The sequence below is a fragment of the Salvelinus alpinus genome, chromosome 26 (assembly GCF_045679555.1).
Source record: "Salvelinus alpinus chromosome 26, SLU_Salpinus.1, whole genome shotgun sequence".
In the NCBI taxonomy this organism is placed as follows: Eukaryota; Metazoa; Chordata; class Actinopteri; order Salmoniformes; family Salmonidae; genus Salvelinus; species Salvelinus alpinus.
The window spans coordinates 16,142,812-16,214,900 of record NC_092111.1 but is presented as its reverse complement, the minus strand read 5'-3'; the positions used below and the strand labels follow the sequence as shown (position 1 = coordinate 16,214,900).

The 72,089-nt window shown below is 43.6% G+C and overlaps 2 protein-coding genes and 1 long non-coding RNA gene across 3 annotated transcripts; 1 reads left to right on the top strand and 2 right to left on the bottom strand.

Annotated features, from left to right (window-relative positions):
- Positions 1 to 4,782: 4,782 nt before the first annotated feature.
- On the bottom strand, positions 4,783 to 9,105 carry LOC139554844 (thioredoxin-interacting protein-like). The gene is made up of 6 exons (XM_071368020.1): positions 8,408 to 9,105; positions 7,776 to 7,851; positions 7,532 to 7,679; positions 6,771 to 7,130; positions 6,079 to 6,381; positions 4,783 to 5,969 (listed from the first exon to the last, which is right to left on the bottom strand). Exons 1-6 carry the CDS (start codon positions 8,661 to 8,663, stop codon positions 5,922 to 5,924), a joined length of 1,191 nt encoding a protein of 396 aa, XP_071224121.1. The 5' UTR covers positions 8,664 to 9,105; the 3' UTR covers positions 4,783 to 5,921.
- Positions 9,106 to 24,750: 15,645 nt separating this feature from the next.
- thbs3b (thrombospondin 3b) lies at positions 24,751 to 63,374 on the bottom strand. Its single transcript, XM_071367995.1, has 23 exons — positions 62,983 to 63,374; positions 45,268 to 45,474; positions 44,105 to 44,358; positions 35,941 to 36,043; positions 34,260 to 34,286; positions 34,031 to 34,113; positions 33,529 to 33,580; positions 32,740 to 32,888; positions 32,334 to 32,474; positions 32,010 to 32,084; positions 31,643 to 31,795; positions 31,063 to 31,173; positions 30,725 to 30,832; positions 30,457 to 30,616; positions 29,975 to 30,093; positions 29,829 to 29,881; positions 28,307 to 28,500; positions 27,790 to 27,968; positions 27,651 to 27,699; positions 27,280 to 27,476; positions 26,881 to 27,053; positions 25,464 to 25,603; positions 24,751 to 25,375 (listed from the first exon to the last, which is right to left on the bottom strand). The coding sequence occupies exons 1-23, from the start codon at positions 63,065 to 63,067 to the stop codon at positions 25,320 to 25,322; spliced, it is 2,868 nt and encodes a 955-aa protein (XP_071224096.1). The 5' UTR covers positions 63,068 to 63,374; the 3' UTR covers positions 24,751 to 25,319.
- On the top strand, positions 56,175 to 57,922 carry LOC139554831 (uncharacterized). The gene is made up of 3 exons (XR_011670904.1): positions 56,175 to 56,289; positions 56,419 to 56,569; positions 57,278 to 57,922. It is a non-coding gene; the product is annotated as an uncharacterized lncRNA (long non-coding RNA).
- Positions 63,375 to 72,089: the final 8,715 nt, after the last annotated feature.

Genomic DNA, 72,089 nt, shown 5'->3' with positions numbered 1-72,089 from the left:
ATATTAACCAACTATCCACGTTGAAATGATGTAGTGTGCCCAGTGGGAAGTGACTCACACCCCACTGGGCACAGACGTCAATTCAACGTCTATTCCACGTCGGTTCAACATAATTTCATTGAAATATCGTGGAAACAACATTGATTCAACCAGCGTGTGCCCAGTGGGACATTACTTTACCCTGGTGAGTAGGCTGTCAGAAACGTGTCCCCTTCCTTGACCTCATGGTAGCAGAGCTGTTATAGGAGGCAGGGTCAACAACAAGAGTCTGAGATGAATGACCTGAGGTCAAAGACTGTAGGTCATAGGTCAGTGACCCAATTGAAAAATCCTGTGCCAGAAACATATTCTTGTTTTGTGCCTTTTTGCACGTGTCTACCTTCATTGCCATACCCCTGACCAGACTTTATCCACTATGAAGGTTGCTATAAATTATTGTTCAGATGTATAAGATGTTGAAGTTGGTATGAGTGGGGAATATGGCTGAAAGGCCCTGCTTTTCCCAGGACATGCAGGGCAGGTAGCCTACTGTGTTCGTTCAGTGTCCCTGTGTCTGGCATCCTAGGTTTAAAACAATACCCCTGTCGGTATTAAGAACAGCCAAATATAGCTGTTGCACAACCCAGGTCTGATTGTAGCTTCTGGGGAAGGGTGCATACTGCGACTGGTTTGTAACTATGCAGGAGTTCCATCCTAATGTGTTGGCACCAGTGGTGTAGTGCTATTTTTTTTAGGTGCAGAGCGCATTAAAAAATATATAATTAAGACATCATTTCTCTATCAAAGTTTGTACCAACTATTGAACATTATTATAGACTATGCATGAAATGCATCCTCCAGTTAAAATGTCTGTGTATACCCAAACATATTGTCTCAAGAAAATGTCATATTTTTAATACCCTCAAACTCCAAGTTAGGCATACCTAATTTCCAAATAGGCCATCATCACTGTCAATTGTAAATTATAATTCTTTACCTTTTACTGGTGAAATGTCCAAACTGTGTCTGCATGCCAATCATTTGATCTTAATCAGTTTCATGGGAATATGCGCTGTTGAGAAAATAAATGTGACTATTCAGCTTCAGTTAACCATCCTAAAATCTCACTAGACATGACGTGTTTTTGGTGTAACAGGAACGTTATAGGCCCACTATGCTATGCTATTATATTCGGTTCTGTTATGTAAAATATCATTATGTGATCTTGCAGGACACTTCAGAAAATATATATATATACTTTGTCAGGGAGGCTTTATTTCAAGGGAAGCAATCCTTAAACATGTTTTTGCAGTCTTCAAAAAAACACTACAGTGAATACTAGTATTTATACCATATACCATAGTATTTTTTCATGTGGATATATATCTGTTATCTGCTGTTGATATTTCTTCCACAGCAACCACGTTAGCCGTACCCACTCATCAACTTCAGAATGGGCAAGTAATGGTGACTCAATGGGGTGGAACGATCTCAAGGGAAACAGTCATTAACCGATATGCGTCAGTTCACCATCTGCTACTTCTTTGGTCAACCATTAACTTTGGGAATGTTTTTATCCATCCTATGCCACCCTCATCCTTTGACCCTAGGGAAGTTGTATGCACCTGAAGGCTGTACATGTAAATGCCCACCCACGACATATAACCAAGCCAAACAGTTTGCCCATGTACATTAGTGTAGACGTTGGCAGAAATTGCAATGGACAAGCATGGCACGGCACAAAGATGGGCACATGTACTACGAACATAGCTTGTTCTTGTGACCTCACAGAGCTGTGTGAGCCCATGTGTCCACAAATATGAGGCTAGCCTGAATGCAAACGAAGGATGCGCCCAGGAAATGGCCTTGTCAAGTTCTCCCCAGGTCATGTGACCACTAACCCTATGGTGTCTGAATGCCTCCCGGATCTCAAGTTAGGCTCAACCCCATATATTCAGACAGAAAGGGAAAATGAAGCATATGCTTTAGAGGTTGTCAGAGAAGAGGGGGTGGAGCGTGGTGTACTATACCTTGTTGGCTGCTGCTGGACAGAAGATAAGCGATGGCCCTTATCACTCGACCCACAGAAGTAGCACTCATGCACGTCAGCACCGAAACACAGAGTAGAGAACATGCTTTGGAAAAATTACCTTTGTTCATGCGTGGACCCTCAGTCTTGACTGCATGCATCACTGACCAGACAAGGGCAAGAACAATTAAGGAGTCTTCTCCAAACTTCATCTCTCTTCCTCTTTCATATTGTCTCCCTCAGTCATTTGTTAAAAGGCCAAATTACCAAAATAGTCTGGCCACAGGCTTGTAGGATAACCAACACATTTAGGTAACACAGTATAAGCAAAATTACATGACTTTGGATTCCCACGCTAGAGACAGACGAAACTGAGAAAAACATCTAATTGGGAACATAGTTTAATAATTATGAGATGAAGGGGTAGAAACTAGAGGTCAACCGATTAATCGGAATGGCCGATTACTTAGGGCCAATTTCAAGTTTTCATAAAAATCGTCAATCGGTATTTTTGGACACCGATTTGCCGATTAACTTATTATTATTTTTTACTAGGCAAGTCAGTTAAGAACACATTCTTATTTTCAATGACGGCGGGTTAACTGCCTTGTTCAGGGGCAGAATGACAGATTTTTACCTTGTCAGCTCGGGGATTCCTTTTTGCAATCTTCCGGTTACTAGTTCAACACTCTAACCACCTGCCTTATATTGCACTCCACGATGAGCCTGCGTGGCAGGCTGACTACATGTTATGCGAGGGCAGCAAGAAGCCAAGGTAAGTTGCTTGCTAGCATTAAACTTATCTTATAAAAAACAATCAATCTTAACATAATCACTAGTTAACTACACATGGTTGATGATATTACTAGTTTATCTAGCGTGTCCTGTGTTGCATATAATCGATGCGCCTACTTCGACAAACGGTGATGATTTAACAAGCGCATTTGAGAAAAAAGCACTGTCGTTGCACCAATGTACCTAACCATAAACATCAATGCCTTTCTTTAAAATCAATACACAAGTATATATTTTTAAACCTGCATATTTAGTTAATATTGCCTGCTAACGTGAATTTCTTATAATTAGGGAAATTGTGTCACTTCTCTTGCGTTCCGTGCAAGCAGTCAGGGTATATGCAGCAGTTTGGGCCGCCTGGATCATTGCGAACTGTGTGAAGTCCATTTATTCCTAACAAAGGCTGTAATTAATTTGCCAGAATTGTACATAATTATGACATAACATTGAAGGTTGCACAATGTAACAGCAATATTTAGACTTAGGGATGCCATCCGTTAGATAAAATATGGAACGGTTCCGTATTTCACTGAAAGAATAAACATTTTGTTTTCGAAATGATAGTTTCCGGATTCTACCATTTTAATGACCAAAGGCTCGTATTTCTGTGTGTTATTATGTTATAATTAAGTCTATGATTTGATAGAGCAGTCTGACTGAGCGATGGTAGGCAGCAGCAGGCTCGTAAGCATTCATTCAAACAGCACTTTCGTGCATTTGCCAGCAGCTATTGCGCTGTTTATGACTTCAAGCCTATCAACTCCCGAGATTAGGCTGGTGTAACCGATGTGAAATGGCTAGCTAGTTAGCGGGGTGCGCGCTAATAGCGTTTCAAACGTCACTCGCTCTGAGACTTGGAGTAGTTGTTCCCCTTGCTCTGCATGGGTAACGCTGCTTCGAGGGTGGCTGTTGTCGATGTGTTCCTGGTTCGAGCCCAGGTAGGAGCGAGGAGAGAGACGGAAGCTATACTGTTACACTCATTTATTTGAGGCTAAATTGATTTTATTGATGTATTATATTAAGTTAAAATAAGTGTTCATTCAGTATTGTTGTAATTGTCATTATTACAAAGAAATTTAAAAAATGTTCTGGTGCTCCAATAATCGGTATCGGCGTTGAAAAATCATAATCGGCCGACCTCTAGTAGAAACCTGGGGAAAACAGGACAAGCTTCCCAAAGACGATGCATTCGCCCCACTCCCATTTGAAATGCCTTTCAATTCTTCTCTGGGTAAACAGTCAGTATTTCTGTTTGTCTGGACTTATTTCATGAAGGGAATGTTTCCAAAGAATTGTGTTGATCCTTGTTCAGTTTTTAGGGCAGGGGAAGTTAACATCCAAGGCAGGGATTCAATCCAATCGTGGGTTGAAGTTCAACTATACAGCGTGATTGAAATTTAAAGGCAACGTTTCCACTTTAGCGGAAACTGCGTTCATGGAAACGCTACAATGTCGGATCAATCGTAAACTACATTTACATTTCTATCCGGAATCTGTAATGCTTCAGATTAGATAGTATGAATATAATATTGGGACTATCACAATAGTAGTTTGTGATCAAATGTATGTGCCCAATTTTTGGGGGGGAAAGGTAGTACCTCCAATAGTCATGCAGCGGTAGTTCCACAAGTTCAATAAAATATACTTCAGTATTAAGGGTTAGAAAATGGAATTTGGTGTAACCAAATATTTCCCGAAACAATGTAAATACTAGGGGCTGGAATCAAGCCACTTTAAAATGTAAAGAATTTCCCGATTGAGCCGACATAGGCAGTTTACCATGAATGCAGCTATAGCTACTTATACCATTTGAAACGTAACGCAGAGTTTACATAATACTGCAATTCAGATTGACTCCAGTCGTAGGCTTTAAATTACAATTCCCTTTCAGAAAAGGGATCATCTCTAGAAGCAACTGTGGCTTGGTACTATTATTGCATGGCTATACAGTGTAATGATTGTCGTCATGTACCACATGATTTAGTGCAACTTTTTATTTATAGAAAACAGTCTCATACAAAAGATAATTTCCATTTACAATATGCACAAAATATAAAAGATGCATTGCATTCTCAGAGATCAGTTTTACAACATTTATTCAGTTTAGGCATCCCACAGTGAAACGCTTTAAGATAAACCCAAATATATTGTCAATATTATTGTCACCCAAGGTGCATTTCCGTGATGTCTTATGCACAAAATACACCCGTTTGTCTTGTGATTCAGCCCTCATTTGAAATACAAAACAATGAGCCCTTGCTAATATGGAGGTGATACCACAATATATCGGTGGTTGAGTTGGAGACTCCCAACACAACACGGGAGACAAATCTAAACCACGAGATCTCCTGTAGGCGGTTAGAGCAATATGCATCCATAAGAAAAATGCAATGCCATAGAAGACACTGGTACAGAATATAGAACTCTGCATGATTGTCCTTGGGAAGATATATTCAACATGTTCTAACACAGTTGATTGCTTTTATTTTAGAAGAAATATCATTCGAAAAAAAATATGGCTCCTCAGATGAAATCCCACATTTGTGAAATACAGGAATTATATGGAATGACTAAACGCCATGAAGAACAGACACCCAACAAGCAAAGAGCTTATTCATAGTCAGTCGGGGACTTGTCAACAAATGCTTGGCCCCAGTGGGAAACTCATGGAGATCACATGGTTTATAAAGGACTAGCAGATCCCTCTTCATTTCTTAACAGTCATCTTATGTATTAAGAACATTGAGGGTATTGGAAGGAGCAGCTTATTCACACCAAGACGTCGCAAACCATGAAGTCTGCAGTGTCATGCTCAGGCGCAGAAACCTGAACAGCAACAGTCCAGGAGGAAACAGAACAAGATCCACTTAGGTGGTGCTGCAAAGATGGCCGACTGCGCCGGCACAAGAAAGACTTCAGCCTCTTGCCTCATGACCTTCACATCCTCTTTTCTCGATGCAGGGCCGGCTCCGATACCAGACACCACATCACTTCCCAAAGTCCGTCCAACACTTCTCCATTCGTTTGGAAATATTGTATTCTGCTCCTTTTCAAGTGAGCTAAGTGCCAGAAGTGGCCCTTGTACAGTGGACCAGAGTTCTGGAAGTGCTGAGGTATTTCAGCAGACCTGCAGCATGCGAGTGTTGCCATTGAACTCCTCATCAACCTGAAACCGGCGAGAGACACGTGTTAGATCACCTGCTCATCAATTCAATCACAATGAACATGTACCATCATGGAGATACTTTATCTGCATTTATTTTCAAGACACTCACCTCAGAGTAGGCAGGCAGGGGTGGGAACTGGAAGGCTGAGGAGTGCATGAAGATGGGGCTGTCATCGCCGTCGTAGTCATTCAGCAGGGGTGTGAGTGGCTGATCCAGGCGGCAGTCGCGGGTGACATCGCAGTAGCTGGGGGGAGCAGAGGGCATGCGCAGGGACACCCAGCTGGCTGAGGCATTGCTGACCGAGCCGTCTGTGCTGCTCACGCTGTTGGTGCGGCTGCCCAGGCCGGCTGTGCCGATGACCAGCGGCAGCTCCAGGATCAGCTTCTCGCTGCCTGGGATGTGCATGTAGATCTGGAGGAGAGGATAATGGTTAGAAACCAGACTTGCTGAGTGGCCATTTCAAAAGGCTGCATGTCTAACTAGTGCGGATGTAACCGATGTGAAATGGCTAGCTAGGTAGCGGTGGTGCGCGCTAGCAGCCTTTCAGTCGGTGACGTCACTTGCTCTGAAACCTTGAAGTGGTGGTTCCCCTTGCTCTGCAGTGTAGTGTCGGATTTAGAGTAATGAACATACTATGTAGTATAAGCACGTCTATGATAATAGCGACGAGTTAGTTTAAAGGTAAATAAACGCACTTCATTTCACCAATGAAAGTCCATTGCTACTAGAAATGGCTGCTTACCACAAAAACCTATTAGCACTATCCTATTATGCTAATTTGAGGGGATCAAGATGCTCACCATGAGGGCGTACTCCACACGGATGATATTGCAGTCCAGCATGGAGGGCTTGATCTTGGGCACACGGATGGTCTTGCCCTGCCAGGCGTCGCACATACCGGAGATGATGTGGTTGCCACGCACAGAGGAAAGCTTCTGACGGAAGACCTTTGTCCTACCATTGGCCTGGTAGGTGTGCTTGGAGATGATGGCTGCCTTGGGCACCACAATACGTGAGCAGGTGTTCTCAAACTTGGCACAGATGCAGATGTCTTCGCCCTCACAGAACCCCTTGCGATCGATCTTGGCGTTGAGGGACACCTGGCCGTCGGGAATGAACATGCAGGTGACCTTTTTCTCCTTCATGCCGCCTGTAGGAGACTGAAGAGGGAGAGAAAGAAACTGGTTACACAAGGGCTCACTAACAGATGTTTAACCATGCTTTTGAGATTTCTAATTCAATATATCTATTCCTTCATGCTCACAAATTACAAGTTTTCTAAATAGTTTAAAGACTTCTAGGACCTATGACTTCAATTGCATGAGGTCAAATCTGTCCATGCTTTACAAGGAAGACTGCTGAGCAGGATGAGGCACAGGTGCCCAACCTGAAGCATCACATCTGGGCATGTCACATGACTGTAATCCCAAAGGCTGGTTGAATTTAACACTCAAGGGAAACACCTGATACAGACTGCTCACTCTTAATGCTTTCAGATTGTCATCTGTTGTGTTTCTACTTTTGCAGTTCAGGCTTTGTGTTAAGTGAGAGATGAACTCACCAGCAGATCTGGGGTGTTCACATCCAGGGGCTCCTCCACCTCAAAGTGCTTCTTGCACTCCAGGGCAGGCTGAGCAGGCCTCTCCATCAAGGCCTTGACGAAGTACTGGACATAGCCAAACTTGCCCTTGTAGGAAGACACAATCTGCCTGTGGGGAAACAAAAAGATAAGGCAGAGCCACATACAGAGGAAGCTTTATATTGTATCGACTCAATAAAACACAGGCCAATGCAAAGAGACTTACCCTTGCTGGGGAAGTTCAAATCCAAACATGTACTCGTACTTGTTGCCAGGTCTAAGGACAACTGATCCATCATGATCTGAAATTAATAAAGTGATTTAATAATGGTGATTTGCCTGATTAGTGGAAACGGCAAGATACAAGGTTGCTTTTTTTATGCTAGACTATCAGCTATGTTAACTTCTAAAGCCTGGTGTTGGAGGTTTGCCAAGGCCACCATGCTACCCTCAGCCTAGTACTGTGAAACATAGATAACGCTTGACACCTCAGAATGGGATTCCCTGTATACACTCCACATGTACTGCTCAGCCACTGCTGCCAGCAGCTTTTGAATAGGCCATTCATTCATTCCATGAAATTCAACTCTGAAATCAATGACTACTGAAGTAGGAGACACTTTGTTTAAATACAGTTCATAACTGCTAGGTAAACTAACTTAATACTTCACATGAATCTGTAATTCGATCCCTACAGCGACAGTCACATTTGAAATGCATGTAACAATCACAAACTGATCTTCGTCTACTACAGTAACTAGTCACCGTCATCAGCACCATATGGGTATCTACATCACTAACGTTACACATGAAAATAAGTTATATTGATTTTACGGAATAATTCAATGAGGATCTTACCAGCTGGCTGGTCAACAAGTTGAACAACTTCTTCGTATCTCAAGTACTCATTCTCCTCTCTGCATTTCTGCTTTCCTTTGGCATATTCCACTTTAGCGCAACCAACTCCGAGCACCCTCATAGCCGAGACTCTGGTCACCTCCGATACTTCCACCACGATCCTCCCGGCTACTTTGTCTCCACTGCAGTAGAAAGCCTTGCTAGCATCGCTGAAAATGACCTCGAAAGTCTTCAATCTCTTTGGCATAGCAACCATGTTTGCTATTTAGTCGAGATGCAACTCTAATAGTTATACTGCAAGAAGTTCAGAGTTATTCCAACTCCAAATCAATGTTTTGTTGTTCAATAAGACGGTCAATATAATTAATTGAGTGAGGTTTAAAGAACTACGACTGTAAAGCAGCGCAAAAAGCTTGCTTTAGTGTAAGCCTATCCTCAAATATAGCCAACCTACTGTCACGTTAACTTTAGGAGATACAAACAAAGGAGGAAGGCGCAGCTTTTATATGAGGAGGCCAGCCAGTGATTCACCAGCGTTGTTGATCACTTCAGCTGAGCATGTGGAAGCAGAATGCACAGCATGGCTCAGCGCATGAACATCGATGTTTGTGTCGTCTGTAACCAATCAGCGCCCGGGAACGGCGCGTGGACACCTCGTGGCTGAGAGGATAGAGCGAGTGCGCAGCAGCTGTCACAGAGGAAGGGCTTTTGGAGGAGTGGCTAGATTCTTTGTAGCTTTTTACAGTCTGTGGTCTTTTGGAGAGCGAAATTAACTTCACAAGCCTGGGACAGGAAGCATAACTCTTAAATATATTATTAGTATAGGGTTTTTTACAGCCCCGTCGAGGTACATTTTGTTCAGATTTGACCCTCCTGGGAGTGGATAAAGAAGTGTTATGGCACTACAAACTACACAGAGTGTACAAACAATTAGGAACACCTGCTCTTTCCATGACATAGACTAGTGTTTCCCAACTTTTTTCAGTTATTGTACCACCAACTGAAATTTTCTCTGCCCAGAGTACCCCTGAAGTACCCCCTCATGTGCATTTTACCAGTAGGCCTATGGTCTCATGAGTCTTCTCAAGTACCCCCTGTGGATAGGCTAAGTACCCCCAGGGGACCCCTGGTTGGGAACCATTGACATAGACTGACCAGGTGTAGGCTATGATCCCTTATTGATGTCACCCGTTAAATCCACTTCAAGCAGTGTAGATGAATGGGAGGAGAGAGGTTAAAGATGGATTTTAAGCCTTGAGAGGAAACAAAATCAAATATTATAGGTTGCATACACATTTACATTTAAGTCATTTAGCAGACGCTCTTATCCAGAGCGACTTACAAATTACACGTTTAGCATTAGTTATTAAGGGTGTTGCGAAATGCTTGTGTTCCTAGCTCCAACAGTGTAGTAATATCTAACAATACACACAAACCTAAAAGTCAAAGAATTGAATAAGAAATATTAGGACGAGCAATGTCGGAGTCCGGAGAATAAATACATATATATGCAATACCAGTCAAAAGTTTGGACACACCTACTCATTCCAGGGTTTTTCTTTATTTTAAATATTTTCTATGTAGAATAATAGTGAAGACATCAAAACTATGAAATAGCACATGGAATCTTGTAGTAACCAAAAAAAGTGTTAAACAAATCCAAATATATTTTATATTGAGATTCTTCAAAGTAGCCACCCTTTGCCTTGATGACAGCTTTACACACGCTTGGCATTATCTCAACCAGCTTCATGAGGTAGTCACCTGGAATGCATTTCAATTAACAGGTGTGTCTTGTTAAAAGTAAATTTGTGGAATTTCTTTCCTTCTTAATGCGTTTGAGCCAATCAGTTGTGTTGTGACAAAGTAGGGGTGGTATACAGAAGATAGCCCTATTTGGTAAAAGACCAGGTCCATATTATGGCAAGAACAGCTCAAATAAGCATGGAGAAATGACAGTCCATCATTACTGTAAGACATGAAGGTCAGTCAATCCGTAAAATGTCAAGAACTTTGAAAGTTTCTTCAAGTACAAATGCAAAAACCAACAAGAGCTATGATTAAAATGTCTCTCAGGAGGACCGCCACAGGAAAGGAACACCCAGAGTTACCTCTGCTGCAGAGTATAAGTTCATTCGAGTTACCAGCCTCAGAAATTGCAGCCCAAATAAATGCTTCACAGAGTTCAAGTAACAGACACATCTCAACATCAACTGTTCAGAGGTGACTGCGTGAATCAGGCCTTCATGGTCGAATTGCTGCAAAGAAACCACTACTAAAAGACACCAAAAAGAAGAAGAGACTTGCTTGGGCCAAGAAACATGAGTAATGGACATTAGACCAGTGGAAATGATGGTGTGGGGGTGCTTTGCTGGTGACACTGTCAGTGATTTATTTAGAATTCAAGGCACACTTAACCTGCATGGCTACCACAGCATTCTGCAGCGATATGCCATCCCATCTGGTTTGCGCTTAGTGGGAATATAATTTGTTTTTCAACAGGACAATGACCCAAAACACACCTCCAAGCTATGTAAGGGCTATTTGACCAGGAAGGAGAGTGATAGAGTGCTGCATCAAATGACCTGGCCTCCACAATCACCTGACCTCAACCCAATTGAGATGGTTTGGGATGAGTTGGATCACAGAGTGAAGGAAAAGCAGCCAACAAGTGCTCAGCATATGTGGGAACACCTTCAATACTGTTGGAAAAGCATTCCTCATGAAGCTGGTTGAGAAAATGCCAAGAGTGTGCAAAGCTGTCATCAAGGCAAAGGGTGGCTACTTTAAAGAATCTCAAATATAAAATATATTTTGATTTGTTTAACACTTTTTGGGTTACTACATGATTCCATATGTTGTTTTTTCATAGTTTTGATGTCTTCGCTATTATTCTACAATATAGAAAATAGTTCAAATAAAGAAAAACCCTTGAATGAGTAGGTGTGTCCAAACATTTGACTGGTACTGTATGTATATATGATGGGATGTATAGACATTATGGACCAAAAGTATGTGGACCAAAAGCTCGTTGAACATCTCATGCCAAAAAGATGGGCATTAATATGGAGTTGGCCTCTCCTTTGCTGCTATAACAGCCTCCACTAGATGTTGCAACATTGCTGCTGGGACTTGCTTCCATTCAGCCACAAAGAGCATTACGCCTTGATCACACCGATAGTGTCATTGCGTTTTGGTACACCAGAAGTGTATTAATTTCCATTGGAACGCTGTGTTTGCATTGCAGCCTTGCTTTGCAGAGGCAGTTACAGTGCGTTCTTTGTGGTGCATGCATTGGATTTATCGAACCTATGTATCAAACTGTATGTGTAGACTGCTTGACAGAAATGGTAGCAGGTGAATGTTGAACTTTTGTTGTACCATTTTGCACAATGACGCTGTCGGTGTGATCGAGGTGTTTGCGAGGTCGGGCACTGATGTTGGGCAATTAGGACTGGCTCGCAGTCGGCATTCCAATTCACCCCAAAGGTGTTCGATGGGGTTGAGGTCAATGCTCTGTGCAGGCCAGTCAAGTTCTTCTACACCGATCTCAACAAACCATTTCTGTATGGACCTCACTTTGTGCACAAGGGGGATTGTCATGCTGAAACAGGAAAGGGCCTTCCCCAAACTGTTGCCACAAAGTAGGAGGCACAGAATCGTCAAGAATGTCATTGTATGCTGTAGTGTTAAGATTTCCCTTCACTGGAGCTAAGGGGCCTAGCCCGGACCATGAAAAACAGCCACAGACCATTATTCCTCCTCCACCAAACTTTACAGTTGGCACTATGCATTCAGGCAGGTAGCGTTCTCCTGGCATCCGCCAAGCCCAGGTTCGTCCATCAGACTGCCAGATGGTGAAGCATGATTCATCACTCCAGAGAATGTGTTTCTACTGCTCCAGAGTCAAATGGTGGCAAGCTTTACACCACTCCTGCCAACGCTTAGCATTGCGCATTGTGATCTTAGGCTTGTGTGCGGCTGCTCAGCCATGGAAACCCATTTCATGAAGCTCTCGACGAACAGTTCTTGTGCTGACGTTGCTTCCAGAGGCAGTTTGGAACTCAGTGGTGAATGTGGCAACTGAGGACAGATGATCTTTACTCACTACGCGCTTCAGCACTCAGTGGTCCTGTTCTGTGAGCTTGTGTGGCCTACCACTTTGCGGCTGAGCCGTTGTTGCTCCTAGACGTTTCCACTTCACAATAGTAGCACTTACAGTTGACCAGGGCAGCTCTAGCAGGGCAGAAGTTGGACTTGTTGGAAAGGTGGCATCCTATGAAGGTGACACGCTGAAAGTCAATGAGCTCTTCAGTTCAAATCAAATTTATTTATATAGCCCTTCTTACATCAGCTGATATCTCAAAGTGCTGTACAGAAACCCAGCCTAAAACCTCAAACAGCAAGCAATGCAGGTGTAGAAGCACGGTGGCTAGGAAAAACTCCCTAGAAAGGCCGAAACCTAGAGAGGAACCAGGCTATGAGGGGTGGCCAGTCCTCTTCTGGCTGTGCCGGTGGAGATTATAACAGAACAAGGCCAAGATGTTCAAATGTTCATAAATGACCAGCATGGTCAAATAATAATAATCACAGTAGTTGTCGAGGGTGCAGCAAGTCAGCACCTCAGGAGTAAATGTCAGTTGGCTTTTCATAGTCGATCATTCAGAGTATCTCTACCGCTCCTGCTGTCTCTAGAGAGTTGAAAACAGCAGGTCTGGGACAGGTAGCATGTCCGGTGAACAGGTCAGGGTTCCATAGCCGCAGGCAGAACAGTTGAAACTGGAGCAGCAGCACGGCCAGGGGGACTGGGGACAGCAAGGAGTCATCATGCCAGGTAGTCCTGAGGCATGGTCCTAGGGCTCAGGTCCTCCAAGAGAGAGAAAGAAAGAGAGAAAGAGAGAATTAGAGAGAGCATACTTAAATTCACACAGGACACTGGATAAGACAGGAGAAGTACTCCAGATATAACAAACTGACCCTAGCCCCCCGACACATAAACTACTGCAGCATAAATACTGGAGGCTGAGACAGGAGGGGTCAGGAGACACTGTGGCCCCATCCGATGATACCCCCGGACAGGGCCAAATAGGAAGGATATAACCCCACCCACTTTGCCAAAGCACAGCCCCCACACCACTAGAGGGATATCTTCATCCACCAACTTACCATCCTGAGACAAGGCCGAGTATAGCCCACAAAGATCTCCGCCACGGCACAACCCAAGGGGGGGCGCCAACCCAGACAGGAAGATCACGTCAGTGACTCAACTCACTCAAGTGACGCACCCCTCCTAGGGACTGCATGAAAGACCACCAGTAAGCCAGTGACTCCTGTAATAGGGTTAGAGGCAGAGAATCCCAGTGGAGAGAGGGGAACCGGCCAGGCAGAGACAGCAAGGGTGGTTCGTTGCTCCAGAGCCTTTCCGTTCACCTTCACACTCCTGGGCCAGACTACACTCAATCATATGACCCACTGAAGAGATGAGTCTTCAGTAAAGACTTAAAAGTTGAGACCGAGTCTGCGTCTCTCACATGGGTAGGCAGACCATTCCATAAAAATTGAGCTCTATAGGAGAAAGCCCTGCCTCCAGCTGTTTGCTTAGAAATTCTAGGGACAATTAGGAGTCCTGCGTCTTGTGACCGTAGCGTACGTGTAGGTATGTACAGCAGGACCAAATCGGAAAGATAGGTAGGAGCAAGCCCAGGTAGGAGCAAGCCCATGTAATGCTTTGTAGGTTAGCAGTACAACCTTGAAATCAGCCCTTGCCTTAACAGGAAGCCAGTGTAGGGAGGCTAGCACTAGAGTAATATGATCTTATTTTTTTGCAGAATAGCCGAATCCACTAATAGTTAGGCCATTCTAGTGTCAATGTTTGTCTATGGAGATTGCATGGCTGCGTGCTCGATTTTATACACTTGTCAACAACGGGTGTGGCTGAAATAGCCGAATCCACTAATTTCAAGGGGTGTCCACATACTTTTGTATATAAAGTCTATGTACATCAATAGTTGAATTGGATAGCCTTGACTAGAATACAGTATATACATATGAAATAGGTAAAACAGTAAGTAAACATTATTAAAGTGACCAGTGTTCCATGTCTATGTACATAGACAGCAGCCTCTAAGGTGCATGGATGAGTAACTGGGTGGTAGCCAGCTAGTGACAGTGACTAAGTTCAGGGAAGGGGACTGGGTGAAGGCTGGCTAGTGATGGCTATTTAACAGTCTGATGGCCTTGAGATTGAAGCTGTTTTTCAGTCTCTCGGTCCCAGCTTTGATGCACCTGCACTGACCTCGCCTTCTGGATGATAACGGGGTGAACAGGCCGTGGCTGAGGTGGTTGAGGTCCTTGATGATCTTATTTGCCTTCCTGTGACACCGGGTGCTATAGATGTCCTGAAGGGATGTCCTGAAAAAATTACGCTGTTCCTAATGTTTTGTACACTCAGTGTATGTCAGACGTGTTGGGAAAACCAAACATTGTTTGCAGATAAGCTTGTTAAACCATTTGCTCGTGTTTCTACGTAGGCTTGCCCATGCCTACAGTTAGTGGACTAAACTCCACTCCATGTTGATACCTCAAAATATTTATGAAACGCCCAGCTTGTATCTATGTTTGTCCTCTGTAGTCGTGTGCCTTTCTTTGTTTGCTGGGAATCCATACTTTTTCAATAAACGTTAATGAAATGCCACCAACGACTGTTTCCTTGTTGAGGTTCAATTGGCACATCCACATTTGCACGGAGCTGCCATCTTAGAGCAACAGCAACGAGCAAACAGTCGGTGGTTGTATTTTATTCATGTTTATTGAAAAACTCTATCAGATACTGGGTGCGCCCTCTAGTGAGATAGCGTAGCATGACATTTTTTTAAATGTAAAACACCAAACATGAGTCAAACTAATGTTGGGTTGAAGACAGACTTGGTAAACAATTTCAGGATAAAGAAGGGTCACACACATAGCTCATTCCTGAACTTGTTTGGAATATCCATTGCAAAACCACAGCTGGTTTCGTGCCAATTACATAATGTGTGAGTAAAGTTTGAAGAGACGTCGACTGCTGTTGCTTTTGCGTTGACAGCGGTTGTTTATGAATATGCCAGGTGCTTTCTTGGAAGTAGGAAAACAGCAGACTCAAGCAATGTCAAAGTATGACCGCTGGCTTTCTATAGGTAATACTCATACTGTAAGTTTGACCTATTAATATGTCCCACAATATAGAGTTCCAAATAGTTATGGATTCTTAAGTTATAAAATGTAAATAACTGGGCTTTACCTACATACCTTACTTTTTTTCTGTGACTTCATTTAAATGCTGAAAAGTTATCAAGACTTCAAGTGTTCCCCTTCTGCCCTAAAATCTGAGACATTAGATTGTTTGATTAGATGTTATGACTCATATTGTACCCAGATAGCACACATATTTCTCGCCAACGTTAGCCTGATGTTTACATGATACATCGGGAAGATGTAGTATGGAGAGCGTTTGGTAATTGGCAAGATTACCAAACGAGAGACGTATGTGTGCTATCTGGGTATTCAATGGTCTAAATTGGTCAAATTGCACCAGATAATCTGCTTCACCCATATTTTACTGGTGGTTGAACTTGAAGGTGAATCAGAAGTGCAGAGAAAGTTGTTTCCCATGTTGTTTCCCCTGTCACCACTAAAACTGTGATCACATTGCACCATCTAGAGGCAAAAGTGAGTCTGCTATATCTTATGTCAAACCCTGCATACCAAAAGCCTAGTTTATACCTGCGGTGTATTCATTACATCTTGCAACGGAAAACAATTACCATTTAATAACCTGACAGAGCAAATGGAACGAAGGGACCTACCTGTCCAATAGAAACTCTCGTTTTTGTTGCAAAATATTTTCCGTTGAATACACCCCTGGTTCTAACATGGATCCTGTGTCCTGATCTTATCCACATTCTGATTGTGCCCACATTTTCAGGCGTGTCTGCACGTTGTATTGTATTTGATCCAGCCACTGTCTCATCTCATTTTATTTATTTATTTTTTATTTCACCTTTATTTAACTAGGCAAGTCAGTTAAGAACAAATTCTTATTTTCAATGGCGGCCTAGGAACAGTGGGTTAACTGCCTTGTTCAGGGGCAGAACGACATATTTTTACTTTGACAGCTTGAATGAAACAAACAAACAACTACCTCTTTACCTACTGTATTTATTTATTTATTTTGCTCCTTTGCACCCCATTATTTCTATCTCTACTTTGCACATTCTTCCACTGCAAACCAACCATTCCAGTGTTTTTTACTTGCTATATTGTATTTACTTCGCCACCATGGCCTTTTTTATATTTTTATTTATTTATATATATATTTTGTTTGCCTTCACCTCCCTTATCTCACCTCACTTGCTCACATTGTATATAGACTTATTTTTCACTGTATTATTGACTGTATGTTTGTTTTACTCCATGTGTAACTATGTGTTGTTGTATGTGTCGAACTGCTTTGCTTTATCTTGGCCAGGTCGCAATTGTAAATAAGAACGTGTTCTCAACTTGCCTTCCTGGTTAAATAAAGGTTAAAAAAAATATTCACATTGTGACCAGATTTCCTGGTCCTGTATGATGCATATTGAAGCCATAAGTCAATGTTGTCAGCTGTAAATAATTTTAGAGGGCGGTATAATGATGATTTAAATCAAATAGTATTTTATTTGTCACATGCGCCAAATACAGTTGAAGACTTCACTGTGAAACAAACTCCCTCACGACGCCAGGACAGCGGAGTCAATCACCACCTTCCGGAGACACCTGAAACCCCACCTCTTTAAGGAATACCTAGGATAGGATAAAGTAATCCTTCTCACCCCCCCCCCCCCTTAAAAGATTTAGATGCACTATTGTAAAGTGGCTGTTCCACTGGATGTCATAAGGTGAATGCACCAATTTGTAAGTCGCTCTGGATAAGAGCGTCTGCTAAATGACTTAAATGTAAATGTAAATGTGAAAAGCTTACTTACCAGCCCTTTCCCAACAATGCTGAGTTTAAAAAGTAAGAATGATTTGTAACACAATAAAATAACAATAAGGAAGTTATATACAAGGAGTACCGGTACCGAGTCAATGTGCACAGGTACGAGGTAGTTGAGGTAATTGAGATAATATGTACATGTAGGTAGGGGAAAAAGTGACAAGGGAATCAGGATAGATAATAAACATTGCAGCAGCAGTGCATGTGAAGAATGTGAAAGAGTGTGAAATTATGTCTATGTGTGAGTGTGTGTGTGTGGTGTCAATATGCATGTGTGTGTGTTAGCGTATGTAGTGTGTGTGTATGTGTGTGTAACAGCGCCTCTTCAACCTCAGGAGGCTGAAGAAATGTGTCTTGTCACCTAAAACCCTCACAAACTTTTACAGATGCACAATTGAGAACATCCTGTCGGGCTGTATCACCGCCTGATATGGCAACTGCACCGCCCACAACCGCAGGGAACTCTCTAGAGGTTGGTGCGGTCTACATAACGCATCACCAGGGGCAAACTACCTGCCCTCCAGGACACCTACAACACCCGTTGTCACAGAGAGGCCAAAAAGATCATCAAGGACAACAACCACCCGAGCCACTGCCTGTTTACCCCGCTACCATCCAGAAGGCGAGGTCAGTACAGGTGCATCAAAGCTGGGACCGAGAGACTGAAGATATTTTTCAATCTCAATGCCATCAGACTGTTAAACAGCCGTCACTAACACAGAGAGGCTGCTGCCTACATACAGACTTGAAATAACAGGTCACTTTAATAATGTCACTTTAATAATGTTTACATATCTTGCATTACTCTTTCCATATGTATATACTGTATTTTATAGCATCTATTGCATCTTGTCTATGCCGCTCGGTCATCGCTCATCCATATATTTATATGTATATATTCTTATTCCATCCCTTTACTTAGATTTGTGTGTATTAGGTAGTTGTTGTGGAATTGTTAGATTACTTGTTAGATATTACTGCACTGTTGGAACTAGAAGCACAAGCATTTCACTACACTCGCAATAACATCTGCTAACCATGTGACTGTGACCAACACAATTTGATTTGAGATATGCATCTGTTGGTCACAGATACAGTTGAAGTCAGAAGTTTACATACACCTTAGCCAAATACATTTAAACTCGGTTTTTCACAATTCCTGACATTTAATCCTAGTAAAGATGTCCTGTCTTAGGTCAGTTAGGATCCCCACTTTATTTTAAGAATGTGAAATGTCAGAATAATAATAGAGAGAATGATTTATTTCAGCTTTTATTTCTTTCATCACATTCCCAGTGGGTGAGAAGTTTACATACACTCAATTAGTATTTGGTAGCATTGCCTTGAAATTGTTTAACTTGGGTCAAACGTTTAGGGTAGCCTTCCACAAGCTCCCCTCAATAAGTTGGGTGAATTTTGGCCCATTCCTCCTGACAGAGCTGGTTTAACATGGGTCAGAAGTTTGTAGGCCTCCTTGCTCGCACACACTTTTTCAGTTCTGCCCACAAATTCTCTATAGGATTGAGGTCAAGGCTTTGTGATGGCCATTCCAATACCTTGACTTTGTTGTCCTTAAGCCATTTTGCCACAACTTTGGAAGCATGCTTGGGGTGTCACGCTCGTCGTTTGAATGAGGAGACTAAGGTGCAGCGTGATAGGCGAACATCTTACTTCATTAAAATGAACACCGAAAAACAACAAAATACAAATCGAACGTAAAGTTCTGCAGGCTACACAGCAGCTATACAAAATCAAGATCCCACAAACTAAGGTGGAAAAAAAGGCCTCCTAAGTATGATCCCCAATCAGAAACAATGATAGACAGCTGCCTCTGATTGGGAACCATACCAGGCCAACATAGAAAATACAACATGGATTGCCCACCCTAGTCACACCCTGACCTAACCAAATAGAGAATAAAAAGGCTCTCTAAGGGCGTGACATGGGGTCATTGTCCATTTGGAAGAACCATTTGCAACCAAGCTTTAACTTCCTGACTGATGTCTTGAGATGTTGCTTCAATATATCCACATAATTTTCCTTCCTCATGATGTCATCTATTTTGTGAAGTGCACCAGTCCCTCCTGCAGCAAAGCACTCCCACAACATGATGCTGCCACCCCCGTGCTTCACGGTTAAGATGGTGTTCTTCGGCTTGCAAGCTTACCCCTTTTTCCTCCAAACATAACCATGGTCATTATGGCCTAACAGTTCTATATTTTTTATCAAACCAGAGGACATTTCTCCAAAAAGTACGATATTTCTCCCCATGTGCAGTTGCAAACCGTAGTCCTGCTTTTGTATGGCGGTTTTGGAGCAGTGGCTTCTTCCTTGCTGAGAGGCCTTTCAGGTTATGTTGATATAGGACTCTTTTTACTGTGGATATAGGCACTTTTGTACCTGTTTCCTCCAGCATCTTCACAAGGTCCTTTGCTGTTGTTCTGGGATTGATTTGCACTTTTCGCACCAAAGTACGTTCATCTCTAGGAGACAGAACGCGTCTCCTTCCTGAGCGGTATGACGGCTGCGTGGTCCCATGGTTTTTATACTTGCGTACTATTTATTGTTTGTACAGATGAACGTGGTACTTTCAGGCATTTGGAAATTGCTCCCAAGGATGAACCAGACTTGTGGCGGTTTACAATTTTTTTTCTGAGGTCTTGGCTGATTTCTTTTGATTTTCCCATGATGTCAAGCAAAGAGGCACTGAGTGTGAAGGTATGTCTTGAAATACAGCCACAGGTAGACCTCAAATTGACTCAAATTATGTCAAATAGCCTATCAGAAGCTTCTAAAGCCATGACATCATTTTCGGGAATTTTCCAAGCTGTTTAAAGGCACAGTCAACTTAGTGTATGTAAACTTCTGACCCACTGGAATTGTGATACAGTGAATTATAAGTGAAATAATCTGTCTGTAAACAATTGTTGGATAAATTACTTGTGTCATGCACAAGTAGATGTCCTAACCGACTTGCCAAAACTATAGTTTGTTAAGAAGAAATTTGTGGAGTTGTTGAAAAACAAGTTTTAATGACTCCAACCTAAGTTTATGTAAACTTCCGACTTCAACTGTACCTTAAAAAAAGGTAGGAGTGTGGATCAGAAAACCAGTCCATATCTGGTGTGACCACCATTTGCCTCATGCAGCGTTACACGTCTCTTTCACATAGAGTTGTATCAGGCTGTTGATTGTGGCCTGTGGAATGTTCTCCCACTCCTCTTCAATGACTGTGCTAAGTTGCTGAATATTGGCGGGAACTGGAAAACGCTGTTGTACACGTCGATCCAGAGCACGATAATAGACCTCAGGATCTCATCACGGTACCTCTGTGGATTGAAATTTCCATCGATAAAATGTAATTGTGTTCCTTGTCCGTAGCTTATGCCTGCCCGTACCATAACCCCACCTCCACCACGGGGCACTCTGTACGTTGGCATCAGCAAACCGCTTGCATACACAATGCCATTCATGCTGTCTGCCATCTGCCCGGGTACAGTTGAAACCAGGATTCATCCGTGAAGAGCACACTTCTCTTATTTCAGCTCATGAATCATAGGAACAACAATTTACGTGTTACATTTTTATATTTTTGTTCAGTATAAATGTATGTTTTGCCAAAATTATATAATTACACCTGTCTAAATAAAAATAATCTAAATACTTCACCAGAGAGCATGACTTAGCCACAGATGATCATTAGCTTCTTTAAATACATTGCTTTGTTTCAAATCACACGTGTGTAGGCCACAAGAGGCGGCTGAGGGGAGAACGGATACATGATAATGGCCGGAATGGCGCAAATGGAATGTCATCAAACACCTGGAAACCATGTGTTTGATATTCCACTCATTACCACGAGCCCATTCTCCCCAATTAATGTGCCACCAACCTTCTGTGGTGTAGGCTTATGCCTATTTAGGGATCCTGCAATTTGGGCAGCACGCTTATAGCTGATTGAGTTGCGGCTGTCAGTGAAAAGCATCTAAAATGTTTGTGTCTTGAGTATAATTTAAAAAGTTTCAACAAAAAGAAGAGGAGGGGTGGGTAGCTATGATGTGGCGTTTAGAGGAGACCGGGGATGGTTGTAACCCATTTCACCATTTCATTATTTTCTCAGATCGTTTATGGTAGTGTATTCAAAACTTGATACACACAACCTACATCTGTCCTTTACAACTTGGTGTGGTTACTATATATGTAAATCAAACTGCAAATGCACAGTGTTGTCTTAAATACAAGGAGTGAAGTGTTACAATTTACCCCATGGTCTGGGTTAGTTGTAACAGTGCTTGTGGTGAATTGTAACAGAATGAAAAAAGTGCGTAAATCATGACATGCAACTAATTATTGAACGCCTTAATTGAGACCATGGGAGCATCATTACCCTATTTAACATTTTGTTTGGCAGAAAAAAGAATAAATAATAAATACATGTTTATCATTTTACCCTCTACTAAATGGTCTTTCTCAAACAAGCAACATCTAAGCTAAACTAAACATTTAAACATTTGTGGTCTGTGTGTGTGTGTGTGTGTGTGTGTGTGTGTGTGTGTGTGTGTGTGTGTGTGTGTGTGTGTGTGTGTGTGTGTGTGTGTGTGTGTGTGTGTGTGTGTGTGTGTGTCTGTGTGTGTCTGTGTGTGTCTGTGTCTGTGTCTGTGTCTGTGTCTGAATGTTGGAACATGTCACAGTTGTGACAGTGGTATAGCTTTCCTGGGGTATAGGCTTGGTGAACTCATAATTTTCATTCCCAGCACTGCACCAAGACCTCCTTGTACTGTACTTGGAATTGTTAAAGTGCTCCATGCACACAATGCTTTTTGTTTTTTGTTGTTGTTCAGTGTGGTTTGTCTTGGCTTGCTTCTTTCCAGCTGTTTTTTTAGGCAGTGCACTTTTTATTTCTTCCTTCTGAGTGCTTGATTTTTATGCTCTCCTTCCAGTGCCTAATTGGCGGGTGTATCCTTCAAAATCACAGTTTAGTAATTTACCTGGGCCCTGCTTTTGGGAAGGGGCGTACATCAACTGTGTTGAAACCAGAAGAGTAATCAGGTGTTTCCCAGCCACAGCCTGATACATGTGCGGAGGTGGCCTGTGAAGTGGCTGGAGAGGTGGGCTGGAATGCAGTTGGAGAGGTAGCCTGAAAGGTAGCTGGAGAGGTGGGCTGGAAGGCAGCTGGAGAGGCTGGCTGGAAGGCAGCTGGAGAGTTGACCTGGAAGGCAGCTGGAGAGTTGACCTGGAAGGCAGCTGGAGAGTTGACCTGGAAGGCAGCTGGAGAGTTGACCTGGAAGGCAGCTGGAGAGTTGACCTGGAAGGCAGCTGGAGAGGTGTGCCGGAAGGCAGTTGTAGAGGTGGGTTGGAAGGCAGCTGGGCCTTTCTCTCCCAGTGCTCCCTTGTTTTCGAGCTGCAGCCTTTCTTCGTTCCCCTCAGACCGCTAGAAGCATACATTATTACGCTGATGTCCAGGAGGGCACTCGCCTGGACCACGGCGATGTTGGAGCAACACTCCGCCGTCTGCCTCAGTCTGGAGGTATTCGTGGTGGAGGTGAGAAACGTTTTCGAGGCTCCGGTGTCCGGGAGAGAGGCTGCCCGGAAGTTACTCCAGCTTCGGCAGGACACCCTCAGTTTGGCAGGCTATGCGGTGGAGTTCCGCACGCTAGCAGCGGAGTGTAACTGGAACCCAGAAGCGCTGTTCGACACGTTCCTGCACGGATTATTGGAGGAGGTAAAGGATGAGATGGCAGCCTGAGAACTACCGACGATCCAATTCCTGCTGGTTGAGTCTCTGCAGGTTCCAGTGGTATTGGGATTCTCTTGGCTCCAGCGACACAATCCCTCCATTGACTGGGCTACTGGTGCCATCGTGGGCTGGAGCCTGTCCTGCCACACTCATTGCCTGAAGTCAGCTCTGCCTGCCCCGGGACGTCTTCCTGGGGGTTCGGAAATTGCCTCGCACCTCTCCGCCAGCTCTGCAGAGTACCAGAACCTCTGGGAGGGGTTCAGTAAGGCCTGGGCCACTTCGCTTCCGCAGCACCGACCGGTATCCAAGAAAGTCAAGCCTCAGGTGCTGGTACGCTGCTATAGTGCCGCGGCTACACCCCCGGAAGCCGAGACCTTTCCCCCCTGTCCCAAGATTATTAGCCCCTCTGCTGTTCGTCCTCTGTTGCCCCGTACCCTCCGTATCTTTTTTACATTTTCTGTGTCTAGAGTTAAAACCATGTCTGACTGCCCCTTGTCTCCTGTTTCCAGGCCCAGACCTCTCCCCGTATCATCGACGGCCGACCGGCGTATATGATGAGACGTCACCTGAAGGTTCGACCTCGGGGCAGGGGATTCCAGTACCTGGTTGACTGGGAGGGTTATGGCCCGGAGGAGAGGTGCTGGGTCTCCGCTAGGGATATCCTGGACCCAGGCCTCATCTCTGAGTTCCAGTGCCGGCAACCCGCTCAACCAGGTATGTGCCCAGGTAGGACGCGGCCCTAGAGGGGGGGGGGGGGGGGGTACTGTCACACCCTGATCTGTTTCACCTGTCTTTGTGATTGTCTCCACCCCCCTCCAGGTGTCACTCATCTTCCCCATTATCCCCTGTGTATTTATACCTGTGTTCTCTGTTTGTCTGTTGCCAGTTTGTCTTCTTTGTCAAGTCAACCAGCGTTTTGTCTCAGCTCCTGCTTTTCCCCAGTCTCTCTTTTTCTCGCCCTCCTGGTTTTGACCCTTACCTGTCCTGTCTCTGAGCCCGCCTGACACCTCTGCCTGCCCCTGACCCTGCCTGCCGTCCTGTACCTTTGCCCGACCTCTGGATTACCGACCTCTGCCTGACCTGAGCCTGCCTGCCATCCTGTACCTTTGCCCCTACTCTGGATTATCGACCCCTGCCTGCCTTGACCTGTCGTTTGCCTGCCCCTGTTGCTGTAATAAACATTGTTACTTTGACACAGTCTGCATCTGGGTCTTACCTTCAAACTTGATAGATAAGGCTGACTTCCGGGTTAAGCGAGCAGTGTGTTAAGAAGCAGTGCGGTTTGCATATTTTAATCATCTACTCCTGTCTTAAAAGGTGGACACAATCTGAATGTGGATAATAACTGGACAAAGGACCAGGTATAAACAGGGCTATAATGGCTGCATTTAGACAGGCATCCCAATTCTGATATTTTTTTCACTAATTGGTCTTTTGACCAATCACATCAGATCTAGTCACTTAAAATACCAATTAGTGAAAAAAAATACCAGAATTAGGATGCCTTTGTAGCCAATGAACCTTATGCATATGTTGGATTGGTGAGATCTAGTATTATGGTTTACATGCAAACACTCAGTAAAAAAAAAAATATATATATATTTGGATGTTTATTACCGTGCAATTGGTTTCTCACAGGCTTCCACATAGGTCTGTCTCGATGATCCTCATAAAAATTATAAAATTCCTTATAAACTCAGCCTTGTGTTAAGTTAACCCTTCATCATGACAAATATTGTACAATTTAACAGTGGATTCAGTGGTGTGTAATGTGACGTCAACTGTGAGTCTGAAACCTTTATGATGCTCAGTTTAAGTCTAAGAGTAGGATTTTACACTTTTCAAACATATGTATTTCATTTTCCCTTATACACATAGTCATGTACCTTAGGATTTCACGATCCTAATTCCTTAAAAGTAGCTTTCATTCATCATTTTATATAATAATAATAAAAGCTTTTATTTTGTCAAACAATCTTAAACTCTTGACTTGACCAACCTGCAGTCAGGTGTAAGGTCGTTGTGTGGGCTAAAGACAGAAAGAGCCCCACATTAAAGTAAATGTACCTTAAAAACACACACACAACCATACACACACACGCAAGATACAGCGAAGGCACAGGTGATGTTGTGTATCTGCACAGATGCTGTGCAAGGCTCAGTCACACCCTGACGTGGATCTGCTTGCGGTAGAACTCATAGTCCTCTGGTACAGTATCTGATGGAAAAAGATAGAAAGAAATATTCTAACATAGCCAGGTTAAATTCAAATTCAAGAAAATGATCTTCTGAGAGCGTTGACGTACCGTTGCAGCGGTAGCCCAGGTTGGACCAGATGATTTGCTCCTGGGAGAAGCAGAAGACGCCCAGCCTCCCGCCCCTCATTGACGTGTCCACCACCACGCCAGAGTCTGCCACCAATGTCATGCCTTCATACAGCCTCACCCTGTGACATGGGTATACACAATGATCTCTCTATACACTGAGTGTACAAACCACCTGCTCTTTCCCTGATATAGAGTGACCAGATGAATCTAGGTGAAAGCTATGATCCCTTATTGATGTCATCAAAAGATTGAAGTGCCTTTGAAACGGTTATGGTAGTAGGTGCCAGGGGCACTGGTTTGAGTATGTCAAGAACTGCAACGCTGCTTTTTCACTCTCAACAGTTTCCTGTGTGTATCAAGGATGGTTCACCACCCAAAGGACATCCAGCCAACAACAGGTCATTTATTAAAGAGGACAAAGGAGGCTGGCACAAATTGTGCAGAGCAATAGACAGGCTACAGTCCAGTATAACATTAGTGCCCAAAGACCCATAAAATAATCCACAATTCGTCGTACCTTGACACGAATGGTGTATGGCAACCAACGACCTTACAGAGTTCCACTTCTTTCAGAGAAAAACAATAAACTGCGGTTGCAGTGGGCTAAGGAACAAAAACACTGGACAATGGAGAATCCCGGTTCCTGCTGTTTCACGCTGATGGGAGGACTAGGGTATGGAGAAAACCATTACATGTATCCATCATGGTGCGTGTCAACATTGCAGGCTGGTGGTGGTAGTGTGATGGTGTGGCGTGCGTTTTCATGGCACACATCGGGCCCCTTAATAAAAGTGGAGCAACGTTTGAATGCCACATGATGTCTGAACATCATTGCCAATCAGGTGCATCCCTTCATGGCAGCAGTGTCCATCTGCGAATAGATTTCTTTAGCAGGATAATGTCCCATGCCACAAGGATACGATTGTCTAGGAATGGTTCCACAAAGATGACAGTGAATTCAGCTTACTGCAGTGGCCTGCCCAGTCACCAGATCTCAATCCAATTGAGCATCTGTGGGATGAGATGGAACAAGCTATTCGGAGTAGAGATCCAGCCAACATGACACAACTGTGGGAAGCATTGGAGTCAACATGGGCCAGTATCCCTGTGGAACGCTTTCGACACCTTGTAAAGTCCATGCCCCGACGAATAGAGGCTGTTCTGAGGGGAAAGGGGGTGCAACTCAATATTAGGATAGTGTTCCTAATGCTCTGTACATTCAGTGCATAATCTGAATTATATACAGGTAGCCATGAAGAGCTATAGATCTATCTCTATACAGAAAACGGCTCATTTAAATAGTGAGGAACGTTTGTGATGACGAAGTGCATTGGCAGGAGAATACAACTAGGAGTAGAGCATTTGTGGCTGTAATGCCCTTTGATGTTTTGCTCACCTGATGTAGCCCACCTGCGGGCGGTGGCTGAGGTGCCAACGGTAAGATGTCTTGTCCCTCCAGCCCACATTCCTGGGGTCCTTCCACAGCAGGGTGACCTCACCCGGGGTGTCGCCCGTGTGCCAGAGGGCATTACGGAGGTACTCACCGGGACCTGTACGTGACTTAACTGCCTGTTGAGCAGAAGGAGTAAAGTCAAGTGTTTGGCTGTGGTAATCTAATATCTATTACATTTGATGTTGAGGCATGTAGCTGGAATAACACAACAGGATGGGGGTGGGATGTGTACTCCTATTGACATAAGACAACTTTGAAGGTCTGAAAACATCTGACACACGTTTGATGTTGGAGTGTAATGTCCCTTTAAAGCCAACAGATGCAGTGTTCTGTGTGCCCCACCTTCAGTTGCAGGCCTGGCTGGGCAATGGCCCTAAAAGGCAGCGACTGCCAGTAGGTCTGCTCCATCTGTTTCCACATGACCACGTAGAAGCTGGACGAGTCCTGGTAGCCGAAGATGAAGCCAACATAGTCATCGTCCGTGGCCGTGTTGATGTGGAACGTCCCCTCAAAGTCTACCCCATTAAAGGCTGTGATGCCTGGCGGGGATCAGGTGGAGGGAGAGAGAGATACTTGACTTGTCATGCTCTTTATTGATACAGCTTCATTTAAAACTGAGAGAAAGTGGGATAAAGACAGGGGGAGGAGGAAAGAAAGACAGACAGACAGAAAGATACACAGAGCGGTAGAAGGAAGTTTACAGACTTACTTACCTATGGCCAAACCAGGGTCACTGTTCATGGTTTGAACAATTTCCATACCCTAAAACAAAATTCCAGAACAATTCTTAATTAATTAAAGTACATACAATATAATGTTTGTTTTCTATCTGGGAATATTCCAAATGGTCACCCGATTGAGCACTATCCAGTTGGGGTCAATTTGGGCTTCGCCCTCCTGGTCCAGGATGACTGTCTGATAGGCTCTGAAGTCGGTCATTGTGACCTCAGCGCTCTCTGGACACACGTCAATCAAGTCTATCACTGAGTCATTGTCAAAGTCATTCTCGCACATGTCACCAATGCCATTTCCTGATTGGACAAGGGGGACAGAGGGAGAGATCAAAACACAAAATATACCACTCTGAGAACACTGATGGGGATGGGAGTATAGAGAAAAATAAGTTACTCTGGTATGACATACAGTATATTTTAGGACAAACATACATAGGTCCCTGTGGTAGCTTGTCAGCAGGCCAATAAAATTCCAAAACATTTAAAACAGAATATGAAATTCTAATCTAACTTTAATTTCCAGTAAAAAGTGCCCCCCCTTTGTGCGTGTCTGGAAAGTAAAGTAACAGATTGGGCCTTTAATCCTGTTAAGACTGGGCTACAAAGCATTTCTTTCACTGTGACTCCTTCCATACTGTCAGTGTCTGTCTGGCTGGGGTTGGGGATGAGACGGCAGTTATCCGGCCCGGGAGGTCCCGCATCTGGAATGCCATCGTTGTCGTCGTCGTCGTCGCATTCGTCGCCGATGCCGTCGTTGTCTGAGTCCAGCTGAGAGCTGTTAGGGACATCTGGACAGTTGTCCCTGGAGTCCTGGTGGCCGTCCCCATCCCTTGACACATGAGGACAAGACAGGGACATTAGAAACAGGCTCATTGACCCAGCAGGCAAGACTGGTTGAAATGATGTCAGCCTGACGTATTTTTCAATGTCATGGTCGCGTCTTTCTTTTTCCCAACACAGTTAAACCAAAACCACGCCCCGTTATTCAGAGGGGCGTTCTACTACACTCCCATTGGCTAGCTAGCATTGTCTCACTCACAGGCGATAAGCGCGGAGACAGTGACCTTCCAAGGTAAGGAAGGAAAGTGTAATTGAAAAATTAGCTGCCTACCGTAATGCAGGCCTATTATTATCATGTTTGGTAACATTTGCCAATGTATTTATTTTCAGAGTTTCCATGAGTTGTAAAAATGTCTCAGAGAACTCTGCTGAATTCCCTCAATTGAAGGTCAGCTAAGTTAACCTAGGCTACTTAACGTTACTAGCTCGGTATTTGAAGTTGTTATATTATTATTAGTAGTCTATTATCAGGTAAAAGCATATGCTTATTATGAATAATTTCTCAAATATTTATTAGCTAATCATTCTGTCGAATACACTATGCTACAGCCATTGAATCTGTCTTTGAGTGTTATGTTATTATATTTTACAATCTTGAAGTACATGGGCAAATGTTATTAATCAGTGACTGAAATTTAGCGCTACGTGATATTCACTTCCAGACTTTGTAACGCTCGTCGGAAGGATGAGACCAAGGTGCAGCATCGTACATGTTCATGCTTCTTTATTAAATCCGAACACCAAACAAAACAACAAAAGAACAACGAACGTCACGTTCCGTAGGCTACGTAGAGCTAACAAAAAACAACATCCCACAACCTAAGGTGGCAAAACATGCTGCCTAAGTATGATTCCCAATCAGAGACAATGATAGACAGCTGTCCCTGATTGAGAACCATACCCGGCCAAAACATAGAAACACAAATCATAGAAATAAAGAACATAGAATGCCCACCCAAATCACACCCTGACCAAACCAAATAGAGACATAAAAAGGCTCTCTAAGGTCATGGCGTGACAGACTTGGAGACTTGGAGAGTTCTCAAAGCGTTGTAGAACGCCCCTCTGAATAACGGGGTGTGGTTTAGGCTTAACTGCGTTGAGAAGAAAGACGCGTCATGGTCAGTTTATATACTTATTGTAAAATTATGTATTTTATACATATCTTTTTAGTGACAACAAAAAGACAGCTTTACCTGGTTCAGCCTGGTTGTCATCTGGAGATATAACCAGATAACAACCAGGTAAAGGGGTAATTCTGGGGTTGTTATCTGGTTCTGAAGTCCCCTAAACCAGAAAACTAGTAGGAACACTCACATATCCTGGTTGGTGTCACACACATCTCCCACCAGGTCATTGTCCATGTCAGACTGAATGGAGAAAAGACATTTCAAAGATTTCCTCAATAAACTATATTTTTATTTCAGCGTCAATCTCTAAGAACTGTATTCTTGACCTCTGACCTGCAAGGGGTCGTTGACTTCTGGGCAGCTGTCACATGCGTCTCCCACTCCATCCCCGTCACGGTCCGTCTGCATAGGGTTGGGCATCTTGGGACAGTTGTCCAGCACGTTTGGGATACCTGGCGAGAGGATGAGAAGGAGGAAGATGAGTGATTGAATTACGGTCTTGGGTCCGTATTCACAAAGCGTCTCAGAGTAAAAGTGCTGATGATCTAGGATTAAGTCCTCCCTGTTCATATACTCTTATTCATTATGATCTGAAGACAAAAGTGATCCTATATCAGCACTGCTACCCTGGAGGACTGAAACACTTAGGTTTTCCATTCTCTCCCTCTAATCAGGAACTAAATCAGACAAGGAACACAATCAATACAATGAATCAATCAATTAACTACCAGGTGGGGGGGGGGGGGGAACAGCAGTAATTTGGTCCTTGTGGGACAGTAATTGAATAGCCCTGTCATAAGCGATCCATAGCCTACCATCCCCATCAATGTCATTGTCACAGGTGTCGCCAGCCCCATTTCCGTCGGTGTCCTTCTGGCTGCCGTTGGGAACATTGGGGCAGTTGTCACACGCGTCCCCATATGAGTCTGTGTCCGAGTTCTGTTGGTCCTTGTTGGGGACCAGACGGCAGTTGTCCTAGAAAAACAAAGCGGAAATACAAAATGGTGGGAAGTGGAGTCAGGGAGATTCCGTTTTGCTTACTGAACATAACCCCGCACTGACAGAATACAAGGCTAGACTGACCTCCACGTTCTGGATTCCGTCTCCGTCCGCATCTTCGTCACACTGGTCACCGATTCCGTCTCCGTCTGCGTCTTCCTGGCCAGAGTTGGGTGTGTTCACACAATTGTCCTGCACAGGGAACACAACACATCATTTTTATGGCAAGTAAGACATTTGTGTGTGTGTGTGTGTGTGTGTGTGTGTGTGTGTGTGTGTGTGTGTGTGTGTGTGTGTGTGTGTGTGTGTGTGTGTGTGTGTGTGTGTGTGTGTGTGTGTGTGTGTGTGTGTGTGTGTGTGTGTGTGTGTGTGTGTGTGTGGTGTGTGTGTGTGTGCAGTGTGTGTGTGTGGAACATGCTTACGGCTCGACAGTGATAGTCATTGTCTATGCAGGGGAGAGGCTGGTCGGGGTAGCCGTCGCTGTCTGTGTCTGGACCACACGTATACCCATTTCCTGCCCAGCCCACATTACACTGGAAGAGATATTCAGAGAGAATATACTAAGTAGTAAAACAATGGAACATGATTTCTTAATGATGTGATACTGTACAGCCAGATTACAACCAACTGGTTTCTGTTACAACCAGATAAAGACGTCTTTTCCATGACAATACATTTTGGGAAATATGTCATATTTTGGTGTTTTGTCTAGTTGCTAAAAAGATATTGAAGAGATAGTTCACCCAAATAAAAAATAGCATGTTGGTTTCCTTATCCTGTAAGCAGTGTATGGACAAGGTATGACAGCAATCCATGCTTTGGTTTAGTTTCCCTGGTACTAAAACATGTAGAAACAGTGCTAGGGAACTGAACCAAAGCATATACTATCCATACACTGATTACAGGGTAAGGAAACCAATGTGTCATTTTGTAATTTGGGTGAACTATCGCTTTAACAACTTCCTTTTTTTAGCCTATTGAGATGTGCTATATGTGTCTTACCTCGCAGGAGACCTCGGCAGCACCCTTTATGACACAGTGGGCGTTGACGTCGCAGGGGTTGAAGCCCAGCATGGCGCAGGACCTCCGCAGGAAACAGCCCACCGTCTGGTTGCCCACAAAGCTCTCCTTACACGGACCACACATGAACGAGCCCTGAGGGGGGAGAGGGACAGGAGGGTAAAGGGGGGAGGGAGAGAGAGGAAGGGTGAGAGGGAGAGATGGAGGAGGGAGTTGGGGGAGACAGAAGGGGAGAGAGTGGGAGACAGAGAAAGACACAAAGAGAGAGACACAGAGAGAGAAAATCGTGTATTTCTTGAAGTGGTAAATCTTTACTTTAGAAACCTCTGACTCCCTTTCCTCTACTGACCTCTGTGTTGATGCAGACAGAGTTGGGGATGCAGGTGTTGGAGAGGTCAGCACACTCATCCACATCTGTGCACTCCTACAGAGACAGACAAAACACAACAATTTAAGGACATCATGGCCATAGAGGCAATCACTTTGGCACGGTGCATATCCATACAGTGGGTGAGAAGAGGTGTCAATAGTGATGGTGTGTGTGCATGCCATGCATGTGCAAGGCTCCCGTGTGTGTGTGTATGTGTGAGTGTCGTGTGTGTGTGTGTGTGCACAATGTTTATGTGTGTATGTGGGTGTGTGTGAGAGGCAGGGGGTCTCATGTTGGTCAGACCTGCTTGTGGCTCTTGGCAAACTCCACCCCAACCCCACTGAGGAGGGATCCTGAGAAGCCGACGGGACAGGGTTCACAGGTGAAGCCCTTGGCCGTGTTTACGCACCCCTCGGGCGAGAAACAGGGCCGGGCTACAGCACACTTAGACAGAGAGACAGAGAGAAACAGAACGTAACAATACAAATGTCATTGTATTCGTGTTATTTCCGCACGGCAAAGTGCTTCACTTAATGAAGGCTGGCCGCCAAACATACATTTTCTAATTGTTATTCTCTTGCAGCTGGGTTGTCGAGAGAAATAATGTGCCACCTTAGCTACAAAGCTTTTGGGAAACTAACCCAAGAATGTTAAGGAAATATCATGCTATCATTTTTTTGGTGCTCAAGAAATAGAACCCTTAGAATACCTCGTCAATGTCCTGGCAGTGGGTGCCATTCCCCGTCATGCCTTCTGGGCAGGCACCACAACGGTACCCGGGGTACTCCCGGGTCTCTGTACAGGGAACGCCCTTATAGCAGAGGTTGGGCTCGCAGCGAGAGTGGGGCTCGTGGAAGCCTGGTTAACAAACACATAGAACATACCAGACCAGCGTTCAAAATAGGATGAGACATTTCTCAGCATGCCTTTCGAGCCTGCACAGAGTGCCATACGGGCAGGGTTTGCATATTTCTTTAACGTATAAATGAATGATCATGTACCCATTGATTCTTGAAGAATAGCCCTTATAAATGCCTCGTAAGCTTAGTTCAACTGTCGTATCCCATCAGAACCCATAAGCTTGTGTTACTCCAATGTTTGTAAACAAAGTAAATGTAAACAAAAACTGTAGCCTCAAAATATAGTTAAAACTATAATTTTGACATCATGGATGGTCAGTCCTTCCATCCATAGCTCTGTCTATGAATTTGAGAGTGGTTACATTTCTCCAGCCCCATCCCTCAGCTTATTACCGAAACAGTGGTGGGGAGATCTCCTTTTTACAGTGAATTGCCTTTTTAAGGGACTTTTCCATTGGTTGCATTGCGCCAGGCAAGACCAATCAAACACAGCTAAAGTATTTAATAGATTTCAATATATCTCTCTGTTGATTTCCTGTGCTTCTCATCTATTTTTGTTTATCTTTTCTTTATTTTATCCCCTCTGTTTCATACACTAAGGCCCAGCCTTAGTATAGTACTGCTCTTCAAGCACTCACCACACGCTTGGCACTCCAGAATGGTGTTCCTAATCAGAGACATCTCCTTCACCTGTGAAGATCACAAACATACAGCAGTCACCAGAAATGTTTAATTGATTAAACTGTATTTGTACGTATATTGAAGTTACTCTCGAGAACAAGGCTATTTGTCCACTGGAAGGTACTTCATTTTTATTGATTTATTTTTCAGTGGAAGATGTCATGTTTATTTAATGAATAAAGCTAATATTTTTTTATGACATACCTACAGTAGAAAAGGGGATAATGCAGTATCTTCTTTCTAATAATGTCAACTTTATTTCTGAACTCCTAATATTGACCAATTACACTCAATGGGGTATCTGACTTAGGCTTTGATAAACTATCTAGCAAATCTATTAATTTTAAAATGTTGATTACTTTTCCTTGCCATTATCATTCCCCTGATAAGACAATACGTGAATCACTGTCACTTCCTCCTGTGCCTCTCCCCCCCCCCCCACCCCTCTCGCTCTCTTACCTGTTCCCTGATGTCCTCTCGGAGTTCACCCAGGATCTGGTTGAAGATGATCAGCTGGCCAATCAAAGCCTTGGTATGGTCACCTGACACAGAGATGTCCAACCATTAGAACATAAGCACAGGAAAACATTTAAAGTAAATGATAGCATTATACCGGTAACTATAATTGTTATTTAGCATTTGGGTAGGGGGAGGTTGATAAACCAGAATTTTTCTGATTGATACTCACCCAGAATGGCATTAACATCGGCACCAGCTATGGAGACAGAAAAGTCCACTTTAATCACAACACAACACAGTCTAGTTACTTTAATCACAACACAATCTAGTTATCTTGATATACTATTCCTAACAATGCCTCTCACATACATGAACTACTACCTGTAAACATCCCTGGCATTCAAATGGTCATGCTGAAAATAGAAAGGACAACGAATATGACATTTCTATGTTATTTATGTTGTCTCACCACTAGAGGGGGTTAAAGTGATAAGAATACAGTACCGAGATCAGCTTCTATTAATCCAATGAGTCCCACCGTACATTTCGCACGTTTCGGACTTCTAACCCCTTTTAAACATTGTGTGTTTGAGCTACAGATGGGGGCCAGGGGCCGGGTCTTTTATACAAAAAGTCTGAATGGTTTGAGCTACAAACTATTAAAAGCTATTTATGAAAATCTGAGACTCACGAACACGTACGTTCTGCTCTATGACACTCACAAGCGACACAAGAGTCATTAGAAGGTAAGGGGTTATTCTACATAGAAGATCATTGGAAATTCCAGGACATAGTGTCTATAATACTGTAATAAGCTTACATAGTTGCTGTCACAAACTCAAAACTCCACACAGTTGTCACTGACTAGTCGGATATTCATTTCCCAGTGAGCAAATCATTTCTGTACTTACAGCATTCGTATACATTCATTTTGATCAGGTTTCTGCTTTGGCAAACCTTATTTCTTTATTGACATGTCAATAAAACGTATGAATGCAACTGTTTATGTCAAATGTTGTGTTCTACTTAATTGTGAGCTTAAATATAACATGCAGAATTTTAAGTCAGATAAGTCAGATGGGCTCTCTGGACTGACAGAGTTAACTGACCAACTACCTAAGGTGAGGTTTGTGTAGGAGGATGTGGATGGGCATATATATCAGCAGATATCAAAGGTAACAGTCTCTCTATATAGACGGATTGCCTCCCAAAATGTACCAATGTTCCAGCTTACACATTTGTAAGTAATACATGTCAATCTGGCATAGAGGAAAGGGCTGGAATTGGGACATCTGGCTTTCCTACATCACTGCCTTATGCACCTGTTGCCCTAGCTTGAACATCCCCCGGACACAAAATAGTACAGTAGCTAGCAAGATAGAGATCACGGAGGTAATTTTTTATGAGTGCATTTCCCAAGTGGCTAGTCTGAAACAACTACCTTCACTAAAACCACTACAAAGGTTTTGCCTGCAAACGTCTTCCTTGTGATTTGTTTGGAGAGTTGTCTGTCTGAAGAGGACCTTCCCCGGAACACTTTTTACTCCTTTTAGAAGTTACCATGACAATCCATCATTAATCCCAGACCTAGTGCTGTTGCTACTAGGTCTGCGTATCCGAGACTATAGTGAACACAACATTATAATAAATGAGTATGAGGATCGTTTGCATGTGTTTATGGTTGTATACCATAAATACATGGGGAGGCAGGTAGCCAAGTGGTTAGAGCGTTGGACTAGGAACTGAAAGGTTGCGAGATCAAATCCCTGAACTGACAAGGTGAAAATCTTTTGTTCTGCCCCTGAACAAAGCAGTTAACCCAATGTTCCTAGGCTGTCATTGTATAATAAGAATTTGTTCTTAACTGACTTACCTAGCAAAATAAAGGTATAAAAATACAAAGATTGTACCTGAATTTTGAAAATATGTATCACCCTGAAATGGACAATCGGTCAAGATTCCTGCTTTGGCTATGGAGCCACCCAGAGCCAGTTTCAGAGAGTCCACTGAGCCCTGAAACACACACATGCACACAGTACAGTTAAAGATGCACTATGTAAAAATAATTTAATGGTTGCTAAAATTCTATTAGTTTGCCTAATTTCAGTTTATGTGACAAAACAAGCAAGTATAGTGTAAGTATAGTTGTACCATCTAAACCGCTGTGAAATAAATTTTCCACAACCCAAAATATTGTATTTTCAGCTGTTTGAACACAGATAGAACAATGAGCCAGATATTTCTCCCAGTGGAGGCTGCTGAGGAGAGGACGGCTCATAATAATGGCTGGAACGGTGTTTGATGTATTTGATATCATTCCACCTTGTCACGCCCTGACCGTAGATTGCTTTGTATGTTTCTATTTTTAGTTTGGTCAGGGTGTGATGTGGGTCGGTATTCTAAATCAAATCAAATCAAATCAAATTTTATTAGTCACATACACATGGTTAGCAGATGTTAATGCGAGTGTAGCGAAATGCTTGTGCTTCTAGTTCCGACAATGCAGTAATAACCAACAAGTAATCTAACCTAACAATTCCACAACTACTACCTTACACACACACACAAGTGTAAAGGGATAAAGAATATGTACATAAAGATATATGAATGAGTGGTGGTACAGAACGGCATGGCAGATGCAGTAGATGGTATAGAGTACGGTATATACATATGAGATGAGTACTGTAGGGTATGTAAACATAAAGTGGCATAGTTTAAAGTGGCTAGTGGTACATGTATTACATAAAGATGGCAAGATGCAGTAGATGATATAGAGTACAGTATATACATATGAGATGGGTAATGTAGGGTATGTAAACATTATATTAAGTGGCATTGTTTAAAGTGGCTAGTGGTACATTTTTACATAATTTCCATCAATTCCCATTTTTAAAGTGGCTGGAGTTGAGTCAGTATGTTGGCAGCGGCCGCTAAATGTTAGTGGTGGCTGTTTAACAGTCTGATGGCCTTGAGATAGAAGCTGTTTTTCAGTCTCTCGGTCCCTGCTTTGATGCACCTGTACTGACCTCGCCTTCTGGATGATAGCGGGGTGAACAGGCAGTGGCTTGGGTGGTTGTTGTCCTTGATGATCTTTATGGCCTTCCTGTGACATCGGGTGGTGTAGGTGTCCTGGAGGGCAGGTAGTTTGCCCCCGGTGATGCGTTCTGCAGACCTCACTACCCTCTGGAGAGCCTTACGGTTGTGGGCGGAGCAGTTGCCGTACCAGGCGGTGATACAGCCCGACAGGATGCTCTCGATTGTGCATCTGTAGAAGTTTGTGAGTGCTTTTGGTGACAAGCCGAATTTCTTCAGCCTCCTGAGGTTGAAGAGGCGCTGCTGCGCCTTCTTCACAACGCTGTCTGTGTGGGTGGACCAATTCAGTTTGTCCGTGATGTGTACACCGAGGAACTTAAAACTTTCCACCTTCTCCACTACTGACCCGTCGATGTGGATAGGGGGGTGCTCCCTCTGCTGTTTCCTGAAGTCCACAATCATCTCCTTTGTTTTGTTGACGTTGAGTGTGAGGTTATTTTCCTGACACCACACTCCGAGGGCCCTCACCTCCTCCCTGTAGGCCGTCTCGTCGTTGTTGGTAATCAAGCCTACCACTGTAGTGTCATCCGCAAACTTGATGATTGAGTTGGAGGCGTGCATGGCCACGCAGTCGTGGGTGAACAGGGAGTACAGGAGAGGGCTCAGAACGCACCCTTGTGGGGCCCCAGTGTTGAGGATCAGCGGGGTGGAGATGTTGTTACCTACCCTCACCACCTGGGGGCGGCCCGTCAGGAAGTCCAGGACCCAGTTGCACAGGGCGGGGTCGAGACCCAGGGTCTCGAGCTTGATGACGAGTTTGGAGGGTACTATGGTGTTAAATGCTGAGCTGTAATCGATGAACAGCATTCTCACATGGGTATTCCTCTTGTCCAGATGGGTTAGGGCAGTGTGCAGTGTGGTTGCGATTGCGTCGTCTGTGGACCTATTGGGTCGGTAAGCAAATTGGAGTGGGTCTAGGGTGTCCGGTAGGGTGGAGGTGATATGGTCCTTGACTAGTCTCTCAAAGCACTTCATGATGACGGAAGTGAGTGCTACGGGGCGGTAGTCGTTTAGCTCAGTTACCTTAGCTTTCTTGGGAACGGGAACAATGGTGGCCCTCTTGAAGCATGTGGGAACAGCAGACTGGGATAAGGATTGATTGAATATGTCCGTAAACACACCAGCCAGCTGGTCTGCGCATGCTCTGAGGACGCGGCTGGGAATGCCGTCTGGGCCTGCAGCCTTGCGAGGGTTAACACGTTTAAATGTTTTACTCACCTCGGCTGCAGTGAAGGAGAGCCCGCAGGTTTTGGTAGGGGGCCGTGTCAGTGGCACTGTATTGTCCTCAAAGCGGGCAAAAAAGTTGTTTAGCCTGTCTGGGAGCAAGACATCCTGGTCCGCGACGGGGCTGGTTTTCTTTTTGTAATCCGTGATTGACTGTAGACCCTGCCACATACCTCTTGTGTCTGAGCTGTTGAATTGCGACTCGATTTTGTCTCTGTACTGGGACTTAGCCTGTTAGATTGCCTTGCGGAGAGAATAGCTACACTGTTTGTATTCGGTCATGCTTCCGGTCACCTTGCCCTGGTTAAAAGCAGTGGTTCGCGCTTTCAGTTTCACGCGAATGCTACCGTCAATCCACGGTTTCTGGTTTGGGAATGTTTTAATCGTTGCTGTGGGTACGACATCGTCAATGCACTTCCTAATGAACTCGCTCACCGAATCAGCATATTCGTCAATATTGTTGTTGGACGCGATGCGGAACATATTCCAATCCGCGTGATCGAAGCAGTCTTGAAGCGTGGATTCAGATTGGTCGGACCAGCGTTGAACAGACCTGAGCGCGGGAGCTTGTTGTTTGAGTTTCTGTTTGTAGGCTGGAATCAACAAAATGGAGTCGTGGTCAGCTTTTCCGAAAGGGGGGCGGGGGAGGGCCTTATATGCGTCGCGGAAATTAGTATAACAATGATCTAGGGTTTTTCCAACCCTGGTAGCACAATCGATATGCTGATAGAATTTAGGGAGTTTTGTTTTTAGATTAGCCTTGTTAAAATCCCCAGCTACGATGAATGCAGCCTCAGGGTGTGTGGTTTCCAGTTTACAAAGAGTCAGATAAAGTTCGTTCAGGGCCATCGATGTGTCTGCTTGGGGGGGAATATATACGGCTGTGATTATGATTGAAGAGAATTCCCTTGGTAGATAATGCGGTCGACATTTGATTGTGAGGAGTTCTAGATCAGGTGAACAGAATGACTTGAGTTCCTGTGTGTTGTTATGATGATCACACCACTTCTCGTTAATCATAAGGCATACCCCCCCGCCCCTCTTCTTACCGGAAAGATGTTTGTTTCTGTCGGCGCGATGCATGAAGAAACCAGCTGGCTGCACCGACTCCGTTAGCGTCCCTTGAGTTAGCCATGTTTCCGTGAAGCAGAGCACGTTGCAATCCCTGATGTCTCTCTGGAATGCTACCCGTGCTCGGATTTCATCAACCTTATTGTCAAGAGACTGGACATTGGCGAGTAGTATGCTAGGGAGTGGAGCGCGATGTGCCCGTCTCCGAAGCCTGACCACGAGACCGCCCCGTTTGCCCCTTTTTCGGCGTCGCACAGGGTCGCCGGCTGGGATCAGATCCATTGTATTGGGTGGAAGGCAAAACACTGGATCCGTTTCGGGAAAGTCATATTCCTGGTAGGAACGATGATGAGTTGACGTTAATCGTATATTCAGTAGTTCCTCCCGACTGTATGTAATGAAACCTAAGATTACCTGGGGTACCGATGTAAGAAATAACACATAGAAAAACAAAATACTGCATATTTTCCAAGGAACGCGAGGCGGCCATCTCTTTTCGGCGCCGGAAGTTCTATGTTGTAGGTCTAGGTTTTCTATTTCTATGTGTTTGGCCTGGTATGGTTCTCAATCAGAGGCAGCTGTCTATCGTTGTCTCTGATTGAGAGCCATACTTAAGTAGCCTGTTTTCCCACTTTTGTTTGTGGGTGGTTATTTTCTGGTTAGTGTTTGTTGCACCTGTCAGAACTGTTCGTTTCGTTGGTCGTTTTGTTGTTTTTGTTCGTTTATTCATATTGATTAAGTTTTATGGATACGTACCACGCTGCACTTTGGTCCTCCTCTCCTTCAGCCCGCGATGATCGTTACACACCTATTCACTCCAGCCATAACCATGAGCCTGTTCTCCCCAATTATGGTGCCACCAACCTCCTGTGATTTCACAGGATGTATAAATGTGAAGCATCAGGTTGGAGTTTCCGCTCACTATCAAATATGGTGATGAGAGGAGGCCCAATGACTGGCAGTGACATATTGTTCTGCCCAACATGATTAGTTGCACATGCAAACCGGCACATGATTCATTTGCTCCCATTGGAAACGACAGTCTCTGGTCTGTCTTGGGTTAGTTATCAAAATCTTTGGTGCAAGTGTGCAATAACTCAATTCACCCTTGAACTCCTCCTAAACAATGCAAAATGTTTTACTTTGGCAAAGGGTAAAGTCTACAGAACGCAGTCCACTCTGTTGGTTACAGATTCTAGTTTTAGAAACAGAAAATGTAATATTCTGTACAGATCAAATGTTTCATTGATGAGAACATTTGCAGAAAGTCGGCCAAAATCCATCTCGCTTCATCTTCTCACTGTGCCGGTGTTGTTATGAAAATCTCCCCCCTGACAGAATCCCCCCCCCCACTTCTAATTTCCTTAATTTTTTGGCTTGAGTCAAATAGTTTCTGTAAAACACATCAGAGTCAATTACTTTCTATAGAACAGACTTCACGTCAGGATAGGCAACCGAAATTAATAATTAATGTATGTGTGTTATATTAAACATAGAGGAAGTAAAATGTTGGGAAGCAATAAACATTTCAGAACAACTATGGCTGAATTATTATCCTTACACTTTCAAAAATACTAGTCGAATAAGAAATGGGAGATGACGAATTCTGGCAAAGAGATTTATTTATAGACTAACAGAAAAATCAGTAGCGGATTTAGGTACGGGCGACATGGGCAGCTGCCCATGGCGGAATCCGCCGCCCCCGCACTGAAGGGGGGGTTCGCCCAGGGCGCCATACAAGCTACACTTCAAACAAATAGCCAAACCGAAAACAATAGACAAAAATGCTTTCTGTTACTAAAATCAGTGAAATGTAGGCTAAACTGACAAAGGAGGGAAGAGCAGAAATCTCAACTAGCAAGCAAGTCGCAGCAATGAAGAACGCGAAGGGGGGGGGGGGGGGGGATTCTGTCAGGGGGGAGATTTTCGGCATAACAAGTGGGGAGAATTCTGTCAGGGGAGAGATTTTCCGCACAACAGCAGGACACTGGGCTTCCTCTCATCACCTCATTGGTAGTGAGTGAAAACGCCAAGCGGATGCTTCACATTTACACACCCAATGAAATATCTGTCTCAGTGTTCTATCTGTGTGCGTACTTCACAGAGTAGGCCTTCCCTAACGGAAATATGCAAATAAATGATAGAACGCGCCAATAGGATATCACTAGCTCATCCTTAGCTCTACCCACCTATTTGCTTGTTCTGCCCACTATGATTAATTTGGTTCCATTGGAAACTACAGGCCTTGGTCTTCCTTGGGCTAGTTATAAAAAATCTTTGGTTTGATGCAAAAAAGAAACTTAAGTACGGGATATATAGCATATATATAGCAGAAATAGAACAGATCTACCACTTCTTAGACTTGCTTTCAATGAGAATGACATGTTAATGTGAATCTGGTTGGGTTGCCTGGAAAGTTACATATTGTAGCTTTAAATTGTGTGCGCAGTCTTATTGAACTCTCTCACACACAAAGGGGCATGGTAAGTGGAAATTCATGCTAATTTGTATTTGGAGTAAACTACCACTTTAAATCAATGTCTAGGCCTAAGACTATGTTTATGCAACCAACCCAGGCAATGTTCTCTACAGATCCCCCGACTGCAGCTCCTCCAGGACTAAAAGAGTCTGCTAAATGGCATATACTGCCGCAAAGAAGAAATAGCAGCCCGTTCAGAGAAGCACGAGATTGAACTTAACTTTTTAGAGTTTTCCCCCGTTAGTTAACACTATGAACATTTCCATCTACTGTGGGAATTGTGATCGAATCAACGTCATATTAGGCACTTTCAATGCAACATGACAATCACGGTCGGGAGTACATGTGCTTGTTTGAGATCAAGGCTAGAGCTGCATGTATCCACGTGTGTATATTTGTTCTATATCTTCTTTGCTAGTTAGTGCGTTATTTACCCCAGTTATAAATTTTTTTTTGTCAGAAATGGGAGCGTGATTACTTCCTACAAGAGCACAAAACGTGTACATTTCTAGTCATCTTTGAAAAACGAGTCAGGTAAAGAGCTTTTTTATGTCTTAAAGCGGCATTGTTTTATTTTGAGACAGGCTTGAATAATCAAATAAGTAGCCAATAGACAGAGGGTAGCATACATTTTTGTCTGATTCTCTTTAATGATAATAATAGTATGCCAATAATAATGCATTTTATTTTGTAAAGTGTTTTTTTGCATCAAACACAATATAACAACATTTTCTGTCACCTTGTCTGAAGGACAAGTGGATAAACAGATTCATGTTTTTTTAAAGTCTCATGGAATGTAGGCCTACATTGAACACCACACATTGGCTGCTACTGTAGGCTAAATGATAGAACAGCTGTTCCCATGTTAAAATGTTATGGGCTGCATTTTCTCCTAAAAATTGCTTATGGTAGGTCTACATTATGATCAAATAGCCATAGTAGCCTACCTGACCACTTTTAAAATTGTAACTTAAAGCGGGTACAGCCTCAGTGTTCACAGTAAACACGTGCAGGAAGTTCAGCAGACCTGTAATTTGCTCAGTGTCCGAAAACAATTAGAGGGAGCAATGACCCCAAGTCTTACTTAGACATATTGAGGCACATGCTCTGGGTTGTGTTCATTGGGGCACACCGTGGCCAAGAATTATCAAAACGTTGTGAGACGGAAAACAACTGTTTCTTATTGGACAAGTTCTGATAGTACCTCCCCTGTTTCACTCCCCTTCCGACCATTCCTTCTGTTTTATGGCTAGTGAACATGATCCTGGTCAGTACCCGTGTACACCTGCATGCATATCACCTGAGCGGCCCATTCAAGATAAGAGACACAAGCTAGGAACAATAGCTGCAGTGTACCCTCTCATTTTAGATCTTTCATTCCTCCCTCCCTTTCTCTCTCTTTCATCCATCCCGACACAGCCCTCTCTTTGTCCACAGTGAGTGTGGCATCTATCAGCCAGATAGTCATACATGCTGACAGCACCACATGGTTACAGCTAACTAGTTCTCCATTTAAGCTTCAGCATGAGCCATAGACATGTAGCTGATAGATAGGATGTGCAGCTCAGCTATGTTCCATGTATTGGATGAAAAGGTGCTCATAGGAAAGTAGACATTTAACTGCTCACAAAACTTGAAGTTGCCTGTGAAAACTAATGTCTACAACATCTTATTAGCTATGACAAATATAGGCAATTTGCTTAAGTGGCATAGATGTCAGTTGTGGACAGAAGATTAGGCATGTAAAACAACCATAAATGAGCGACACTCGTAAAATGAAGAATTTGTCTATCATCGTGGGCAGGCTGGGTTTGTGTTTCATGTACTGTATAGCCAAATGAATGACCTAATCACATGATTTCTACGGGGATCCGGAATACTCCCTGTATTTGCTTTAGTCTTAAAGTAGTGCAGTAAAAATGGTTAAGTTAGGAAGTACGATTAGAGACGTTCTGAGTCTGAGAGCATTCTCTGAAACGTGCTCTGAAGAAATAGAGGTAGACTAAGCAATATGACAATTTGCAGCCGTGCCACTTTCTGCTTCACAAAAACTATTGGCTCTTCCCAATTATTGCACTCCCTTGAGGCATGATTTATGTAAGCAGGATGCCGCACTGTGTATGATGATTTCTTATTTCTGAGTCTACCTTTAACTTCAGTCTAGGACTGCTGGGAACTTAGAAAAACAAAAAGTTGTGTTTTATCACCTGTAGCCTGGCATAGGCCTTCTGCCCATTGCGTATCTCCACAGACTCCGCCTCTGATGGGAGCTGGACAAATGACGGCAGGACCTGTGCTGAGTCGGCCAATCGGCAGTTAACATAGAGTTCCATGTGGAGGTGGTTTCGTCGGAGCCCACCCACGTGGAGGATGAGTGACTGGGTGCGTCCGTCGGAGAGGCCGGGGTTCTGGAGGTTCACTGTGTGGAGTTTACCGTCCTCACGTACATAGCGCACCAGAACTGAGAAATATAGAGGATTAAAACATCAGGTAATCTCTTGTCGACAGATCCACGGAATTATAACTGGTACCATAGAATTTGTCTGGAAGGAATGGAATGCGAGGGATAACGAGCAGCAGTAGTTCCTGCGTTTGGATTTTTCGTCACTGGTTATTTGGACAAATCATGATTTCGCAGGTGTTAGCATCTTTCGAATTTTGGAAGAGGAGGGGACATTTGGCACATAGACTTTCCCCTAATATCTATTGGACAGTAGTTCCTAGTTTTGGGTTTTCGTTGTTCCATAGCCACAAAGTCAAAATTGGCTGAATCGTAAAAATTCATGAAAACAAAAAAAGAGATTTTTGCTCAAGATTAACACGATTGAAATTAGCAGAAGGGAGGGGTTCGGCCGAGAGTTTGTTTGAAAGGGGGAGGAGACTTCGCTTTCTACAAAGGCAATCACAATTGTTAACAATTGTTAATGGAACCCCCCCCATTTTTTGTACACATTTTCGAGAGATAATTTGACTTCTAGGTAACTGAGATGAACTTGCCCGTAATTTGCAAAGAAAGAGAGTTCTAGGATATCTTAATCCCTTCTCTTAATAGCATGTATGGACCCAGAATTTAGAGATCAGGCAACCCCCCAAGCATCATTGAAGCTAGCCTACATAGAACAGTTTGTAGAACGAGAGCACCATATGAAAAAACAACAACATGCATATTGGTCATTGTTTTGCAACTATACAACCCTCTCAGATCTCCAAGTGTCAATGGGGTATGGCTAGGGGTCGATTGGGGAATCCCACTATTGGGATTGGGTGACTGTGTCTTAGGTATAGGCCTTGAAAAAAATCAATTTAGGCTACACCAAAATATCTATCTACCACACTTCCCTCCCTATCCCCTCTACTGACAATACCCTACCTTTGTTGACCTTGCCCATGAGGGCCACCTCCAGGTACTTCCTGTTGTCGTCTTTGTTGTAGACGCCCAGCAGCACTCCCCCCAGTTTGGGCGGCAGTCGCAGAGTGGACACCAGGTACAGGTCCGACACGAAGCCCAGAGCTCCCGACATCTTCCCCACCGCGGACGCACTATGCTTGGCGTCGTGCAGCTCCAGCATGTCAATCACTGAAAGATGGTGGTCCAGTTTGAATGCAGTCAAATGACCATGGCCTCATGGGTGGAAAAGCCACCGAAAGTCCAGTGTTTCTATATCAAACGTTTTTGTTAAATTTCAGTCTTCTGTGATGTATATAAAGTATAATATTGGGATGCAAACTCGAAATTGAATACTCAACTCTATATCTGACATGGAACAGGTGTCTTCTTTTTTTTAAGCCTGTAACCATGTTTGTGAGGTGTATACTTTTGTTTCAAAGTAGATTTGTTTCAGACTACCAAGAAACACTGTGTGACCCTGATTTAGCCCACTGCAGTAAATTAAGTGTGCACTTGTGTAGGGTGTGAAAAAAAGGAGGGATGGATAGTGATGCAAAGGGTAGAACAAGAGGGATATTGCAATAGAGAGATAATAGGCATACACAAAAGAAAGAAGGCGAAACAGGCGACACAAAAAAATGTACAGTGGGGCAAAAAAGTATTTAGTCAGCCACCAATTGTGCAAGTTCTCCCACTTAAAAAGATGAGAGAGGCCTGTAATTTTCATCATAGGTACACTTCAACTATGACAGACAAAATGAGAAAAAAAATCCAGAAAATCACATTGTAGGATTTTTAATGAATTTATTTGCAAATTATGGTGGAAAATAAGTATTTGGTCACCTACAAACAAGCAAGATTTCTGGCTTTCACAGACCTGTAACTTCTTCTTTAAGAGGCTCCTCTGTCCTCCACTCGTTACCTGTATTAATGGCATCTGTTTGAACTTGTTATCAGTATAAAAGACACCTGTCCACAACCTCAAACAGTCACACTCCAAACTCCACTATGGCCAAGACCAAAGAGCTGTCAAAGGACACCAGAAACAAAATTGTAGACCTGCACCAGGCTGGGAAGACTGAATCTGCAATAGGTAAGCAGCTTGGTTTGAAGAAATCAACTGTGGGAGCAATTATTAGGAAATGGAAGACATACAAGACCACTGATAATCTCCCTCGATCTGGGGCTCCACGCAAGATCTCACCCCGTGGGGTCAAAATAATCAGAAGAACGGTGAGCAAAAATCCCAGAACCACACGGGGGGACCTAGTGAATGACCTGCAGAGAGCTGGGACCAAAGTAACAAAGCCTACCATCAGTAACACACTACGCCGCCAGGGACTCAAATCCTGCAGTGCCAGACGTGTCCTCCTGCTTAAGCCAGTACATGTCCAGGCCCGTCTGAAGTTTGCTAGAGAGCATTTGGATGATCCAGAAGAAGATTGGGAGAATGTCATATGGTCAGATGAAACCAAAATATAACTTTTTGGTAAAAACTCAACTCGTCGTGTTTGGAGGACAAAGAATGCTGAGTTGCATCCAAAGAACACCATACCTACTGTGAAGCATGGGGGTGGAAACATCATGCTTTGGGGCTGTTTTTCTGCAAAGGGACCAGGACGACTGATCCGTGTAAAGGAAAGAATGAATGGGGCCATGTATCGTGAGATTTTGAGCGAAAACCTCCTTCCATCAGCAAGGGCATTGAAGATGAAACGTGGCTGGGTCTTTCAGCATGACAATGATCCCAAACACACCGCCCGGGCAACGAAGAAGTGGCTTCGTAAGAAGCATTTCAAGGTCCTGGTGTGGCCTAGCCAGTCTCCAGATCTCAACCCCATAGAAAATCTTTGGAGGGAGTTGAAAGTCCGTGTTGCCCAGCAACAGCCCCAAAACAGCACTGCTCTAGAGGAGATCTGTATGGAGGAATGGGCCAAAATACCAGCAACAGTGTGTGAAAACCTTGTGAAGACTTACAGAAAACGTTTGACCTCTGTCATTGCCAACAAAGGGTATATAACAAAGTATTGAGATAAACTTTTGTTATTGACCAAATACTTATTTTCCACCATAATTTGCAAATAAATTCATTAAAAAGCCTACATTTTCTGGATTTTTTTTCTCATTTTGTCTGTCATAGTTGAAGTGTACCTATGATGAAAATTACAGGCCTCTCTCATCTTTTTAAGTGGGAGAACTTGCACAATTGGTGGCTGACTAAATACTTTTTTGCCCCACTGTATATGGGAGAGAGTCAGAGAGATGCAGTGAGAGAAAAAGAGAAAGGATTCATTTATTGACAATGGGGGATTCATCCTTTTGAGTTTAATGCCACTTTGGAAGGTTTATTGAGAAAGTATAAGCCAGACACAAACTCAATGCCTCTTCGTTCTGGTCTGTTGCCCCTGCCGCAAAATTAACACATCTTACAGAAAATACCAGCCTTTGCTGTCACTGTTGGTGGCAGAATTTATGTCTGTCGGTGAACTGGGTGCTGCTGGAATCTTTTCTTTATGAGATGTCTCTCCATTTATGGTGAAATGTATTGGTCTTATAAACATAGGTTAATGGCCAGGGTTTAGCAATAGCGCCTGATGTGGGGCTGCAATATACAGTACGTTCCTTTGCTTTTTTCTAGGTGTCTGAACATATTGGAAACACTTTGAGAGGTTAGAAATACAGTAGGGAGAAATAAACTGCAGATGACAGGGAAAGTCTTAAAATGCTTGTAGCTTCATGAGTTGCAAATGTGTGCAGCAAACAAAAACTGAAATGTAGAAGTTCTCACTTGTAAAGTAACAAGTGCTGTATGTACAAGGCCTAGATAAATGAGATAAACAAGGCCCCTACGAGTGTTTTGCCTGTTCTCTCGTCCAGGTGTGTGTGTGTGTGTGAGTGAGTGAGAGAGGGAGAGGGAGATGAGAGAGATGGCAGAATAATCTCATAGACATACCAGCCTTTTTCTAATCGTTCTCTTGCCTCCCTGGTGGCTGCAAATTCAGCAGTCTGCATGACACTAAAGCCAAAGACATCAGGGGTGGCTCTAACCACCAATAGTCCCCTTGTGGGTGCCGTTCTCTGCATACCTTCCCCCCTTATAGTACAGGTCCACACTGTAAGACTTTTATGTAATTTCAACAGTAAAACACTGTAGAATGCACAGTAAAATACCTTAAATGTGTTTTACAGAATTAATGCTGTAGATTGCACTGCATTATGGGTAAAATGCTGATAAATAGTGTTATTAACTATAATTGTAAGCCTCCTGTAAAATTACTCTAACTTAATGTATTTATTTACAGTAGTACCCGAACACTACTGTAGTTGGCAGCGCCAAGCGGTCTGTGGTGTGTGTGTGTGTGAGAGCGAGAAAGAGAGCTGTATCTCGTACTTCTCAGGGCAGGTCTGCCGAGAATTAACGCAGTGGGTTACGATAATTAGGTTAAAGTGAGGGAAAGCTAAAACGCTAACAATGTCCCCGACATGACTCGAACCTATTTACAACCATGCCTGCCCTGAGAACAGAATTGATTTCCACTAATGCGATGCTCCGCGCCAAACGGTGCACCAAACGGTCTGTGAGGGAAGACTCATGAGAAAATTTGCTTTCTGTTCTACGTGAGCTATTTTGTATTTTCATTGAAAAGTCGCCTAAATATTTTTGAGCAGCTGCTAGGTACAGTTGAAGTCGGAAGTTAACATACACTTAAGTTGGAGTCATTAAAACTAGTTTTTCAACCACTCCATGTAACGATCGTCGTAATCCTCCTCCTCGGACGAGGAGGAGAGGCGAGAAGGATCAGACCAATATGCGGAGTGATTAGTTTCCATGATTATTTAATGAATCGAAACAAAAGAACACCATGAAACAATCGACAAACAGTCCCGTGTGGCACGAATGCAGACACGCGATACAACCACCCACAAAACACACGTGAAACCCCGGCTGCCTTCGTATGATTCTCAATCAGGGACAAACGGTCTACAGCTGCCTCTGACTGAGAATCATACCAGGCCGAACACAAAATCCCAACATAGAAATACAAACATAGACAACCCACCCAACTCACGCCCTGACCAACTAAAATGAATACAAAACAAAGGAAAACAGGTCAGGAACGTGACAGAACCCCCCCCTTAAGGTGCGAACTCCGGGCGCACCAGCACAAAGTCTAGGGGAGGGTCTGGGTGGGCGTCTGTCCACGGTGGCGGCTCTGGCGCTGGTCGTGGTCCCCACCCCACCATAGTCCACCCCCGCTTCCGTGGCCTCCTCCCAATGTCCACCCTCCATGTCAGTCCCACTATACTAAAGAGCAGTAGCAGACTGAGGGGTAGCACCTGACTGAGGGGCAGCACCGGACTGAGGGGCGGATCCTGGCTGGCTGGCTCTGGCGGATCCTGGCTGGCTGGCTCTGGCGGATCCTGGCTGGCGGAAGGCTCTGGCGGATCCTGGCTGGCGGAAGGCTCTGGCGGATCCTGGCTGGCGGAAGGCTCTGGCGGATCCTGGCTGGCGGAAGTTTCTGGCGGATCCTGGCTGGCGGAAGGCTCTGGCGGATCCTGGCTGGCGGAAGGCTCTGGCGGATCCTGGCTGGCGGAAGGCTCTGGCGGATCCTGGCTGGACGGCTCTGGCTGGTCCTGGCTGGACGGCTCTGGCTGGTCCTGGCTGGACGGCTCTGGCAGCTCCTGGCTGGACGGCTCTGGCAGCTCCTGGCTGGACGGCTCTGGCAGCTCCTGGCTGGACGGCTCTGGCAGCTCCTGGCTGGACGGCTCTGGCAGGTCCTGGCTGGACGGCTCTGGCAGGTCCTGGCTGGACGGCCCTGAAGGCTCAGTACCGACGGACAGCGCTGGGCAGGCAGACAGTTCATACAGCGCTGGGAAGGCAGGCAGCTCAAACAGCGCTGGGCAGACGGCAGACTTTGGCCGGCTGAGACGCACTGTAGACCTGGTGCGTGGTATAGGCACTGGCTGCGCTGGAGAGGAGGAAAGCTCTGACAGCGCTGGACAGGTGGAAGCAGCTGGAGAGAGAACCCGGAGAGACAGCCTGGTGCGGGGGGCTGCCACCGGTGGACTGGTACTTGGAGGTGGCACCGGGTATACCGGACCGTGAAGGAGGACACGTGCTCTTGAGCACCGAGCCTGCCCAACCTTACCAGGTTGAATGGTGCCCGTAGCCCTGCCAGTGCGGCGAGGTGGAATAGCCCGCACTGGGCTATGCTGGCGAACCGGGGACACCATCTGTAAGGCTGGTGCCATGTATGCCGGCCCGAGGAGACGCACTGGTGGCCAGATGCGTTGGGCCGGCTTCATGACATCCGGCTCGATGCCCAACTTAGCCCTACCAGTGCGGCGAGGTGGAATAGCCCGCACTGGGCTAAGCACGCGTACTGGGGACACCGTGCGCTTTACCGCATAACACGGTGTCTGACCAGTACGACGCCCTCTCACTCCACGGTAAGCACGGGGAGTTGGCTCAGGTATCCTACCCGGCTTTGCCACACTCCTCGTGTGACCCCCCCCAAGAAATTTTTGGGTCTGACTCTCAGGCTCCCAACCGCGTCGCCGCGCTGCCTCCTCATACCAGCGCCTCTCTGCCTTCGCTGCCTCCAGCTCCGCCTTGGGACGGCGATATTCCCCTGGCTGAACCCAGGGTCCTTTGCCGTCCAGGATCTCCTCCCAAGTCCAGGAGTCCTGGGTTTTTTCCCACTGCTGTCGCTGCCCGTTTGCACTCCGCTTGATCTTAGATTGGTGGGTGGTTCTGTAACGATCGTCGTAATCCTCCTCCTCGGACGAGGAGGAGAGGCGAGAAGGATCAGACCAATATGCGGAGTGATTAGTTTCCATGATTATTTAATGAATCGAAACAAAAGAACACCATGAAACAATCGACAAACAGTCCCGTGTGGCACGAATGCAGACACGCGATACAACCACCCACAAAACACACGTGAAACCCCGGCTGCCTTCGTATGATTCTCAATCAGGAACAAACGATCTACAGCTGCCTCTGACTGAGAATCATACCAGGCCGAACACAAAATCCCAACATAGAAATACAAACATAGACAACCCACCCAACTCACGCCCTGACCAACTAAAATGAATACAAAACAAAGGAAAACAGGTCAGGAACGTGACACTCCACAAATTTCTTGTTAACAAACTATAGTTTCGGCAAGTCGGTTAGGACATCTACTTCCTGCATGACACTAGTAATTTTTCCAACAATTGTTTACAGACAGATTATTTCACTTATAATTTTCCAGTGGGTCAGAAGTTTACATACACTAAGTTGACTGTGCCTTTAAACAGCCTGGAAAATTCCAGAAAATTATGTCATGGCTTTAGAAGCTTCTGATAGGCTATTTGACATCTTTTGAGTCAATTGGAGGTGTACCTGTGGATGTATTTCAAGGCCTACCTTCAAACTCTGTGGCTTTTTGCTTGACATCATGGGAAAATCAAAAGAAATCAGCCAAGACCTCAGAAAAATAATTGTAGACCTCCACAAGTCTGGTTCATCCTTTCGAGCAATTTCCAAACACCTGAAGGTACCACGTTCATCTGTACAAACAATAGTACGCAAGTATATACACCATGGGACCACGCAGCGGTCACACCGCTCAGGAAGGAGACGCGTTCTGTCTCCTAGAGATGAACGTACTTTGGTGCGAAAAGTGCAAATCAATCCCAGAACAACAGCAAAGGACCCTGTGAAGATGCTGGAGGAAACAGGTACAAAAGTATCTATATCCACAGTAAAATGAGTCCTATATCGACGTAACCTGAAAGCCTGCTCAGCAAGGAAGAAGCCACTGCTCCAAATCCGCCATAAAAAAGCCAGACTACGGTTTGCAACTGCACATGGGGACAAAGATCGTACTTTTTTGGAGAAATGTCCTCTGGTCTGATGAAACAAAAGTAGAACTGTTTGGCCATAATGACCATCGTTATGTTTGGAGGAAATAGGGGGAGGCTTGCAAGCCAAAGAACACCATCCGAACCGTGAAGCACGGGGGTGGAAGCATCATGTTGTGGGGGTGCTTTGCTGCAGGAGGGACTGGTGCACTTCACAAAATAGATGACATAATGAGGGAGGAAAATTATGTGGATATATTTAAGCAACATCTCAAGACATCAGTCAGGAAGTTAAAGCTTGGTCGCAAATGGGTCTTCCAAATGGACAATGACCCCAAGCATACTTCCAAAGTTGTGGCAAAATTGCTTAAGGACAACAAAGTCAAGGTATTGGAGTGGCCATCACAAAGCCCTGACCTCAATCCTATAGAAAAGTGTGGTCAGAACTGAAAAAGCATGTGCAAGCAAGGAGGCCTACAAACCTGACTCAGTTACACCAGTTCTGTCAGGAGGAATGGGCCAAAATTCACCTAACTTATTGTGGGAAAATTGTGGAAGGCTACCCGAAATGTTTCACCCAAGATAAACAATGTAAAGGCAATGCTACCAAATACTAATTGAGTGTATGTAAACTTCTGACCCACTGGGAATGTGATGAGATAAATCATTGTCTCTACTATTATTCTGACATTTCACGTTCTTAAAATAAAGTGGTGATCCTAACTGACCTAAGACAGGGAATTTTAGGATTCTAGGATTAAATGTCAGGAATTGTGAAAAACTGAGTTTAAATGTATTTGGCTAAGGTGTATGTAAACTTCCAACTTCAACTGTATGTACTAATTCCATATACTATATACTTCTATATACCTACTGCAGGTTTCCTTAACTAAGCTACTAACTAGTTAGCTAACGTTAGCTTGTTTGGATTGTGTTCGCTAACAGTATAGCCAAGATGACATGTCGGTCTGTTGCGTTGATCTTTCTTGCTGGTACAATAATCAGTGATATTGTAGCTATAGAGCAAATCATTTTAGTATTAACAACGTGCAGAAATCCATATGTGTGTTTCTTTGGATAGGCTACTTAACCGGTGGGTGCATGACATGGGTGACATGGTGCTAACGCTATGGTATTAGTGGCAAAGTGGTCATAGGCTTCACCGGACAAAAATACAGTTCGTCTAGGGAGGGAGCAAGAGTTTAGCTATGTCGAATACACATCTAGTATTTAGGATGTATACTTTTTGGATGATTCTGTAGTTGGAATGAGAGGAATGGAACTCTCAGATGAAAGGGGAATGGTGCTTGCTAACGTTAGCTATAGCTCAAAGATGGCAAACTCCATTGGACACCTTTCTCTAAATATCTCTGGTTAACGTTAGCTCTATTCAGTCTCGGGGTGCGTGTGATTTAGCAAAAGTGTAGTGGAATATTCCCCCTATGCTTTTGTTATCCTTATTAGTCCATTAAATTAATACATTCAGCAACAACAGGCACAGACTGATATTTTACCCTGAAGGATATTAAAGTTATCTTTTATTTTCTTCAGATTGTGTGGTTAGCTTGCTAGCATTATTCAGGGCGATGGTCGTGGCATTTTTCCCACGTGAGTTGAATTTTCCTCGTGCTTTTGCTAATCTTTCAGAAGTGATCCTTATCAACCATTAATTATGCAATGTTAAATTAATGATATCTGAAACATCAAGCACAGACTGATATTTTACTTAGCCTTGTAGTCTATAATTATTTTGTTTAGATTGTGTGGTTGGCATAAGTTGCATATTAATGTATAGCTTGATAGCTCTTTTGGTGTGTGCATGCAATTTGGTGGCTGGGGGTAGTGTAATTTTCATATTGCAGGCTGGCTGGTAGTAGCTTTATTGGGAATGTACAGGTGTAAATCCTGCGATTTCTGTTTCCTAAATATTAAAGCATTCATTATACATGCAAAAAACCATAGAAACATGGCGAACTACAGTTCTTGTGGGGTAGAGGAGTGCCCTTGCACCAAAGCATCACTGGTACAATAATTACACTACCCCGACCTCATCCTGCAATTTGGGCGACTCATTCGTTTGTGGACACTGAGGTTTGAGAGCAAGCACTCTTACTTCAAGGAGTGTGCCAGAAAGCTTGTCCGAGAGCCACCAGTTACTCCAATCTTACTTATGCAGCGGCCAATTGTTTCCACATAGTATCAAAGTTGTTGGTGTCATGCATTAATTTGAGGAGCAATTATATAACAATTCTATTCAGGGAGCTGGACAGTCAAAAGGGTTCACAAAGCAAAGCACTGCAGAGGTGTCTAAAATGGTATACAAATGAACAACATACACTAAAGGCCTTGTTGTAATGGAAGAAAAGGATGAGGGATACACATTTGGAAAGATCTCACTGATTCCGGTCACAGAATCACAGGTCCATTTCATTGTTGGGGTGTATCAGTCTGTGTCACTGGTTGATCTCGGGGTTCATTTTGTACCAGATTCTCTGATTAATTATGTGTGTGTTAATAAAGATAGACTGAGTAATTATTACCCACTACCAGTTTATGAAGTGTCAGGTTTCTCTGTTGTTTCCCTGCATCACTCAGTGAGTTCTCCTTAAACCAGTGTAGGCATAGAAGGTCTTCAAGATGCAATTAAACACCAATTGCTCGAGTTGGAGACCAAGATGGTGAGATCTTTGTCGGAGCATCTGAGGGAAAATGTTGGAGTGGAGAATATTAACGACCTTGAATATGTTCAGCCGGAGGACATAAAATACCATTTGACGCCAATATAGTGCCGGGAATTGCTTCAGTCCTTCAACCAAAGAGGTGAGATCTTGAATGATAAATGTAAATGTAACATATTTATGTAATTGTTATGAAAAAAAGGTGCTATCTAGAACCTAAAATGGTTATTTGGCTGTCCCCATAGGAGAACCCTTTGAAGATCCCTTTTTGATTCCAGATACATGTATAACCCTTTTGGTTCCAGGTAGAACTCTTCTGGGTTCCATGTAGAACCCTTTCCACAGAGGGTTCTACATGGAACCCAAAAGGGTTCTACTTGGAACCAAAAAGGGTTCTCCTATGGGGACAGCCAAAGAACCCTTTCGGAACCCTTTTTCTAAGAGTGTAAACACACACACAAGGTTAAAAAGGTTCTGTGTATAATTTGTTTGTTTGCCATCAAAATAAATGGTTTATACTATGATGGAGCGAGGCATATGCATTAAAAGGGACGGAAATGACAAAAATACATAAAAGTACACAAATATACAAATGTTTCTGTAAATTGTTTGTTTGTCCTCTTGTGCTGGTATGGAGTGTAGCGCACAGCCTAACATACTCTTTTTCTTTGTATTTTTTTTGAAGAAAATAAGAATATATAGGATCTGTAACAATGGATAGGACACTTGTCCTCCTCCAAGCATCAGTGACCTCCAGGAACAGTGGCCTTTCCTTTTCACCAAGTCATGGCTCTGCGACCACTTCACTACCCTCACTGGCATCGTGATTGACAGTCGCCTGACTCAAACTCTCCTGAACAAGGGTAAGAGAATTGTCAACTTTTTTAAAAGCCAAAAGACGAGGTTGAGGAGTGAGATCCAGTGCCTGCTGAATGAAATCGACGGTTACATCAAAGGCAATGACGATCTAACAGCCACTGCTCCCATTCTTTTGTTGATGACCCACTTCAAAGAGAAGGACAAATCTCTGCTCCTCTTGGCAGATGTAAGGAATAGTGTTTTTAGACTTATAAAGTTTATATATGATTAATGGTGTTTATACTGTACTATTACACATGATTTTAATATTTTGTATATGTATGTTTTGTGATTTTAGGTCACTGCAACTCGGGTTGATGTTGAGGCGCAAATTCCTTGACACACCAAGGATGATCATGCTTGGTAATACATTTATTTGATTTAAGGTGGAACAGAAATATATGGTATTGTGGTAGCTATCTAGAGATGTCTAGTAAGTATACACTAACACCCTTACTTTTGTGTATTTCAGGAAATACTCTATTGGGTTCCTCAAAATGGATGGTGTCTATCGAGGGGAGAGTGGTCTGTGTTATGGACAGTGAGTCCAACTTAGCTGCTTAGCAGCACTTTACCAGGAGTCGACCTCTGCAGCCTTGGAGCTGATACAGAGGTAAGCATTGAACATTCATTGATCCAACACTTACATTTAGCATTTGTTAGTTACATTTCAATAATATTTCTTATTGTTATTTTTTCAATGCCTCAACTGATTTAATATATTTTATGTTGGGTTGGGCAGGTTCCTGGTTTGAATAAACCCTGAAGGAAACAAATGCACAGCGAAAGCAGAAGTGAGCCGCAAGACCGGAAAGGTCGTTCAGAGGAAGCCATTGCCAATTGACATGCTTTCTCACAGACCTGAAGGAGTTTGAGTGGAAAAACTCCAACATGTAAGTACACAAACACACACACCTGATGAACACAAACTTTATTTGTCAGTTGTCATCTGCCTTTTTACCCAGCGAGTAGTAGTAGTAGTCATAGCATTAGTAATAGTAGTAGTAGTAGTCATAGTAATGGTAGTAGTAGTAGTCATAGTAATAGTAATGGTAGTAGTAGTAGTCATAGTAATAGTAATGGTAGTAGTAGTAGTCATAGTAATAGTAATAGTAGTAGTAGTAGTCATAGTAATAGTAATAGTAGTAGTAGTAGTCATAGTAATAGTAATGGTAGTAGTAGTAGTCATAGTAATAGTAATAGTAGTAGTAGTAGTCATAGTAATAGTAATAGTAGTAGTAGTAGTCATAGTAATAGTAATAGTAGTAGTAGTAGTCATAGTAATAGTAATAGTAGTAGTAGTAGTCATAGTAATAGTAATAGTAGTAGTAGTAGTCATAGTAATAGTAATAGTAGTAGTAGTAGTCATAGTAATAGTAATGGTAGTAGTAGTAGTCATAGTAATAGTAATAGTAGTAGTAGTAGTCATAGTAATAGTAATAGTAGTAGTAGTAGTCATAGTAATAGTAATAGTAGTAGTAGTAGTCATAGTAATAGTAATAGTAGTAGTAGTAGTCATAGTAATAGTAATAGTAGTAGTAGTAGTCATAGTAATAGCAATTTCTCTCTTTCTATTCTTTCTATTTCCATGTTTGTCCTAGTTGACGTATCAGAGCTAAGGAGGATCAGAGTTTCAAAGATTGGGGTGATAATCTGCATGCCACCGAGATTTATTTGAGACTTTATTCGAGCATCTCTCATTCTCTCAGAAATCCTGCCCAACGAAATCCTGCCATGAAGGTTGGGTCAACAAATGATCTGCTTGTGCCATCCCAGAGCCTGTTTTGACTTGCGGTAGCGTGCTTCTCTGGCTCCAGTCTAGCCCTGCTCGCTCCTCTCTATCATCCTTCTCTCTCAGCCCCTTTCTCTCTTGATCTCTCTCTCATTTCTCTCTCAAAGACAGGCAGGCAAGCAGTTCTTGTTATAGTTTTTTGTAAAAATGCCTCCCTGTTCAACTGTTGTTTTCCTATTTTTCATTGATCTGTTTAGAGTAGATTTTTTCGTACATAATCCTCTATATTCAAGAATGACCTATTCTGATGTTTTGGTTTGTATGGTGAAGTACATTATTGGCCAGTATTTGTCAATGTTCTTATCACTGTATCTCTCTCTGTCTCTCTCTCTCTTTCTCTCCCCTACTATCTGGAGTTGTAATGTTGCTCTTTTCAAATGTTGTTCTTTATGGTTAAAGTGCAATTCATGTGAAATTCATGTTATGAATTTGAGTAAATATTTTTGTACACGTATTGTTTTTCTTACAATTTTACATTTCAGGGAGCTGTCTTCTAAAGACAAACTGCAATGCTTTTAGTATTGTAAATATATTACTGTAGGTATTTCCCTGTAAATTTACAGCATTATACTGACACCACAGTTGCCAGTTTAATACTGTAATTTTGCTTTACAGCAGTGATGCTGTAATATAATTTACAGTATGATTTTTACTTAAAGCAAAATTACAGTATTAAACTGGTAACTATGGTGCCAGTATATTGCTGTAAATTTACAGGGAAAAGTTTCACAGTGCAGGATTTGTTCAGTCTGAATTATGTCAAGTATAGTGACCAACTGCATTCAAACGCAGTTCTTCTGAACACCAGAAGAATAGCCAACTAAGCTAAAACGTTCAGGTGTCAGGCAGTTACAGTACTTATCTCTGCATGGTTTACCAAATCACCAGTTAGTAATGAACCTAATGCCTAGGCTTTAGTTCAGCGGGTTAACACAATATCGTGGTGTGTAGGAGACCCGGGTTCTAAAAAATTATGTATATAAACCCTGGATTACTGATACTATGTATTGGCCAATGAGAGGCTTTGAAGCCACCAGTCGGCCATATTGGCACTCCTCAGAAGGAGCAGTCCTCCATATGAATGAATGGAATTCGACAGTATTTCAATTAAATGTTACAAGGACAAAAATACATGTATTTCAATATTTTTTTGTTGTAGTGGGGGCAGTAACATTAAAACATTCAACAAAAAATACTTTGATATATTTTTTATCTTTATGTTTAGCTCACATAATATACAGTGCATTCGGAAAGTATTCAAACCCCATCACTTTTTTCACATTTTGTTGTTACAGCCTTATTCTAAAATGGATGAAATGTTTCTCATCAATCAATACCCCATAATGACAAAGCAAAAACAGTTTTTTTTTAATTTAACCCCCCTTTTCTCCCCAATTTCGTGATATCCAATTTGTTAGTAGTTACTATCTTGTCTCATCGCTACAACTCCCGTACGGGCTCGGGAGAGACGAAGGTCGGAAGCCATGCGTCCTCCGAAACACATGCGTCCTCCAAGCCACACTGCTTCTTAACACAGCGCGCATCCAACCCGGAAGCCAGCCGCACCAATGTGTCGGAGGAAACACTGTGCACCTAGCGACCTGGTTAGAGTGCACTGCGCCCGGCCCGCCACAGGAGTCGCTAGTGCGCGATGAGACAAGGATATCCCTACCGGCCAAACCCTCCCTAACCCGGACGACGCTAGGCCAATTGTGCGTCGCCCCATGGACCTCCTGATCGCGGTCGGCTGCGACAGAGCCTGGGCTCGAACCCAGAGTCTTAGACCACTGCGCCACCCGGGAGGCCCCAGGTTTTTAGACATTTTTACAAATATATAAAATAAAAAACAGTAATACCTTAATAAGTATTCAGACCTTTTGCTATGAGATGTGAAATCGAACTCGGGCATCCTGTTTCCATTTATCATCTTTGAGATGTTTCTACAACTTGATTGGAGTCCACCTGTGTTATATTCAATTGATTGGACATGATTTGGAAAGGCACACACCTGTCTATATAAGGTCCCATAGTTGACAGCGCAAGTCAGAGCAAACACCAAGCCATGAGATCGAAGGAATTGTCCGTAGAACTCCGAGACAGGATTGTGTCGAGGCACAGATCTGGGGAAGGGTACCCAAACATTTCTGCAAGAACACAGTGGCCTCCATCATTCTTAAATGGAAGAAGTTTGGGGCCACCAAGACTCTTCCTAGAGCTGGCCGCCTGTCCAAACTGAGCAATCGGGAGAAGAGCCTTGGTCAGGGAGGTGACCAAGAATTCCAGAGCAAAGCTGTCATCAAGGCAAAGGGTGGCTACTTTGAAGAATCTTTTTAACACTTTTTTGGTTACTACATGATTCCATATGTGTTATTTCATAGTTTTGATGTCTTCACTATTATTCTACAATGTAGACTTTAAAAAAATATATAATAAAAACCCTTGAATGAGTAGGTGTGTCCAGACTTTTGACTGGTAATGTATATACACTGCTCAAAATATAAAGGGAACACTAAAATAACACATCCTAGATCTGAATGAATTAAATATTCTTATTAAATACTTTTTTCTTTACATAGTTGAATGTGCTGACAACAAAATCACACAAACATTATCAATGGAAATCAAATTTATCAACCCATGGAGGTCTGGATTTGGAGTCACACTCAAAATTAAAGTGGAAAACCACACTACAGGCTGATCCAACTTTGATGTAATGTCCTTAAAACAAGTCAAAATGAGGCTCAGTAGTGTGTGTGGCCTCCACGTGCCTGTATGACCTCCCTACAATGCCTGGGCATGCTCCTGATGAGGTGGCGGATGGTCTCCTGAGGGATCTCCTCCCAGACCTGGACTAAAGCATCCGCCAACTCCTGGACAGTCTGTGGTGCAACGTGGCGTTGGTGGATGGAGCGAGACATGATGTCCCAGATGTGCTCAATTGGATTCAGGTCTGGGGAACGGGCGGGCCAGTCCATAGCATCAATGCCTTCCTCTTGCAGGAACTGCTGACACACTCCAGCCACATGAGGTCTAGCATTGTCTTGCATTAGGAGGAACCCAGGGCCAACCGCACCAGCATATGGTCTCACAAGGGGTCTGAGGATCTCATCTCGGTACTTAATGGCAGTCAGGCTACCTCTGGCGAGCCCATGGAGGGCTGTGCGGCCCCCCAAAGAAATGCCACCCCACACCATGACTGACCCACCGCCAAACCGGTCATGCTGGAGGATGTTGCAGGCAGCAGAACGTTCTCCACGGCGTCTCCAGACTCTGTCACATCTGTCACATGTGCGTGTGAACCTGTTTTCATCTGTGAAGAGCACAGGGCGCCAGTGGCGAATTTGCCAATATTGGTGTTCTCTGGCAAATGCCAAACGTCCTGCACGGTGTTGGGCTGTAAGCACAACCCCCACCTGTGGACGTCGGGCCCTCATACCACCCTCATGGAGTCTGTTTCTGACCGTTTGAGCAGACACATGCACATTTGTGGCCTGCTGGAGGTCATTTTGCAGGGCTCTGGCAGTGCTCCTCCTGCTCCTTCTTGCACAAAGGCGGAGGTAGCGGTCCTGCTGCTGGGTTGTTGCCCTCCTACGGCCTCCTCCACGTCTCCTGATGTACTGGCCTGTCTCCTGGTAGCGCCTCCATGCTCTGGACACTACGCTGACAGACACAGCAAACCTTCTTGCCACAGCTCGCATTGATGTGCCATCCTGGATGAGCTGCACTACCTGAGCCACTTGTGTGGGTTGTAGACTCCGTCTCATGCTACCACTAGAGTGAAAGCACCGCCAGCATTCAAAAGTGACCAAAACATCAGCCAGGAAGCATAGGAACTGAGAAGTGGTCTGTGGTCACCACCTGCAGAACCACTCCTTTATTGGGGGTGTCTTGCTAATTGCCTATAATTTCCACCTTTTGTCTATTCCATTTGCACAACAGCATGTGAAATTTATTGTCAATCAGTGTTGCTTCCTAAGTGGACAGTTTGGTTTCACAGAAGTGTGATTGACTTGGAGTTACATTGTGTTGTTTAAGTGTTCCCTTTATTTTTTTGAGCAGTGTATATATAAATGTTATCACCCTCTACCTTGTGATCCATACCAAAAGGTCTCCTTCTGGACACCCTCTTCATTCCCCTATCAATGCTACTGAGTGGGGTGGGCTTGATTAGTAGAGCAGAATGCTGAGCACTGCAGATAGAAATGCACCGTATAGTACAGATTCTCAATTGTATAGGTGAAGAGTGAGTCTAGTCTATATAGAGTGAGTAGTCTATACCTACCATTTCTAGCTACATCATTCTGAATGTTCAGTCCCACTGAAAGCAGCCCTTGTGAATGGAAAGGCAGAGCAGCAATGACCCTAGGGGTTAAGAATTTGTGAGGTGGTCCTTCTCTTTAAAAGGACTGTTGTATGGGCCAGTACCCATTAGAAATCAGTATGATGGACAGGTGTAATTAGAATATCTCAACTATCTCCTCACTCTCAGTGGGTCATAGTTGACGTTTACACAGACACACACACACACCTTGAGGTGACATCCATTCGATCGCTGCATCATCATTGTGGACAGGTCCTTGTGAAAAACTATGCCCATCGTCTATTGTTTGGCTCAATTGCACCATATGGTTCAGCAACCACCTACTAGTGGGAGGTGGATCCATGACTGTTTACTGTTTCACTGGTGGAATCTTATTGCTATCTTAACAGCAAATAGCGGACATCTGGTCATCTATTTTGTCTTGTATAGAGACAGCAGCTTTTGTATCCAAAATTAAATTTAAAAAATAATAGGCTATAGACGTTTACCATTTCAAGTTTAAGAGCTCTTTATAAAGCAAATGTATGCTTAATATGTGTCATTTACAGTGCAATCATAAAGTATTCAGACCCCTTGACTTTTCCCACATTTTATTGCGTTACAGCATTATTCTAAAATTGATTAAATTGTTAGATTTAACGGTGTGTAGATTGATGAGAGAAAAAAAAATGTTATCAATTTTAGAATAAGGCTGTGAGGTAACCAAATGTGGAAAAGTCAAGAGGTCTGAATACTTTCCGAATGCATTGTATTATTCACATGACATTGCAATGTAAAATGATAGGGATTATGTAGTATGCAAAAAGCAACTGGGGCGTTTTTGTGGTGTGGTCCTTCAATTTGCATGACCCCAAATATTGAACGAGGTGATGAGCGATTGCAAGCAGTTCAGAAAAGCGCTCATTTCGTGTCCGGCACAGCAGTGTCCATTTGTTTTTTTTAGACACTCGGGTCTATAATTGGGCAAATTGAACGTAGCCTAATTAGAATGCCTCAACACCGCTTTCATTCAAAATTCTAGTGAATTTGATAGGAATTACAACAGTAATCATTAGCCTTTTTACTATTGAATTATTTTACAGAAGTTGTGGCACACAGTCAGTGAACGATGCAGAGGGGCTTCACTAACATTGCAATGAAAACTAACATCAGAATAATACTTTGTCAAAGCATGAGTAATATTTTTTAATTACCTTGCATTTCTGAAGACCTGCTGAAGCCCAAGAGAAGCGACGCGCTCACAAGTAGAAAATGTTGCATAAGCCTCCCCATATCCATCGTAAAGGCACAACGTTTATGAACGTTGCCCAAATAACCTAATGTCTAACTTTTCAACTGTGACTCCACCGAAGTAAAGAAACGCGAGTGGAACTGTGTGAAGACTCCTCGACGGGCACGCTGACCAGCGCGGATGGATTGTCAAGAAATGTTGTCTCGCACGGTCGCACTCCGCGCGCCAGGCAGAAGAATGCTTCGTGTGAAGGTGAAAGATGTCAGCGGGTCTCACTCGTGATCCGAGGAGCTTGGGGTGTGCTGCGCCGAACACTTTCCTCATCTCCCAAATGAGAAACATGAGATGGGCTGCGAGCTACTACAGACAGTGAACAGGGCAATATAACGATGCTTGTCAATCAAATAAAAGTTTTACTGCCTCTGTGCGCTCACTGTCTCCAGCTTGCATAGCCTAATGATGAACTGACAATTATAAGACTGCTTACTTGTTGTACATGACTGCAATCACACTGCATTTTCTATTATGGTGCAATGAGTCAGATTCATTTGTGTGCATAAGACTTGTTTCATTCCCTTACAAAAAAAGATTGCAGTTTTGAAACTGCAGTAAAAGTGCAGTAACTGCAGTGGACTCTGGTATTTTGGACATAGTAATTGCAGAATAACTGCAGTATACTGCATTCTAACTGCAGTTATACTGCCCTCTGACTGCAATCTTTTTTGTAAGGGTTGAGCTCTCATAAATAAGGGATATTCATTTAACAACAAACAGCACCATTTTATTAAAAAAAGAATCCCACAGGATTGAATTGACAATCCTATTAGACCAGAGCCAACAGCCAAATTTGACCTGCCAGCGTCTTCCAGAATGATCTTATGTATTTATGAACATTTGTTTTTATTGTCTCTTGGCCTAAGTACCACTGCTGAGATTGTCATGGATATGGGTTTATGCCTTCAGATTATACTTTTCTTTTCTGAAATAAAGTGGTTGCAGATTGATTCTTGAGAGACTGTTTAACCTAAAGTATAATTAGTGTGATTGATCTAATCCAAATATGTCTCATTGGCAATGTTTTGGCCTGCATTGTACAAAATGGCAACACAGACAGGTCAAAAGGTTCATGTCGAGACAAAACATATGGTGAAAATAATATCCCCCTCCTCGTAGTGGTTGCCTCAAATGTAGATCATCATAGAACACACAAACATTGTTGTCAGTTGGAGACATTTATCAGCATATTATTGAGTGTGTATGAATTTCATTGTTTATATGCAACCTCAGAAGAGCAAGAACCAGGGCTTGTTCAGGAGAGTGTAACGTAACATAACATTCAGATAGAAATGTTTTGTGGAGACAATATATGATTGTCTGCTCTGTAGACTATAACGGATTGTGTCTGATGCTCTATTTATGACGTTTCTATACTACATGAACAAAAGTATGTGGACAACTGCTCGACGAACATCTCATTCCAAAATCATGGGCTTTAATTAGTGAGGTCGGGCACTAATATGGAGTTAGTCCCCCCTTTGCCTCCACTCTTCTGGGAAGGCTTTCCAATAGATGTTGGAACATTGCTGCGGGAACTTGCTTCCATTCAGCCACAAGAGCATTAGTGAGGTTGGGCACTGATGTTGGGCGATTAGGCCTGGCTCACTGTCAGTGTTCCAATTCCTCCCAAAGGCGTTCAATAGGGTTGAGGTCAGGGCTCTGTACAGGCAGGGTCAAGTTCTTCCACACCGATCGTGACAAACCATTTCTGTACGGACCTCGCGGACCTCGCTGTACGGACCTCGTTCTCCTGGCATCCGCCAAACTCCGATTGGTCCGTCGGACTGCCAGATGGTGAAGCGTGATTCATCACTCCAGAGAACGCGTTTCCACTGCTCCAGAGTCCAATGGCGGCGAACTTTACACCACTCCAGCTGACGCTTGGCATTGCACATGGTGATCTTAGGCCTGTGTGCGGCTGCTCGGCCATGGAAACCCATTTCATGAAGCTCCTGACGAACAGTTCTTGTGCTGACATTGCTTCCAGAGGCAGTTTGGAACTTGGTAGTGAGTGTTGCAACCGAGGACAGATGATGTTTACACACTACGCGCTTCAACACTCAGCGGTCCCGTTCTGTGAGCTTGTGTGGCCTACCACTTAGCAGCTGAGCCGTTGTTGCGCCGAGATGTTTCCACTTCACAAGAACAGCACTTACAGTTGACTGGGGCAACTCTTACAGTTGACTGGGGCAACTCTAGCAGGGCAGAAATTTGACAAATTGACTTGTTGGAAAGGTGGCGTTCTGAGCTCTTCAGTCAGGCCATTCTACTGCCAATGTTTGTCTATGGAGATTGCAAGGATGTGTGCTCGACCTGTCAGGAACGGGTGTGGCTGTAATAGCCAAATCCACTAATTTGAAGGGTGTCCACATACTTTTGTTGTGTAGTGTATCTACAATAGATGCGTAAAATAGTTCAATTGAACACAGACTGTGGGGTATAGAAGGACGCCAGATTGGCACACACTGAACAAATCTGATCTAACAAAGTGAATATTCATCAAATCCGTCATGATTTATGTATTGTAACAGGCCCACATTGTGTATACTAAAGTCAGATTTTGATATATTTGGCTGTTTTCGCTGCACAACATTAATAGAAGTAGTCCCTTGTCAGGTTTAGAAGAAGTGACTGCTAAATGCTAACTCCCGTTCACATAAACTCGTAGCATAGCTAGCATAGACAAATCGGTGGTGGTATTCAAAGTCTTTTTTAACTGTAATGCAGTTGTTTGGTCATGATAACATGAACATATATTGGGGTTGACATCCATACAAGCATTGTACTCCGATTTTTACCTCAACATAGTGCAATATACCATAAACAATAGCCTAAATGTAGGCTAATTTTGCTGGGGGCAATGAGGAGATTTGGGATCTTTACCCCACGGCATCTTTCCCCCATGTGTTTCCATGGCATTTCCATTGTTTTGATGCGTTCTATTGACCTCTTTACCACATCTATGTTCTGTACGTTTTATGCCACTGAAAACTGGTGGTCCGTTCTCACAGAATTCTGACAAGCAATAATAGATTGTTGAGTGGTAAAGAAAGACTAACATGGGTGCCACAAAAGAGCATACTTTTTTTTTTAATCACAGGAAAGGAAGAGGGACAGCATTCTGTTCCACTCAGTGCTCTTCCATCTTACAGTCTACTAGTTAATTGCATAGGGCTGGGAAGCAGAGCTGTACAGCATCATTATTTCCCAATACCAAACCGTATGCATGTTTTCAATAAGTCACCTTTCTTTGGGTGATCGATAAAAAGAATACTGCGTTCGTGAGACAGAAATATTCTCTGTGTTACCTTAAAGTCACCTTGGAAAGATCTCAAACAATGTAAAGAATAAGTTCCAGGTAATATATCTGCTCTACTGCATAATTCTGTTGAATATGTTTTCCATTGTGATTTTAGGGGTAAAAAAAGGAAAGGCATACCATTTTTCAATTATATTAAAACTCACTTGAAGATTCTGAGACAAGAAAAGGTATGCCTTCTTGGGATGTCAAGAAAACAAAAATCAAGCCCCAAAAAAGGAGACCGCCCAACTAGGCATGTTGGTGGATGCCAAGAGTGGTCTGTTCTGACAAAGGATTATCGTGCATTGTGGGGGATTGAGATTTTTGAGGAATGTAATCCCAGTACCCTTATTTCAGTACACAGAATAAATCAGAGAACGTCCATTTTCCCTTCACAATGTCTCCTTGTCCCTAGTCCTATACAGAGCCAGTCCTGCTCATTTCTCTTCCTCCTCCTTGATGTGGTGGGGTCCCACTAGCGCTGCCTGCGGTCAGACGTGCTGGATGCTGACGATCTCCATAAAAATGGCATAGCCCAGCTTCGAGCCCATGGTGAACAGGACCGACAGGATTTGGTTGCGTTGTTTATGGTGCTCGTTGTCAAAGTCACTACCGTCCGAATGAACTGACACCTGGGATGAGAGTCAAAGAGAAGAAAGCATGACGTCTCTGCACACAGCTTATCATAACAAAACCAGTTTTTGCAATTGATTGTTAATACAGTTAGAGTTTTCAGTGTTTTGGAGTTGAGTATCACACTGCTAGACTAGGTACTCGAGATCAGTACGTCTGAACTTTGGTTCTCGAGTATCCCAAACAGTCCAGCTTTTTGATAGAACCAGTCAACCAATCATCCACTTGACAAGTTAAAATCAGGTGTGTTTGCCCTGTGCTACAACAAAAGTGACTGTACTGTTGGGGATACTACTCGAAGAACCGAGTTGAGAAATAATACTCCAGGGAACTTACCTCCGCCCTCTGAGGGGAAATAGAGGACCAGGCCGTTGGTGCAGTAGTGCCGCAGGTTGTCCTGGGAGTTGAGGTGTTGGTGGAGTTTCCCATTAGGCAACTTCACCTTCAGCAGGGGGGCGAGGTGACCGAACACATAGGCACCCAAAGAGGATGGGCTGGGGAGACAATGCACAAAGTGGCTTCATCACGGCAGTATACACACTCATATGAAAGACAGTATGGCTTTTGAACATAGCCAAAGTTCACATAATTTGCTTCGCATGCAATTTAGCAAAAACATTTAACATAATTTGCATTTTGTGCACAGCAGCCACTTACGAATCCCTGAAGAAGAACTTGTGTAAGCCCAGGCGGTGAGAGAGCAGGGTCATGCACTCCAGCACGTCATGGTAAAGCTGTGGAGGGGATCCAAAGCCCCCAGACAACTGTTAGCATGGACATACAGAAGCATTCACAGCCTGAACAACTGTATTTGCATTTATGAAAAAGGTCATCAGCAAGCAAGTGCACATGGAGCTTATTTATGACCCATCCCTCAATGAAGCCAGAACATTGTTATGTGTACAGTTAGTTAAACCAGGGATGGGCAACTCCGGTTCCCCCCAAGGACCGGAGTTGCCCATCCCCCAGTTACAAACCGAGTCAATGCACATGCTGATATAGCATTAAAAAAAATATTACAGAATGTTTTAGGGTGGGATCTTTGAGAACAATACCCCTTTATTATTAACCCCCCCCCTGAAACCACCTCACTAATTATTCCTGAACGTGGTTTCCATGGAGATGAACCGTCTGACCCAATTACCACGTGTTGTGAAAACACAGACTGTTTTGGCTTCTTTCAATTACTATGAACTACCCTCTCCACGTCAGGGTACCAAAGAGGCAATCCAGGGGCCTCTCTCTGGTAATAGCTAGCTGCTATTTTCAACGTGGACTACTTTGATGATAGTCCATCCATAGACTTGACCGTATAACCCCTATCATTTCACATCTTATTATCAACTCATGTTTCACCTCCTTTCTCTTTGCTTCTCAAGACACTCTTTCATCACTCCATCTCTTATTTCTCACTGTCTGAATGATCAACTCTTTGTTCCTCTCTTTTGCATCCTCCTCCTCTTCTTTACCTTTCATCTCATCCCTCCACCTGTTACCAAAAGGCCCCCCCCCCCCCCCTTGTTTTTACACTGCTGCTACTCGCTGTTTAGTATCTATGCATAGCCACTTTACCCCTACCTACATGTACAAATTACCTCGACTAACACGTGCCTCTGCACATTGGCTCGGTACCGGTACCACCTGTATTAAGCCTTGTTACTGTTATTTTATTTAAAACTTTTTTTAAATGTAGTTTATTTAGTAAATATTTTCATAACTCTATTTTCTTAAAACTGCATTGTTGTTTAAGGGCTTGTAAGTAAGCATTTCACAGTAAGGTCTACACCTGTTGTATTCGGTGCATGGAACAAATAAAATTTGATTTGATTCCAGCAGACACTGGGAGATGAATTCACCTTTCAGCAGGACAACAACCTAAAACACAAGGCCAAATCTACACTGGAGTCGCTTACCAAGAAGATAGTGAATATTCTTGACTGGGCGAGTTACAGTTTTGACTTAAATCTGCTTGAAAATCTATGACAAGACTTAAAAATAGTTGTCTAGCAACAGTAAACAACCAATTTGACAGAGATTGAAGAATTTTGAAAATAATAAACGGGCAAATGTTGTTGAATCCAGGTGTGCAAAGCTCTAAGAGACATACCCAGAAAGACTCATATTTTTATTTATTTGTACTCTTACCCCCTTTTCTCAGTCTTGTCCCATCGCTGTAACTCCCCTACGGACTTGGGAGAGGCGAAGGTCGAGAGTCATGCGTCCTCCTAAACACGACCATGCCTAGCCGCACTGCTTCTTGACACACTGCTCACTTAACCCGGAAGCCAGCCGCACCAATGTGTCAGCTTGCAGACCCCCAGCCCGCCACAAGGAGTCATTAGAGTGCGATGGGACAAGGAAATCCCGCCTGGCCAAACCCTCCTCTATCCCGGACGACGCTGGGCTAATTGTGTGCCGCCTCATGGGTCTCCCGGTCACGGCCGGCTGTGACACAGCCTGGGATTGAACCCGGGTCTGTATGCAAGCACAGTTGCTTGCACTGTGATGCAGTGCCTTAGACCGCTGTGCCACTCAGGAGGCCCTATGTATTTCATTTTCAATAAATTTGCAAAAAAATCTAAAACATGTTTTCACTTTGTCATTATGGGGTATTGTGTGTAGATGGGTGACAAAAAAATCTAATCTAATCCATTTTGAATTCAGGCTGTAACAACAAACTGTAGAATAAGTCAAGGGATATGAATACTTTCTGAAGGCACTGTAAATGGATGGAGGGGAATAGAGGGAGCATACAGTACTCGCTTGAGCAGTGGTCACCAACCGGTCGATCACGATCGATTGGTCGATCACCAAGGCATTTTCTATTTCTTATTTGTTTCCGGTGAGAGGCTGCCTCACCGCTGCTCCCTCTCTCCCCTCAGACTGACCATCAGATGCAGGCCATCAGTCAAGTAAAACAAATAAGCTAATTATTATGCTCACTTAGCTGTGCCTCAATTAATACAAAAAATGATCTATGTGATCTATGTGATCATATGCCAAAATTGTTGAATTATAATTTCAAAATGGTCTGAGAAGAATAACATTGGCAGGTAATTCAAGCACAGCCAATATGCAGTGATAATGTATTGGGCCTATAAAAAAATCTGTGCGGTAGATCTCAGCTTGCATTTTGACTCAGAAAGTGATCTTGACTCAGAAAAGGTTGGTGACCACTGGCTAGAGCAACTACATACAACAAATGATGATCAAAAGGCACTTTATAGATCCAACACAATGAAGATCAAATGCACCTTTTTTCAAAACAGACCTGTGAATTAAGAGGACAGGACCACCCTGACTTTCCAACAGTTGATCCTTTTGTTGAAAATAACTTCAATGGCTAGGACTCCTATTTTGAAATCTAGATGTTTGACGACATAATGCATGCAACTTAACCAGGGGCACAACAGTATTTAACCTGACCATCTTGGGGTCCCATTTCCCTAATCGTAAAGCCATACTGTTGCTTTATTCCCAGAGGCTCGGTGCAGATGCAAGGGGTCACCCCAGGGGTCATCAAAGATACTTGAGACTCTTCTGCTTGTTTCTAGATGCATCTCCATCCACCCTGAGACACAATGTCTGTCGTACGTTTCATTACTGCCCTCTTTTACACAGGATGCCAGATGCTTTTATACACGAAATGCGGCACAGGTTGGTCATGGTAAACTTATGAGGATTCTCCACAGGGCCCAAAGAGTAAACACAGGCAAGCCATGTCCGTCCCTGAGCCTTGTTCCAATGTTCATACTAGCCTACTACTAAGTATACATGCCCGATATATTGCTGCACACTAAGTGCTATGCTAGAATGGAAATTGGAACATGTCCATAAAGCCTGGTACTATAGCTGCTAATCAATGCTCAATTAAGCTTCAAAAGTTTTGAAGACTTCAAAGGCTTTGACGATGAATGCCTACTTCCCCTTTAACCTTAAGCTGAGTAGAAGTCAAATATTTCACAGTTATAAAGAATATTTCACAATAGCTTACTTTTCTTGTAATGTTAAGAGAGAAACTGCATTACCAAGACAGAACCTAGCATTTAACCTTGCCCATGGAAGGTCATGCCAGGCGAAAGCATTTAGAAAGCATATCTATTAGGAGTGGGTCAGACAGACTTTCTTGTTCAATGACTTGAAAGCGTTCCTGAATCCACAGGGGTATCTGCTCCGACTCCTCCCCCTGGCACAGACTAAAAGAGCAGAAACCTTTGATATTTTTTTATCATCAACCTCCACCGAAAGGCGATAATGGGAATGTTAAAATGTGTGGATGTTTTTTATGTGTCTGTGTGTGTGTGTGTGTGTGTTAACCCCATTCCCCTACTTTAGTATGATTTGCTACACCATAGCCATCCTTTACCTGCTCTTTCTCCTCACTTCGCTTTTCTTTTTCTCTGTTCTACATGGTATGTGAACAGAGAAAAATAATCTACTAACTGTCTTCTTTTTCATTCCTCCATAGCCCTCTCCACAGGCAGAAGTTATCTCACCAATGCAGGGAGCAGTTTCTCCTCCAGTAGTGACACAAAGGCTAGAGTGTCTGCCCCTTCCTTGGCTGAGAGGTCATAGTCAGTGTTGTATTTCTGAAAGACAGGACAGTCAGCCACTTAGTTTAGATATTGGGATATCAGGTCCTAGATGAGAGCATGGATGCATGGTCCCCCCGTACAAAAGAGTCAATAGAATTCACTAGGAAAAAGGCATTGCAAAAGTTAAAGTTCTGGTGAAAAATGCCTTTACAAAGCTCAAAGAGTTTGAAGAATGTGCTCAACATCCACTGAAGTAGCTAGCAAGTTTACTAGATAGCTACAGTAGGGTGGAGGCTGCTGAGGGGAAGACGGATCATAAGAATGGCTGGAACGGAGCCTATGGAATGGCATCAAACATGTTTGATTCCATTTCACTCATGCTGCTCCAGCCATGACCACAAGCCTGTCCTCCCCAATTAAGGCGCCACCAACCTCCTGTGCTCCAATAGTTGCCTTGGTAACCAAACGGAACAGACTTGCTAGTTTAGCTAGCCAACCCATCAGTCCTAGCTCGCCATTATGAAAATCAAATTCAACAATGCC

What these genes read in the sequence shown, in the direction of transcription:
- LOC139554844 (XM_071368020.1), bottom strand. Translation starts at nt 8,663, where the DNA reads ATGGTTGCTATGCCAAAGAGATTGAAGACTTTCGAGGTCATTTTCAGC. An exon ending in TTTGAACTTCCCCAGCAAGG is followed by an intron (nt 7,680 to 7,775) that starts GTAAGTCTCTTT and finishes GTTTCCCCACAG; the next exon opens with GCAGATTGTGTCTTCCTACA. An exon ending in TGAACACCCCAGATCTGCTG is followed by an intron (nt 7,131 to 7,531) that starts GTGAGTTCATCT and finishes CTCCCTCTTCAG; the next exon opens with TCTCCTACAGGCGGCATGAA.
- thbs3b (XM_071367995.1), bottom strand. Translation starts at nt 63,067, where the DNA reads ATGGATATGGGGAGGCTTATGCAACATTTTCTACTTGTGAGCGCGTCG. An exon ending in CTGCCGAGGTCTCCTGCGAG is followed by an intron (nt 31,174 to 31,642) that starts GTAAGACACATA and finishes TATCTCTTCCAG; the next exon opens with TGTAATGTGGGCTGGGCAGG. An exon ending in TGTGACACCAACCAGGATAT is followed by an intron (nt 28,501 to 29,828) that starts GTGAGTGTTCCT and finishes TCATGTGTCAAG; the next exon opens with GGATGGGGACGGCCACCAGG.